The following is a 68,645-nucleotide window of genomic DNA, read 5'->3' as shown; positions in this document are numbered from 1 at the left end:
TCCAAAGCAACCGGTATCTTCTGCACTCCTTCGCCCATCCTTGGAGGTGGGGAAGGGGAGTGAGCAGGGGCGGGAGGATGGGTCCCTTCCTCGAGATGGGATGGGTTGTGGGTGTGGCTCCACCCCGGGGGGCGGGGTGGATAGGCATAACCAAGATAGAAGCCAATCCGCATCAGCGGGGGCGGAGGCGGAGGTGTTCCTAGTCATCATAACCCTTCCCCAAGAGGGTGGGCTGCTGGTCGGTCTCTACCTGGGGGGAGGGAGAAGGGAGAACAAGAGCGACCAAGTCTCGGATTGGTCAAAGATAAGGGAGGCATTCCTTTTTATCGTTAATTGGGGGCCCGGTCAGGGGGCCCCGGGCTGGAGTGGAGTCTCTGAAGCAGAAAGAAGACCAGCTGATGAGAGAGCCACGGCAGTTGGAGTCGGTTAAACTCCTGCTGACAACTTGGAGGAGAGGAAGAATGCTTAGGATAAACTGTATTGATTATTGTCACTGTCGTTGTGATTGTTAAATGTTTATGGTATATGAAAGTATAAATGCAAATGGTATATGGAACTGTTAATGTTATAGGGATGTGTAAACATGAATGCTATATGGATGTGGAATTATTAATGTTACATGGAAGTGTAATTGAGGGTACGAGTAGTGGAATTGTGAAAAACAAAAAACAGGGAAAAGGTTACAAAAGAACAGTGAGTTAAAATATTGAATGTGATCTGCTCTAGCAGTTTAAGTGCCAGCAAGAGGACGCAAACCCCCGCGCTGCCCCTCCTCACTGCCTACCCCCCCGCCCTCCGCCGCTTGTGAAAGTAAACAAATCGTTACTTCTGAATGGGGACAAAAGCAAAACATTTTGAGTGCTCGTGCCCCTGGTTCAGTGTTAATCACTTCCCCTTCTGGGAACCATATTACAGACAAAGTTTTCTCCCTCTTTGTCTGCAGAGCTCTTTGCACCTCTGAAGGTCTCTTGCTAGTCCGAGCAAGAATGTCCTCATTTTCTCCCAATAATATACACATTTAGGGAACTAGGGTAGGGTACTTGGACAAATTTGTTGATGGAGCTTGGAAATTGTATGGAGGGGGAATTGTGGTGGTGGTGTTGGATGGAACGGTGGCAGCTGTACTAGAGCAGGATCTGAAGATCCCAGGATGAGTTTTGCCCGTAGTGGGCTGAATGCAATGTGCACACAGCAGTGCAAAGATATTTGTTTTCTGACAGTCACAGGTGCATCTCACTCTGTACTGCATCAAGAATTACTATCCTTAGATGATTTTTGTAACTATAGTAGGAGTCGATCAACAAGAAAAAGCTTACCAATTAAAAGAAAAAGGGAGGGGAGAGCTAAGGGTGAAGCAAGTAACAAACAATAGAAATAAGTGACTATAGCTGTTAATTTTTCTGAGTAGTTTGTATTGTAGAGAGATCTAATATAGTGGTTTGTTATGTTTTATGAGCAGGTGTTCCACCTGGGCTCTGTATCATGCACTGGCCATGCATATATGGAGCACATGTGAAAAAACCTTGCAATCTCTAGCAAGAATTAAAACAGGAGAGAATCTGTGATGGGTGAGAAAGGCAAAGTGCACTTTGAAGCAGGGGACGCCCTGCAGGCACTGCCTATCGCATCCATCACTACTGTGTTCCTTCTCTCAACTTTTGGTGGTTTGCCACCTCATAGTTATCGATAAGTAATAATACATTAGCTTAGAAATTTTCATTTATAGAATTGTCTAAAATGAATGCTTGAATGACTGTGTATGTGTCAACTCAAAAAATTATGACCTTACATGTAACCTTATGTTTAGTGCATTATCAGTCAAGGTTTTGATTGAGTGGTGATGGTTATGTTAACATTTAAGTCCCCTGCAGCTCAGCAACACTGGGCCACTGCCATCGTGGTCCTTGGTGTGCTGCGACACATCAAGACAGACAATGGCTCGTGCTTCATCTCGAGATCTACTCAAGGAGCATTGGGGAATATCTCACTCAACAGGCATCACTGGGAATTCCCAGGGGCAAGCAATTGTGGAAAGGGCTAACCGTCTCCTGAAGGACAAGATAGGTGTCCTTGGGGAGGGGGAAGGTCACAGTGGTAGGATCCCAATAGCCCAGCAGGCAGAAGTATTGGCACAGCACATTATGCAATCAATCATTTTGAACGAAGAGGTTATGCCGCAGTAAAGGACAGAGAATCAGGAAAAATTTTATGGGTCCCATCGAGAAAAATAAAACCTGATACAGTGATCACCCAAAAGGGCGGTCTGGGAGAAATGGAAAACTAATCGAAAGCTGAGTACTTTTCTTTCAGGCATGCTGTTTTACAGAAAAGAGCTGCAATAGATTTCCTGCTGCTGGCTCAAGAGGCACAGGTGCAAGGACTTTGAATGAGAAAATGGAGTTCCAGCAGATATACGAGAAGCTTTGCATAGAAGGATGAACTGTATAATATAACCAAAGATGCCTTGGACATACTGGTTAGAACACCACTAACATTATTACACACTGCACCACATACCTCTGCATGTTTACGTCACTTTTTAAATAACTCACCACAAAATTTAAATAAGGACTAACACTTTTATATATTAGGATTAGGATCGGCGCTTGTGTTGTAACGGGGCATGGTTTTGTTAAGCATGGGGAGAGGGAAATGTTGTATTAGGGGAAATCGGACCCTCGGGATGTAACGTGATAGGCCCTCCCCTGCTGCGTCATGCATATGTAAAAAAGATAAAGATGCAACTGGATACCTATATAAGGGACCCTCATATTCCAATAAACGCCATTTTACTGCTCACCATAATGGTGTAACAAACAGCTGTGACTTGGTCGGGGCCGTCGATACACATTCACAAAGGGACTTGACTTTCCAGGTTACCAGATCGAGGTAACAAGGCAGAACTGATTTTGCCTGTGATGTAAAAATGATTTATTTCTTTGTACTTGAGGGATTTCTGAGATGTTTAAAGTGGCAGTTCTCACATTGGAGGTTAGAGATTATAAAAAATACTCTTCAACTGCTATACGATTATTATTATTATTATTATTATTATTATTATTATTATTATTATTATTATTATTGTTGTTGTTGTTGTTGTTGTTGTGAATTTAGATAAAATTATAGTTTCAACTGAATTTTGGTGTCCTCTCCATATACTGGCTTTCTTCCTTGAAGATATAATCATAAATCTTATGTTAAGTTTACTTGTGAATAAAAATATAACCTATCTAGCTATGTGCTGTATAGTCCCTGAGGAAGGTTTGAGCTGTCAGTCTTCAAAATGCTATTCTTCAAATAGCGTGCATGTGAGAGCAATAGAAATAAACTCATACATGAAGATTAAAAATCTTGAGTTATGAAATCTCTTTCAAGCCATATGTTTTCTCTTTTATAGGTGCTTTTTGATCATATGGGATGTTTAAATAAGTATGAAACTGTACAAGACATTTTGAAGGAGTTCGTTGATTTGCGATTACATTATTATAGTTTACGTAAGGAATGGCTTGCGGGAATGTTGGGTGCTGAATCTACAAAGCTAAACAACCAAGCTCGCTTCATTCTACAGAAGATACAAGGGAAAATTACCATAGGTGAGTAACACTCTCTAAAATAGAACTGGGAGGAAATCTGGAAGTGATTTAAATGTAGTAAAATGTATTTGTATCTAAGACATTGACTTTCACAGCATTGATTTTGTTTGTTTGTTTGTGTTGTAGAGAATAGATCAAAAAGAGACGTGATTCAAATGTTGGTTCAGAGGGGCTATGAATCCGATCCAGTTAAAGCTTGGAAAGAAGCGCAGGAAAAGGTGATGATCAGAATTCAATGGATACATTTGATGCTGTTGTTATAAATGATATTCATTTATCAAGATGTAAGTTTTTGTAGTAGTCTGATTAATTTATGACACAACACTTTAACAAGATTATTCATTGCTACGTTTCATTGGCTATCATTCTTACAAACACGAATTTTCATAAAAATATTGTTGCATAATGGTGGTATTCCAGATAGATAATTCTAAGACAACTAGATAATATAAAGGTAGAGAATGAGAAGTTCATACGTTCAGGGTTTTTATAGCACTTTGACAGGAACATGGCTTTTTGGAAAAGACAAGTAAAAATTTCTTGTTACTGAATCCATGAGGAAACACCTTAGTATTCCATCAGGGTATTTGGGGGAATTGCTGTTGTTCATTTACAGAGCTAAGATTAATCATATGTCTAATTCTGAATATTTCACTTCAGGCAGCGGAAGAGGAGGAGCCACAAAACTCAAATGATGATGCTTCCTCTGCTTCTGGATCGACTTCTGGCCCTGATTTTAACTATATCTTAAACATGTCTCTGTGGTCACACACAAAAGAGAAAGTGGAAGAGCTCATTAAGTAGAGAGATTCATAGGTTGGTGTGCTGTGAGAGGCTTATTCTGAAATGATTTAATAATTACTGATGTGCCCAATTGTGAATGTTCTGTTCAGATAGTATGTACTAAGTTACTTGTAACTGATGATTCAGCTGACACATAACTTATAAACTTATATTTATATGCTACTTTCACATTTTAGGAGAGAGAACTAAATGACCTTAAAAGGAAATCTGCTTCGGATCTCTGGAAAGAAGACTTAGCAGCTTTTGTTGAGGAGCTTGAAGTATGTTTTACAAATCTTTCTAAAAATATATATTAAAAATAAGCAAAATAAACAAACAAAAAAGAAAGAAAACAAGGGAAAAAAAAAACCAAACAGATTGATCTTCAAATATAGGGGCAAGTTGGAAATCTGTTTTGGGCAGTTGACTTCCTATTTGTTGTCCTCAGGGACTGTTTCTTGTGTCCGTACAGTACAGTTCTTTTTCCAAGTCAGTGAAAGAAAAGCTACCAGGAACAAATTTGTTTTCAAATGACAAAAAATCTGTGAGTAGGAGCTAGCAATTCTAAGTGATCTAGCCAGTTGGGAAGCAGTAAGCATTATCAAATTCAAAGCCACAAATCTGGGAACAAAGCATGTAGACCAGAAGTGCTAGACAAAAGGCTTTTACCTTGCACCATTAGTATCTCTGGCAAAAAGGTAAAAGCGTATTGGTGGGTAACTTGCTGAGCCTCAACCTTCAGTGCTTCCTGAAAATGGCTGATGTAATCTTTTGAAGTAACGCAGGATAATACAAATGTTTATTCCTCTGCACATTCATGGTGCAGATGCAATTGGAAGTATTCTGTGCTGAAACCTCAACTTCTGTAATAAAAAACTGGAAAGGGCTGGAAAATGTGCCTTATAAAACTTACTCTTAAAGCTCACTGCTTGCTTTAAACACTGAAGGACTGAAAAGTTATATCAGTACCTGGAGATACAAGTGAGGAAGAGAAACTTGATGAAAGGAAGATATTCCAAAGTGTCCAAAAGTTTCCATTTGTTTGAGCTTGAAAAAAAGTGTAGTTTTTAACCACATGAAGTAGGGGAGAACTCACCAAGATTAAGTGACAGATTTTCCATTAGTAAAATGTGCGTTATAATTCAGCAGACAATTAAGGGCGGTCTTCTGCTCCATGTTAATAAATACTGAAAAAGCACCATGTTCCACTTTGCCTTTACTGAAAATGAACATGTTTCCCTCCCGTCCCTGGTTGTTTGTTAGAAAGTAGAAGCACAGGAAAGAGATGACATTCTGGCTGGTATGATTGACAAACCAATAAAAGGTGAAGTAGGTAAACCCAAGATGAAGAAGCTTCAGTTGGAAGAGACCATGTCATCACCATTTGGTGATGCCAGCAGGAAACTGCTGAAAAGGGAAAAGGTAAACCAACTGTTGCTGCAGTTACATTATTTAACTGCTGTGAATACAGCAGTCTTAGCAGCCTATATCGTTAAAGTAAAGAAAGAGAAGGAGGAGCCTGGTGAGATATCCTTACACAGTCATCATTAAGCTTGTATGAGAACTAATTTTGCATTAATTGTATTTTTAACACATTCTGAGAAGGGAAATATACCACAATAAGTATTTCATCTGATTTTCTTCCTTAAAGAGATGTGTAGAAATACTTCAAAACAATTCTGTATTACTTACAGCATACAATCCCAGTTCTCCCAACCATAAGATTTGTGCCCCAGTCTCCTTACAGCATTGTTGTCCTTCTCTGGACATGCTTCAGGGCCTGGATTCTTTCATGTAGTGAAAGACCAAAAACTGAACATGGCATTCAAGATGCGGCCTGGCCAGAGCTGAGTGGAATCATAGGTCACCAGCCAGGGGAATCACCTCCCTGCTCCTGCTGGTTGCACAACTTCTGATGTTTGGTAGCAGTTTAAATTATGTGCCTCCATTCTTCTAGATTCAAATAAGACTTTTTTTTCTCAAGTACCTTTGTAATCTGAGGCAGGCCCTGCTGAGTAACTTCCCCTTTCTGATATTTATGCGGTAACATAACTATACTTAAATGTGTAAAAATGTATTGTTTTCACTGATCTGATTACTATTAGCAATTTCTACAGAATAAGTATGTGGTTTTATGTCGTAAATAGAAACTTAATGCAGTAGTCTTATGAATAATGGTATTGAGATTTATGCAGGGGAAAAGAAATAATTGGTTCTGATGCTTAGAGGAACATGGCTTGTGTAGTAGGCACATGGTACACGCTTAGCCTAGCTGTAGTATCAGAAAGGTGTATCTGTGAGATTGATCTTGACTGTAACCGATAAGGATGATTTAAAATATGCAGTGAACAAATCTTATTCTGAACATTCTCTGTGGTTGTAGATACAACAAAATTGGACAGTGACCAGGAGGATTCTCTTCCTGCTTTCTCATCATTTTTCACCCCAAAACAAACAGAAAATTCTAAGTGAAACAGTAGCTGCTAAAAATGGTAAGTGTAGGATTACCCTCTAAATCAAGCCTTTTTTTCAAGTTCTTCACTTCCATCTTTGCATCATCTCTTCACCATCATCATCTTAAAAGTGGGAATAGCATTCATGTATTTCAAATTCAGTGGCACTGCAGGAGAAGGTGTGAATTTCTTCCAGCTTCTTAATGATATTAATTTCTTTCTTTCTACCATAATGGCAATACTTACTATGTAGAGATTTCAGCCTTTTAGTTTAGATTGCTTAAAGATTGCTAGAGAGAATGGTAACTCCAGAAGTAGTATAAAAGAGAGGGATAAAACTGAGAAAATCAACAGTTATGTTATATTTTCTGCCTTTTGAGAAGAAGCTTGAGCTGTAAATGAACTTCAACATTACACGCAGACATGATAAGATGTAGCAATGTCCCTGCTGTTTTTTCCAGCGTGCCGAACTCTGATGTTTTATTGAAATTATGTTCTCACACCTAGGAAAAGGGAGAGGGGCAACGAAAAGGAAAGCATCTGACTCATATAATGAAGGTGAATACAACTCTATGAAGAAGGCACCTAAGTCATCACCGTGCAAGGTCAGTCCTCTTAATGGTCCTTTCCACTTGTAAAAATAACCTAATGGCTCACTTTCAGTGAACGATGCATGTTCTTATGGCGGGGTGCTGATGTAGTAACTGGGTTGTAGCTGTGGTTATGTTAGAGCTGTTGGAGAATAGTTGCTTCAGGACTGAATGTCACGATGCGAAACGCACAGAGCTTCTCAAAGGATTTGTCTTTTCTTTTCCAAAGAAATCCAAGAAAGCCACTTTTGACCAGGATTCTGATGTGGAAATCTTCCTGTCTGGCTTTGCCTCCAAAACTGCCCCGAAGCCCCAGACAGGTCGGGCTAGAAAAGAAGTGAAATATTTTGCAGAGTCTGGTGAAGATGATGACTAAGTGCCCAAAGAGCACACAGCTGTTTTCCAGCGACTATCTTGTGTTGTCTTTTTGGTCCCTTCTGTCGCCAACTTTTCTACATTCGACTTATTTTATGTGATAAATGTAATTGATGGTTTTTATTCTTGTGTGTAGGAATTTTAACATCTTGTTCTTACACCTACAGTTTTATGCTCTTTTTTACTCATTGAAATGTCATGTATTTGTCTGACTGGCTCGTAGAGATGTTCTAGACAGCGGTGCTAAAGCACATTTTAATTGTCATGGTTACAAACAGCAAACCTGCTTTTTGAAATAAAGTTTAAACATTAAAAAATGGAAAACTCTTTGTTGTGTGTGTGTGTGTGTAACGTTGGGGCGGAGGGAGCGACTGCCACATGGGTGCTTTTTTAAAATAAATGTATTTTATTCTTTGCCAGGAGACTCCATGGAAAAAGGTAAACAGTATATGAACATAGAAAGCATTGTTAAACAATCTCAATGTACAAACAGAGCCAGTGAAAGTACATCACAGACTTGCTAGAATATATTTTAAAAAAAAATTTAAAAAAAAAATCCACTAGTGCTTTAAATGAAACCTAAGAAACAGACACTTTAAATCTGTTAACCATTCTACCAGAGTTTTCACTCTGCTTCATGGTGATTTAAGAAGGCCAAGAAGGCAGATTCTCTCCTTGTGTTTCTGGAAGTCCTGTCTGTACTTCCCTAGCACCTGGAAGGCCGCATAGCCCAGCTCGTTCCTGGTGGTCAACTCTAAAGGAAATACCCTGGACTCACCCATTTGATAGCTGTACATGAGTCAGCTGGTTATCATCCCATGAAGTTTCCCTAATGGCTTGTGAATAAGTAAACAAAAATATGGTAACACTGAGAAGTGTTTCTGTTTTGGAGGCTATCATTGCTGTAGAAATGCAGTATTTAATGGTGTAGATAGGTCACCAGCCAGGTAATAAACCACTTTTTCCATTTTAAAGTGATGTTAACAGTGGAACCAATGACATCTGAATAACTGATCTGGCAGTTAATGCTGACACCGATGTCTTTTCTGTGAGTGCAGGGATTTTTGTGTACTTTTTACAAGGAAGGAGATGCAAACTGAGGGCATCCAAGAGTAGTTTTCATATTAACTGATCAGACAGTCCTTGAAATTTCCTTTTCTGGATGTGTACAGTAGGTCCGTTTCATCTGGTTGGTGCCTTGATCGTTTTAGGTACGAGAGACAAAAGGAAAGCACCAAACATCCAGTACAGAAAGTACAGCCATACATCTGTATGTACAAAGTCATCAGAAATGCAAGCAGAATTGAAAGTCTGAGATCTGTCTTGTCACCATGCAGTCTTGAATGTTCAGAAAACAGAAGCTTAACTATTTTTATTTTCTTTTTCTTTTTTTCTTTCTTTTTTTCTTTTTGCATGAAATGGCTGATTTAGAGTTTCAAAAGTTTGCATTTTCTATTTGAAAGAGTTTAAACAGCAAGGAGTATATATCAATACATATGAAAATGTCTTGGTCTTTGTTGAGTTTTTACCTATCTATATATATACATATAGATATATATTGATATATAGATATATATTGAATCCAGAAAGTAAGCAGCAGTAAAAATGTTTTTTCTTGCTTTTCATCCCTGTACATAAGGTGTTAGGAATGTCTGATGTAGCTGGAATATGTCTTATTGCACCATAGGGGATTGACTGACACTGCTGTTATCCACCGAGCTAGGTGAGATACTCGGGCTGTGTTCTGCAGTGTTTCCATTTGAGGTTGGTGTCAGTGGTTCGTGTCCTTCAGAGTTCTCCAACATTTCTTGAATAAGAGGCGGCATGGATCCAGGAATTTCCATTTTCAGCGTAATGACACATTCCTCACCTTAAAGAAGAAAACAAAAGAGAAGTCCTCTCTATTAGGATGAGTTGTGCAGTTTCTTTTTCCATAGCATCATTGGTAATAATTTCAGGGTATGTTATTTCAACAGCTTTGATGTCTCCCTCTATAGCTCTGCATACAAAATTATGTAAGTAAGTGAGCTCCTTCATTTAATGGCAGGAAAATTTAGCAAGATGAGCTCTCCTTAACAAATTGATTTAAAATGGTGCTCACAGCAGCCAACAGCACAGTACAGTAAATTAGATGAACCGCGTCTTTTCCCAGAAGGAACCAAAATGGTACCAAACAATGCTGAGAAATTAAAGGCAACTGAGATCACTTGGAAGGCGTTATAAAATGGAACATACTTCCCAATTCCTAAGCTGGATGGGATCTGCAAAGCCTGCGGGAGGGCGAAATGTTGGGGGCTCCGTGCTAGGCAGGTGCAGTGCAATGCCAGAAGTAAATACTGCCTCACTGCAAACTGTGGAGTAAGGACCAGAATTCAACAAGCCCTTGTCTTATAAAAGAAGAAACTCAGCCAAAGGGATACTTTGGCAAAGCTGCCTTCTCAGGGGGTTGCAGGTGTTTAGAGCTAATTCATCATAAAAGTACACAGAAACCCTGTTTACATCTGATGTAACTGAAGTTAAGGGACTGTTCAGTACTTCCCAAGTGCAACTAAAATTCAGTGCATGTTCTAGTGCATGCCAGCTCTGTAGAACAGTTTAGAATAGGGAAGGAGTGTGTAAAGTTGTCAACAGCATGTATAAGATCAACTTCTACGGCTGCATCTTGTTTCTAACATGCATCAGTTTTGACAGGTACATCACCATTGTTCAAGCAACAAAAGCTAAATCTTCCAAGAAAAGGAGGATCCCGCGCAGCAAACTCGTGTGCATGGCTGTCTGGCTGGCATCTGTCAGCCTGTGCCTCCCTGAGATCATGTACAGCCAGAGCAAGCAGATCGGTGCTGTGACGGTGTGCAAAATGATGTACCTGCCCAACGTTGGCTTCTTCCTCCCGCTTCTGGTCATGGTTATTTGCTACACCCTGATCATCCACACCCTCCTCCAAGCCAAAAGATGCCAAAAGCAGAAGTCCTTAAAGATCATCATCATGATCATCATGGCCTTTCTCCTCTCTCAGTGCCCATACAACATTGTTTTGCTGATCAAAACCATCAACATGTACACCGGGGCGGTGTACAGCTGCCAGACCATCAACGGGCTAGACACTGGTCTGCAGGTCACCCAGAGCATCGCCTTCCTCCACAGCTGCCTCAACCCCTTCCTCTATGTCTTTGCCGGGGAGCGCTTCAGGATGGCACTGGCCAGGATGGTGCGGAGCACAGGCCGCTACTGGCTTGGAGGCCAGGAGCAGTGCTCCTCCTTGGGTGACAGCCAGGACCACAGCTCCAACTGGTCCTTTGCCATGCTGGGGCAGTGGCGGATGAGGAACTCACTCACCCTCAGCACCCATTTGGCCTCCTCTGTTGTTCCTGCCTCGTCCCAAATCCTTGTGTAAGCCAGTGTCTCCTGAGGGGTATCAAGTATGTCCTTTCAGACATCGTTCCTGCACCCTGAAGATTGCCTTGGAAGAGGGCTGGCCTCCGTGGTTGTGTCCAGGACTAAGCAGGGACACTGAGGGCCCTACATGTGCCTTCTTTGTGCCCTGCCAAGCCAGACCAGGCCTCGTTCACGTAGGGAAGTGAAACCTTCAGCACCATGCAGCAAAATGGAGCCAGGCATGTTGTGAGCCAAGCTGATGAAGGATAAGAGCTATTTCTGAGGCAGCTCTTAGAACCCATCCATGGCTCAAAGCACAGCCCAAACAGCAAGCCTCTCAGGAAAGCCATGAGCAGCATGCAAGGATGAACCATCTTCCCATCCATGGGGAGCAGTGAGAAGGAGCTGGGTGCTTGCTGCAGGCCAGCTCCACGATAACTCAATTTTTGGCCATTCCCTGGTTTCGGAAAGTGAAGGCTGTTCCCTGCACACTTGGGCACAATGCTGCTTTGTGGGACAGGCAAAGGAAAGCTAATATTCTGTACTAACTACAGAATTAAATCCTTCTCCTGTATTTTAGCTTTTTGATGTAAGAATTCAAGGCCATTGGATGCTCTGAGTTTTCTGTCCCTGAGCACTCAAACCCCAAACCGACGATTCAACAAACCATCAATTATGAGCTGGTACCTTTGCAATGACAACAAAAGACGTTTAACCCAGAACTGATGAGACAGAGAGTTGTAAGACCTCAAACCCATCATTAGCAACATTTTGGTTGAGATGCTCCTCCTGGGGCTGGTGGGGTACAAGGTGCGTGTAGGTGGGAGCTGCATCAAGCCTAAGTTTCTTGGGAACTGGGAAGGGCCGACATTGGCACCAGAAGAGCATGGGAGCTCTGCGGTACCACAAGGCTCCCAGCAATCCCGATTCACAACCCCGGCACCGCTGAGTTTATGCTGCTTGTTTTAGTGCTCAGGAGGCTTTCTTGCAAATAACCAATTTTAATAATCTGCTTTGGCATTAGGTGACTATCAGTCATTAAAGCATCTTGGTAAACACCGCTTTTCTGCAAGGCTTGGCACTGCTTTCCTAACTAACACAGTAAATCTGGGGATCTACTTTGATATACATTTTTTGAGGGCTTTTTACCGTTTTTCTTTTTTTTCCTCAGAGAAATAAATGCTGAAAGATATGTGCATCTTTTCCTGTATGTGTAAAGGCGGCATTTGTGATTTGCGCAGAACTCTGTAGAGAGTGTTATTTACAGCTGGTTAGCTGAGAAGGGTCGTAAACACAGTGCAGCTAAGCAAGCAGCCATACCACCTGCAAGGATCCAAGGACTATTACCCATTTCAAGCCAGGGACTGGATCCTGATACAGACCGGGAAGGAGACAAAGCTGCAACCTGACTGGGAAGGACCATTCCAAGTACTTCTAAAGACAGAAACAGCTGTGAGAACAGCCGAGAAAGGATGGACTTATGACACACTGGTAAAGGCATCCACTAGCCCTGAGGCATGGGAACTGTTGCCACAGAAAAACCTTTAAAAGATAAGAATTAGAAGGAAATCATGAAAAGTTTTTTTATATATATATTTTTTTTATTTTTTATTATTATTTTAAATAACCTTCAACTTCTCCTCAAATAGGTAAATAAATTGTGTATTTAAGTGGGAGAATATTATAACCTATATAGAACTAATGCTCACAAAATGTTTTCCTTGTTGTAACAAAAAGTTTTTACTGCTGTACCCATTTGTTATCCTGATAATTATCTGGAAATAGTGAAATCTGACAATAATGCAGGGGAGGGAACAACTGATAGTTTTGATATGAATAAGGGACTCTTGTAGTGTGTGGAATGATTTATGGTGGACAACTCCAATTGAGGCTGGACAGATACACTCCTTGAAAATATCCAGAATGTCCAGGATAGGGAAGAGCTTAAAAAGGGGTAGAAAATCTTCCTTAAAACACTGCAGTTATGACAATTAAGGAGATAAAAGATCTTAGACAAACAGTTGAAACTGAAACAAGATATGGGGACGTTAATGCCTGGGTAGAATTGATTAAGTATACTGTCCAGAGTCTCAACCATAGCAATTGCTACGCTTGTGCATCTGGACGGCCCATAGCTCAGGTGGTGCCCATTCTGCTGGGATGGACCGAGAACCCCAAGAGAATGTGATGCATGATTGCCCTGTAGCAAGAGAAAACTGCCAGGGGAAATAGAGACTGCAGATCTCTCTCGTTTCCTCCAATGCCTGATACAGATGTCAAGATCCCTCCTGCAATCTCTACAGCGGTAGGTAACCATACAGCTTGCCTCTCACGGCAGGGTGTGAAGGCTACCAGGCCTATAGGAAACTTTTCCTTATGCAGTGAGGTCTTGAATGTTACGGAGGATTCAGCAGGAAATTATTCAAGACTGGGAATCTCCAGGGCAAATCTCTGGTGGTACTGTGAAGGAAAGATTTTTATGGTCCAGCTTAACCATCTAACTGGGGAGGCACCTGTGCACTTGTTCAATTAGTTATACCATTCACCCTGGCATTTGAAAAAGAAATGTATATAGATTCAGTCGGGGTACCTAGAGGTGTCCCTGATAAATTTAAGGCAAGAAATCAAATTACTGCAGGATTTGAGTCACTGTTTTGGTGGGTGGCAATCAACAAGAACATAGACTGGATTAACTACATATAAATTAGACAAAAGTGCAATTAGGGGAATGGCAGAATAGCTAGATGCCACGCACCAGAAAAGAAATGATCTAGCAGGAGAGAAATCCTGCTAGATTAAAGAAAAGGGGGGAATGAACAGTGAAGCAGGAAACAGATGCTCTGCTGGAATTCGGAATAAAGGGGGGCTAAAAGAAGGAAACTTAAAGGTAGTTTATAGAAACAAGTAAAGGATAGTTAAAGGTAACAAGTAAAAGAAACAAGGGGCCTAGGAGAGCAGGGAGGATGCAGATAAGGAGTGAGACTTCACGGGCAACATCAGGCAAGGAGGAGAATAGATATTGTAAAATACCAGAAGAGGAGTTTCATCCCCATGATAAGAACAAGAGGGGGTCTTCATGCTAAAGACCTATTGAATATGTATCAGAATTCCAAGAACTACTGACTATGTATTAGAATTCTGAGAAATCATTGACTATGTATTAGATGTACCTATATCTGTGTCACGATTTTACAAGTCGGTGTGCAAGTTTGGTGGAGCTAACCCCATTGCACCCGGCGCTGGAATAAAAATACCTGCTTTATAACTCATCTCTAGATTATAGAGTGTTATTCCGCAAGTCAGGATGAAATGCATTCATTTGGCTATGGCTTTTTGGATGCAGCACTGCTCAGTAGCCCTGGGCTGTGGGAGCACTGACATGATGCAGTGGGATGCCACTGGGATGAAGGGACAATTCCTGCTTTTCCGCAACCCAAACTCAGCTCTTGTGGAGGCCCCAGAAGGAAGAGTGCAGTGCTGTGCAGTGTTACTGGGCTGGGGATGAAGGCTGAGGATGACTCATCCCCACTCAAGGGAAGTGCTGTGTGTGGCTGGTCTCATGCGTGTGCCATGGACTCTTTCCTTATCGGAACACACAGGAGTTTTGAGGCACAGCACTGAATGACTGTGCTGGGTTTTCCAGAGCCCCCAGGGCTTTGGGGACATTACTGCCACCATGTCACTGTGCCCTGACTGCTGGTGGGTCTTAGATCCTTGCTGTCCCTTTCTCCCCCACCGCTGCCATCCCTAGAATTGATCCCTAGCTTGATGCCTTGTTCCATCTTCTTCCTGGTGACTCTTGAGGACAAATAGGGACAGAGCCACTGGTGTCTCCCCGCCTTGTAGGCCTGGGGATTGTCCCGAGTACCCAGCATCACTCTGCTGATGCGAACCACTTTCTAGGGTCTGTCCCCTGTCCTCAGCTTGGCTGGGGTCCACCCATATGGAATCACCTGTAAATAAGGGATAATAGGGACAGCAGCAGGACTGGGGGCTGCTGCAGCACCCATGTACCCCCAACCCCTCAACATCACATAGGAGACTCCCTCTACTTGCTCAGTGAAGAAATAGCCCCCCCCCCCCCCCCCCAAAAAAAAAAAAAAAAATCCCCAAGTGACTCATTTGGGGCTAAAAAGGCAGCAAAAAGCAGAAGCTTGGGAAGGGTGGGAAAAGCATGGGAGCCCTTTGCTCCTGTCCCCATTTGGGGTAAGAAAAGGGGCTAAAGGGTTGCAGAGTGGGACCCCCTCACCTCTCTGCCCCCAGAAGCTGGAGGGGGAGGAAAGGAGAGGGAGAAGTGGAAGATGAGGGGGGAAATGAGGACACTTTGAGTTTGACAGAAACCCTTTCATTCCAGGAAAGAAACGCTTGGCTTTGACTCAGCAGCACTCAGAGCAAAAGCCATCCCAGTGCCCGCTGTGACGTCCTGCCAAACTTCTGCCCTGCAGCGCTTGGCTCACCCTGTTGCCTCAGTTTCCCCTCGTGCGACGTGCAGTGGTGCCACACCCAGCCATCCTCAGGACCCACAGTGAGTCTGTTGGTGGCCAGTGTGTCACTGAGTGACAGCATCAGGTGGGAATGCATCAACATAGAGCCAGGGGATTGCTGAGCAGCGCTGGGGTGCGTGGGAAGTCAGCCCCAAGGGGAAAGTCTCCCCAGTGGAAAAAGTGGGTCGTTTAATGCCTTGGGTGAGATGCTGGATAACAGGAAATGAATGGGCTTAATATGTGCCACCTGGGTACTTCCCGAACGTCCTCCAACACCATAAGTGCTGTCCAGAGCTCTCCAGTGTCCCCTCATGCTCCTTGCAGTTCCCCAGTAAGCTCCCATTGCCTCCCAGTATTGTCTAGACTCACTTTGTGCAAACTCTGTATCCCCCAGTACTGCCTGGAGCCACCTCAGTGCTGTCTGCATCCTTCAATAGCCTCCCAGTGGCACCAGTACTGCCCAGTGCCCCCAGTTAACACAGCCATTGTACAGTACGTGACCATCTCCTTCCACGAGAACAACACAAGGCCACAGAGACGTTGACAGCAGCGATTGTGTTGGAGACGTTCAGTCTAGAGGAGCTGCAGCTCTTGGTTCACTGCAACCACTCCAGCATCCCCAGAGGTGGGCATGGGGGTCTGGGTGGCCTTTGGTGCTGCAGGAATGACTGCAGGCAGAGATGTACCCAAGTGAGCACCAAACATTTAACACATTAACAGACTAAACAGTAAAGAAATGACAATATTCCCAACCATTTCCAGGTAAAGGCAGAAATCTTCCTTTTACACTTTGTACCTATTAAACAAAGAAACAAACAAACACGTGCTGAAATCACAAGTGATAACCTTGTTGCCAGTACTGGTTGACCTGAGTGATCTCTCCAGAGGTGCTTTGAAGTGGTTGTTCCCTTGGCAGAGGAGAGAAGTAAGCTTCGTGCTTGGGTACTTAAAATAAAGTTCAGTGTTCTGGGTCTTCCAGTACGCCTGCCTGGGGAAGCAAGCAATTCTTTGGGAGAAACCATCACATTTCTCTTTCATTTGACAGAACTCAGTGCAGTATCAGCTTAATGTGAACACTGAGGTCCATCTGCAATTATTTTAGAGAGTTTTGTGCCACACAACCCGACTGTTTGTTTCATCTTGCTTCAGATGCAATGGCTGACTTCCTGACTGGCATCCTCACTCGAGCAGAGAGCCACTTGGGCTCCTGTCCCCGTGACCTGGATGCTGAAAAGAAGCTGTGGGACTCAGCCAGGAGGGATCTGTCATTTCATTTGCTGGGAGGAACCAGCAGGCCTACCTTGCCAGTGTCCAGAGTGCCTGCCTCATTTTTGGCCAAAGTCAGCAGTAGATGGACTCAGAGCTCTGTGCATGTGCCTCTTCACTGTCCTGCTTGGCTGGTGGCATTCAGGGGGGATTTTGTGAGGTGAGGTCTCTGCTGGGCGATTCAAGCCCAACACATTTGAAGTTGAGTGGCAGACAGTATGTATTTTGACTTCCAGGCTTGTGACTTGGTCACAGGGACTGGCAAGTAGGATGGAGAGGGCTCTCTGGAGATTTTGCCCTGTTGCTGCACATTGCTGCCAGCACCACAGCAGGAGGCAGATGGCCATACATCAGTGGTGGGATGCACAGAGAACGAACACCTGCCTGCCCATCAATAATACCCCAGAGACCACAGTCTGCAACTGAGGAGACAGAGTGATAGAAAGCATGCTGTAGGTTTGCAGTCCACTTTATGTCTAGCACTTAGAGGTATGTTTGGTCTGAACTGTCTGATACTTTGGTCAGTTAGTGCTACAGTACAGAAGCAGACAGTGACTTCTGGATGGGTAATTGATTCTAACAAAGAGAAAAGCACTGCAGGAAGCCTTACCTCCACTGCAGAGAAATCAGTTCCCAGCCCTATGTCAGTTCAGTTAAGCATCACTATTCCTTCCCCAAGGAGGATCCTCTATGAAATGCAACAGGACAAAATGTGAACCTTTCACAATGTATCAATCCTTTCAAACCAAGGCATCTAGCATCTCAAAATGACTACTGCTCGACTACCGGGTCATTTCAGATCACATAGGCTTCAACATCTGGGAAGCCTCTGTTATTAAAGGAGAAAAGGGCTCATGCACTTGAATAAGAGCCACGACTTTGGGGACAGTAGCTACTCCCATTCTTTTCCATCCAAAGCTGTCATTTAGCTTTCACTGCATCTATTTCGTGCAGCCATTCATTAGTTCTGCAGTGCACTGAATGGTGCAAAGACTGTGGATCAAGGGAACCAATCTAACCAGTCCTTAATTTCCTGATGAGAAATCTCTCTCAGTCTCTTGGAATAGCACTGATCACTTGGAGCACATTAAAGTAAAGCACCCAGGAAAAAGTTCCTCCGGTGGCAAAAGTTGAATCACAGCGCCACCTGCTGGAGACCGACATCTCGAGGGAAGCAGGATGGATGTTGCAGCCAAATGTGCTCCTCCACCACTGGTTTTCTGAGACGTACCCGTGAGCACCACACATTTGTACGGTCTGTCTGTCCGTAGAGCTACAAAGGCAGAAGCAGAACATCTATATGGTTTGTTGCAGCTGTGGGTTGTGACTGATATCAGTCCTTGGATCTGTTACACTTCACAATTGCGTTCAGAGATTTTTCAGGTCATCCTGGCTTTCTGGTGCTCCCTGCACAGTGACACCATCTCTTCTGTCACCCCATTTAGTCAAACTGACTGTGATTTGCATGTAGCTCCTCCACGGTGCTTCCAAATTCCTAACAAATTGGGAAATGAGCCAAGGGACTCATCTGATATCTGATACATGCTGACACAAAAGCAATCTGTCATAAAGCCCTTTGCACTGATGCGATTCAGTGTAATACATAGCATAGGTTTGTTTACCTTTCCTTGAGACTGCAGGTCATTTCTAGCAGTAACAATGCTTACTGCAGGTCACTCAACACCACGTTATGACTATGAGTCTTATTCGAAATCCATTCCTAGCCATGAAAGCTGGGCAGTATTTAAATAGTGCTTCTTTGGAGCTCAGGATTGGTGCATCCCTAAGAGTAGGAAATAGGGAAGGGGGGTGTCCTGGAAATGGGTGATGCTGAGATGGTGGAGATGCTGAACACCTTCTTTACTTTGGTTTTCACTTCAAAGACTGCCCCTTGGGACTCCTGGACCCTGGATGGAAGAGGGAAAGCCTGGGTAATGGAGAGCTTCCCTCTGGGTGAGGAGGGGGTGATCTGGGAGCATCTGAGTGAGATCAGTGTGCACAAATCCATAGACTCCGATGGGATGCATCCACATGTGCGGAGGGAGCTGGCAGAGGTAATTGCCAAACTCTGTCATCTTTGACAGGTCTTGGAGAAGAGAAGTGCCTGAAAACTGGAGGAGAGCCTGTGACACTGCAGTCTTCAGAAAGGAGCAGGAGGAGGATCTGGTAAACTGCATGGCAGTCAGTTTCACCTCTGTCCCTGGAAAGGGGCTGGAACAGCTTGGTCTGGATGCCTTCTGCGAGCAATTGGAAAGGAAGAAGTTTATCAGCAGTATTCAGCTTGGATTCACCGAGGAAAAGTCATGCTCAACCAACCCTGCAGCCTTCTATAATGGCATCACAGCACAGAGTCCATTTGGAGACCTGTGGTCTGCAGTGTTCCACAGGGCTTGGTGCTGTGTCTGATCTTGCTCAGTATCTTCACTGATGACCTTGAGGAGGGGATAGTGTCCATGCTCTGTAAGTACGCCTATGATACAAAGCTGGGAGGAATGGCTGGCACACCTGAAGTCTGTGCTGCCATTCAGCAAGAGCTGGACAGACTGGAGAGCTGGGCACCAATAAACGCGAAGAGGTTTAACAAAAGCAAGTGCAGAATCTTCAGCCTGGGAAGTAGCAGCAAGTATCAGTACAAGGGCATGGAATGTTGTGTGGGCACACGGGTGTGCAAAGGAGGCATGGTGGCACACATAGATGCCCATGCACATGGGTAGACAGAAGGACAGGGTTGCACATCAATGTGTGTGCACAGTGTTATTCAAATGGCTGGGGTCATACAAGTATGAGCAGGCATGTGGCTGTGTGCAAGAGAGGAGCTGCCCATGTTTGTGTGCAGGGCTGTGCAATGGAGTGGGGTTGTACAGCTGTGTGCGGGGGCCAGGTCCTGTGTGCCATGGAGCTCCATGGGAAACCTCTATGAGTGCTAGCAACAGCAGGAGCTCTTGGAGCACTGCCTGGAATAACGGTGCTGGGATGGGCTGTGGTGGGCCGAAGATGCGTAGTGGACCGAAGATGCGTAGATGCTACTCTGGACCAAATGTCGTGCAGCTGCTCATGGAATGCCACTGGACAAATCAGGCTGTGCAGTCTTTGTGAATATGTAATTATGATAGTTTATTGATTGAATGCAATAAAGAAAAAAAAAAAAGAAAAAAAAAAAGAAAAAGAAAAGAAATAAATAAAAGAAATCCCAGAATGTAGTAAAACGGAATGCTGAGTTGGGCTGCAACTGAAATGCTGTGCACTGCAGCCGCTGCCTTGTGACGCTTTTCCTCTCAGTCCTTCATGTTCACCTTCTGCATCATCTCCGCAAGTATGTTCATCTCTGCGAAGAACTGGAAAGAAACAAAGCAAGCGTAGAAGTAGGACAGAAACAATCTAGGGAGATCTCATGAAGAAAGCCTGACCAGTAAACTTCCAGAATGACCCCGTGCGGAACAGCACGTTCCTTTCATTCAGGTCACTGACACTACTTCCCATGACACGTTGTCTATGGTAAGATTCATGCTCTGTCATGGGAAGGTCGTTTCAAAGGTTGCAGTGCCCAGCATGGCAAGCTTCTTTATCACAGCAAAACCTTCTGGCTGTTACCAACCACATTGTTCTCAAGCCAGAGCAAGGTATCCAAGCTCCCCATGGCAGCTCTCACTGACAGTGTCATTTCCTCAAACACACAGCTGGCAATTTTTCTATTCCATCACTTCCCTTGGGATTTTACCATCTCTTTTATGTCTGACAGATGTAGGCACTGAAACCAACAAGAGAATGCGTGTCTGTGTTCACCAAGGACTCACCAGTGCACGTGCAGCTCTCAAAGAAGCCTTTTTCATTTCCCTTTTCCTTTGTTTTTGTTGTTGTCTTCTTGCTGGAAAGCAAGAATACCAATGAATTCATTTTGTCAACAGCAAAGCTGCCGAAACATGGGTGCCGAGAAAACAAATGGCAGTCCAAAGACAAAGCAAATGGGACTAGGAAGCCTCTCAGTGAGTAACATTTCCAGGGGGAAATACAGAAGAGCATAGTGAAGTTAATGGAAAGAGATGCGTTTAGGTATTCTGGCACCTCGCTGCCTTTGGACTTTGTAGCCTTCAACTCTTTTCCCCTCCACAGAGAAGGAAAAGGTAAAGCAAGCCCTAAGAAAACTCAATGTGTTTGATAAGGACAGCACTTCACTGGGACGGTGCCACTGCACCTTCTTACCTCTTTGCTTGGAGCTCCGTGGTGGGGCTGGGGCCAGCACACTGCCTGTGCTCTGGCCCCTGGCTCTTTTGTTAGCAGGCAACTGCGCTGCTGCCTGTTGCTCTTCGTCCAAGCCCTTGCGTTTCCCTCCAGCCAGGGTCTTGGAGACAGAGCGGGGGCACACAGCCAGGGAAGGTCTTCTCCCTGAGCTGGGACCTGCTGTTACTGGAAGCCCTCCAGCCTGGACATGATCTCTCCCAGAAAGCACTCTCTGCAGTGCCTTCACGTTGTTCTTTCCATTTTGCTCATGTTGTACATCTATTATAATCAAGAAAGGAGAATCAGTTAGACTTCAAGGAAGCCCAAGGCTACTTTCAGTCTGCAGAATGGGCCACAATACTAGGAAATGTCATCTTGAGTGTTCACAGCAGCAGATCTTAGGTGAAGTGTGGGTTTGCATTTCAAATCTTGACAGGGAAGGTACTTGTAAATCCCAGGGACAAAGACCTCAAGCAACATGCAGCAACAACACTCCCAGGAAAGAACAGACAGAAAGCCTGACTAGAACGACATCGAATCAAACCCTGATGCCTGTTGTGCATCTGTACCTCTCTTGGGTGCCACGTCACAGGCTGCAGTCCTCCCCAGTCTTTCCGCAAGGCTGCGCTTTGCTGGAAGGCCGCTTGCGTCATCTTCTGACAAAAAGGAACAAGAAATACTTGAAGAGCATCTCTTGGGAGGAAGATTTGAGCACAGCCAACCACCAACTTCAACTCTCCAAGTGTAGTTCCTACCATTTTCCTTTTTGCTGCTACAGCATGGTGCCATTTCTGCAGTCAGCACAGATCTGCAGTGGACTTTCTTCACTCTTCCATCACACATGCACCCCTTCATGCAGCCCTATTTAGTGGCAGGTACCCACACCACAGCTCACAAGAGGTTCTTACCTGCGTGGGCTTTCCGTTTCCCACCTTGCCCAGCACCACTGCATGGACGCATGGGCTCTGTCCCTAAAACAAGAGATCGTGTGTTGATTTCACAGATGACAGTAGCAGTATTGTCCTGTTAGCCCGTGTCCACCCCCCACTAAAGAAAGACCCTGTTTTACAGACAGAAGAGAAACTCACTTTTGCGTGGCAGTAAGGACGGTCCATCCCCATTGCGTCCCTCTGCGCGCTGAAAGGTGCAGCTGGATGTCTGGCAGCTGCGCCGCCTCTGAAGAGAAAAAGGAAGAAACTCAGGTCGGAACGGGCAGCTGAGAGCTTCCAGATCGTGCCAGAGATGGGATATCAGAGCGCTGAGACATCATTGATCACTAAGGGAAAATACAGCCTGAGCCCTGCCCGTGCCATTAGCCCAGGCTGTCAGCAGTGAGCTCAGGATCCAACCGCTTACTGAGGTCCCAAAGGACCAGCAGGGCTCCCCCTGCTCCACTCCTTCCCCTTACAAATGAGAACAAAGAAGAAAAGTCAAGCCAAAGGAACCCAGCCATACCTTTCCGCTCACAGAGCAGGCATTGGATCCGCACTTGTCTCCTTGCTGAGACATGATGGCTCAAGTGTCAGAGGAAGCACAAGTTCTCTCACAAGCTCTCTCCACAGGAACTTTCCCTGCTCTTGGAAAGAGCTGGCTTCACTCTTCCTAAGATTGCCTCGATCCTCCAAATCTCCCTTCAAACAGGAACCCTGCAGAAATCATCCACAAGTGAAAAGTCATGAGGGAGAAGTATATTCCCAGCTTTGTTCTGCCATGCACTTGATTCTCTTGTGGAGGGAAAGGTCTGGGAATCAGCTGGCTGCAAGAACGTCCCAACGCTAGCTGCAGCTTGTGTCTGACTGCCGTGGCTTGTGTCAGCAAGTGCTCTTCTCCATCTCCTCAGGAGCTCTGCACCCAGCAATCCATGTGGTAGTGAGGCACAAGTTGCGCTCTGTTTCCTTTTGAATGGTGTTTCATCATCCTCACCAAAACACGGGTTGGAATCTCCACAAGAACCTCTTTCCCCTGGGAACAGCCATGTGGAGGGGCACTGCTGGAGCTGGAGACTTCTCCCCGGCCTAGCATTTCATGTCTGTAGAGACACATCCCACAGCCAGCCAGCACCAAACCCAGCTCACCTGTTGGGCCTGTTCAGCCTAAGCTGCGCTCAGCTCACCAACACAGCACAGCAGTCCTTCGGACAGGCTCTGCCAGGGTGATCTGTTCCACGAAATGCACAGAGCTCAGTCTCCGCGTGCAGCACGCTCACCAGAGCACCAGCTCTGCTCACCACCTGTGGGACACGTGCTCCTCCCACCGTGCCAACCATTGTGACCTCAGCAATGCTCGCATGACTTCTGCGCTTTCATCATAATGGAAGTGGACGCCTCCTAGATCCGAATTTAAGGAAACCAACGCCAGGGTCAGCCCATGGGGTGATCTGAAGTCAAACAACAGGGAAGTGAAGGTGACTCTTGTGCAGCTGTCATGGTTTTGCAATTTTCATTAAAAACCGGTCAAGACTAATGTGGCCTCATAGTGCTCAATGGAGTCCCAGGGGAGATAGTGGGAAGGAATAGGGGTGCACATCTGTTAGCCCCGAGGCTGGTGCTCACCTCTCTGACTGTGGCTTTAGTCTCCAGAGCCGATGTTGACTTCCCTTACTGTGGCATTATGGCCCAGGACCAGTGCCGGCCTCATGGGCTGGGGTTTGATGCCCTTGGACCATTGCTGGCCTCACTGAGTGGGGCTTCTGCCAGTTGGATACAGCTGCTGGCTGAACTGGCCAGGATGGAGCCTTCCCTTTGTAGCCTCCCATGTGCATATCCACCCCAAGAATGGAAGTCCTCCTTCTATATGTACCCCATTCAACCAGAATGTGGAAAGCAAACCATTTAGGCACCTGAAATGCTTCTGCTCCTGCAGTCTGGCAGAAAGCAATGCCCTCTGTTTCATGCCACCTCTGCACAAACTGGAAGGGAATGGGGAGACATATGTCAGAACCAATGGGACAGGACTTCACTGAATGCAGTTTAAAAGCAAATCACCCCAGCTCTTGGTTGGGCTGTTGCCCTCTATTGCTGGGGATCCCTGACCCCTGGCCTCTGGCTTTCCACCCATGCATCCTTCCTTGGAGCCAAGTGTTCCTTTCCCAGCAGCAAGCACCAGGCCGGAGTCAGCACCAAAACCAAAACCTCCTTGGACCTTTCGCGTCCTTCTTTCACACATGGTCTTTTAGTTTCAGAAAATAGGGCCAGACCCCAATGAAACAAGAGCTCTAGGACAAAGCAGCTGCTTTATTTTCCTCCTTCCCTTTCCTCATCTACACCCCACAGAAAGACCATTTGCCAAGTAAGGGATGCAGTGATCAGGTGCATGAGGGGCAAAGTGAATCAAGCTTAATTTCAGAGGCTTGCCTCTTCCATGTGACTTCCCTGAGGTCTGATACAATCGTACAGTCATAGACTCATAGAATAGCCTGGGTTGAAAAGGACCACAGTGTGCAGGGTCACCAACCACCAGACCAGGCTGCCCAGAGCCACATCCTGCCTGGCCTGGTCCTATCACTATCCACCCTCGTAAACAGCCGTTCCCCCTCCTGTTCATATGCTCCCTTCAAATACTACAAGGCCGCAGTTAGGTCTCCCTGTAGCCAAGCAAAAAAAGCCCAGTTCCCTCAACCTGTCCTCGTAGGAAAGGTGCTCCAGCCCTCTGATCATCTTCGTGGCCCCCCTTAGCATTATTTGCATTTCTCTTTTGCCTTCCTAAAAAAACTACACCTGCTTCCGGGCACATTTCATCCCACTGTTACACCTTGTAAGAAGCACTATGGCAAGTCCACATGCAGAAAACACTGTCATTCCATTCAGTAACAGAGAAACCATTCTGCCCTTGCTCATGACTCTCGTCCCTGCCTCCTCCTGAACTGGACAGTGTTTGTGGGCAATGAAAGAAATCCCCACATTCTGGAAAATACAGACAAAAAAGGAAGAGGCAGAAAAGCGGCACTAATACTTTGTCACTAGTGGGAATCTCCACAGACAGTGTTGTGCTAAAGATGTGAGGTTAAGGGATCATCACTTAAGATAAAAGTCATAGCATGGAAGATTTAGGGATGGCAGGCTGACTAGAAAGAATAAACAACACTTACCTTGTATCTTATTCATTTTCTCTCTCTTATCCTCGGATATCTTACCCTCATCTACAAAGCTCTGAGGTTGTCCAAAGCCTGTTGCCATGAGCTTTGCTAAACGCAGCACTTCTGTGGCTCAGAGATATTACACTGGCACATCGCAAAAAAGAACTCCATAACCCAAGTGTCGAGGGAAGAAGAAAGGGGAACTGTTACAATTAATTACCTCCTCTAAGTTGGTAACTCTAGGCTTCTTGTCATACACTAGTGCCTTAAAGCAGAACAGCACAGATGTTGACAACCATGACAGGGATTTCTGCATACAAGCAACCACACGAGGCTGGGCACACTCTCCTGTCTGTTTGCCATTCCTAGAAAGACCCAGAAGAGCTCAGTGCTCTCTTGCTGTTAGTTTACATACTCCAAGCATTTCCAAAGGCATGCTGCTCTGCAGAAAAAGCTGAGCTGTCCAGAAAGTTTGTTCAGAAAGAATGCAGCAGTATCAGTGCCCGTCATCCTGGGGGACCTGAATGCATTTGTTAAGAGAACAGGGAAAGAAGGGGGAAGAGAGCAAAAAACCAGGCACTAGCAGTGCTGCCCACAGGGGGCGGGGCTTGAGGCAGGGCCTGTGCCAGAGGGGGGCCTGGCACAGTTAGGGCCAGCTCAGGGCCTGGAGCAGAGGGGGAGCAGGCAGAGGCAGGGCCTTGGGGTCCAGGATGGAGGAGGACCAGGCACAGCTGGGGCCAGCTCAGGGCCCAGACTGGAGAGGGACCCAGCACAGTTGAGGCCACTGCAGGGCCCAGGTGAGAGGGGAACCCAGCACAGTCGGGGCTGCTTTGGGGCCCAGGCTGGAAAGGGGCCCGGCACAGCCAGGGCCTTGTGGCAGCACTCAGACTCTCCAGTTCAACCGTTAACCATAACCTCAAATGGTAACTGTAGTGAAAGGCAGGAGCTGATACAGCTGCTTTACTCTGTTTTAATTTTCCTAAGAATGGTGAAGAACTCGAGCTAGCAAACAGAAACAGAAATTCTGGAAAAACAACCAACACAAATCTAAACAAAAAATCCCAAATACACTTTTCTGAAGAACAGGATTCACTAAATGTTACTATGGAGCAGATCTCCAAGTAGAGACTCTTTCTCTTAGACAGCCAGCTCTTAGATGAGATTAGGGAGGGCAGGAACCAGGCTCTCCCCCTTTTTTGCACATTTGAAATGCTTCCAGCTGTGCTCCACAGCAGAACATCTTTCAATGAAGATTAAAGCCTGTGAAATGAAAGAATCCTTTCCTATTTCTTTCACGTTTGTGTTTACTGACTTCAGTTCCAACCAGGTGGACTCGCAGTGTCTTACAAGTGAGACCTGGAAGCAGGTACAGAGTGGAGACCCAGCTCCCTCAATCTCCAGGTGAGTAACAGCAGCCAAGGAGGCCTTTGGGCTCTGCAGGGTCCAAGTGTGGAGCATTACACACAGGAACACCTGAGTATAAAGACAGTGGCAGAGCTGTAGAGCTAGCCATAACAGAGAGGCACAGTGGCTCAGCTCATTTCCCACAGTAACACTGGAAATAAGAGCCATGAGGGAAATGCAGATGCCTTCTGCCTTCCTCTTTTGTCTCATGCCTTCTGCCCTTATCAGAGGGGAGGAATGAGCTGCACTTCCACAGAGACATTCCTCTCACAGCCACTCACACCTCAGGTGTGGAGGGGCGAGCTGGGGCTGCTGGTGGCAGCTGTGGAACACTGCCATCTGTGGTGCCCCATCCTACCCTGGAGATGGGCATGTAGAGCTGAGAACCTTTGACACTGTGCAAATGACTGCAAGCAGAGATGCAGCAGAGGGAACACAAAGCATCTAATAACTTATCATACAAAGCAATGAGTAATAGAAATAACAGTATTTCCAACCAAATATCCCCCATCCTAACAGTCATGTCTGATCTCCAAAATCCCACCCAAACAATTTCCCACCCCCTAAAAATATTCCATTCCCCTCAAATGCCACCTCCCCTCTCCATCCAAACCTTGAATTTCCTTCCCACAATTCCCACCCAGGAATTACCCACACTAATTACCAGCATGCAAGGCACGAGGAACGCCTGTTCCTCGTGTGCGGATACCTGAAAAAGAGAAGTGGCAGGGAACTGGGATTCTGTAGCAGGTTTTAGAGGCTCTGCATGGAACACAGCCCCAGGCCACAACCCCATCAGCTGCTGGGGCAGCAGCATCCCTGTCAATGGGGGATTTCGCCAGTGGTGGGCAGGGACAGAGTGAAGCCACACCTTGATGTAGCTCTGCATCTGCTCCTTTCCTGCTCATGTCCAGTCCTTTCCTCTATTGCACTTTCCATCTTCTGTCCTTCTTTCTTACCTTTATCCTTTCTTCTTTTCTTCTCTTTTCCTCTTCTTTAGTTGTCTTACCTGTATCTGTTTTTCCCCTCTTCTGTTCTTTTACTGCTCTGGTCTGCATCCAGTGTCTGCACCACAGCTCTAGGTTGGACTTTGTTTTGGGATGGAGAAAGGTTCACAGGGCATAGATTTGTACAAGAAGAGCTCTCCTGCTGTGCCCAACAGGTGATGAAAAGGAGCCCTCAGGACCCAGGTCCACAAAGGCAGCTTTTTTTTCCAAAGGCCACAGCGTAAGCTCGTGTAACTGGGAAGGACTCTGTTGTATATCTCCTAGAAATGCCTTTGAATGAATAATTTTCTGAACTTGTTTCCAGTTGTTGCTCAGAGGAAAAGAGGTTTTTATACTTTTATCTTTTAAGGAAGACAGAGAGGAGGGAACCTGTCTGGTGAAATGCTCAGGTGCCATTTCCTTCCTTGCACCAACAGCCTGTTTGTGTCCACGCGATGCCAGTTGTCCTCCTGACAGTTTCTACTGATCCTTCCCTGAGTCCTTCTGCTAAGCACTGCTGTTTCTGTATCCTTGGGGCCCTGTTAGGACTAAAAAGAGGAGCGGATAACAGATGGAAGGATCTGGCCTTCTGCTGGGTGATAGCCACCTCCATGTCATGTTCCTGCTTTCTCTTTTCCCCCGGTGGCATTGTGCTTCCCAAGGAGCATATGGACCTTTTAGATGGGAGTGCACAGCAGTGATCCAACAGGGTCTCAGCTTCCTTCCTGCCCTGCACCTGAGTGAGGGACACCGTGACCTGCTCAGGAGGCAAGATGTCATGTCAGGGAGGTGCGTTTTCCTTGTTTTTTGTCGTCTGTGCTTGGCTCTGCTGTGCTGTGCTGTTTTTTTCCTTTGTATTGCTAAACATTGATTCCCTGGTCTTTGGCTTGCTTTTTTCTTTATTTTTCTTTGTATTGCTATTTTTTTTTTCTTTTGCTGTGTCATGTTCTGCTTTATGGTGACATTTGCAAGAGACTGTGAATTCTCCTGGTTCAAACTGCAGTCGGCTTCATCAAATGTGTAAGAAATATATAAGGGCTGCTGAGGCCAGGCTAGATTTCCATTTCTTTATGAACTGGGGTGTTGCTGCGGATGTGTTTATCTCCTGTTTTGTCTCTTGTGCTTGTTCATGAATTTTAGAACATACTATGTCAGTGTTTGTTTCTATCCTGCTTTCTCTTCTCTCTGGCAGGTCAGCTCATGCTAGAAGTTGATGGCATCACTGTATGAATCGAGGTCAGTTTAGGAGCAGCTGCTGGTGGAATAAATCAAGTCCGGGCTAATAAATGGAAGCATCTCCTGGTAAGGTGTCAGAGGCGGCAGTAATGATGTCTGTCATCATAAAAACCAGAGGGCAGGCTCATCCAAGTTCTTGCTGGCTGATGTTTGGGAGTATCTTGTTTTCCAGCTGAATGATAAGAAAGCTAAACATGCTGAGCCGTTACAGCTTGAGCTGAAGTTGTGAATGTGCTCCCGGATGTTTCCTTTAGTGGTAAATCATGTTCTGGCGCTGTGATAGTCCTATCTCTGTCATTATTTGGAGCACAGTGTCTGGTTGCAAGCCTTGTGTGCCTGTTTCCATGAACCTTGCTTTCTTTCTGTCTTCAGAGTCAGTGCAGGGTGCTTCCTTGCTTTTGGTGGATTCATTCAGGAGGCTTTCAGAAGGCCATTGCAGTATTCATAACACAGAGACAATGGGAATGGACTGTCGTTACCACCAGGCAAAATTTTCGCATGTCATGAACAATATAAACAAAATTCTTATTTCTGGCCTGGCCCTGAGCTGCTGCAGCTTAAAGGCTGTTTGCTTTTGGGTGGCCCTTCCTGGAATTACCTGATGAATTTTCCCCCAATTTTTTAATGGCATTTGCACTCATAGCTTCAATTCTAAATTTGGGAGAGGAGTTAGATAAGGTTAGGGTAAGGTGTTTCTTTTTTTTTCTATTCTCCTAGGTGACTGTGTGTTTTCTGCCAGTGCTGTGCTAGCTCTGTAACCGGGGATGGTCCTAATGCTCATGAAAAGGCTCTACTGGCAGCACAGAATTTGACCATTGGACTGCCTGCTGGATTAATTTCTGTAGATTGAACAAACCATCTCAAAAAGCATACAATCAGTTTATTTTTTGAAAGGCTGTCAGCTTTTGAGGTCGCTGAGAAGTCTTGGTTTATCAGTCACTAGCAGCTTGCTGGAGCTTGAAGTAGTTGAATCGTCCCTTACAGAGCTGTTAAATAAAACCTTCTAATTACTTTGGCATTGTAGCTCTGAGCTATGCTATACCGCTGGTGTGTGTGCCTGTGCTGCAGATGCCATCCTTCCTCATCCTTCTGCTCCTCCTTGGCAGAAGGTATCACCATCAGCTTTCTACCTCACCCAGCATTTGTTCTCTGAGCAGAGACTTGGTCACTTCCCAGTTTCTCTGTGGCACTTCCCTAGGCTGTTAGTTCTCTCTTTTTATATTGGTGTTCTGTGTAGTCTTCAGTTTGCCCTTAGATGCCAGGCCACATGAAAAGTGTTTTCAAATTATATCCATCCTGATTTCTTTACGTGTTGTCCTTTTTTTAAACAAACAAACAAACAAATCAACAACAACCAAAACAAAACACAACAGCAAAAAAAACCAAAACAAAACAAAAAAACGGCCTTTGTTCTCCCTGCTTTTCTGTCCTGTCTGTATTTATTTGTTTTTCTCTTCAGCCTGCTTTCCTTCCAGTGCTGACAGTCATGGGGAACTCCTAGTTGTGTCAAGGAAAATGAATGCCACAGCACACATTCCTTCTTGATGTATAGCAGGTGCTGGTGATAGCAGAGCCCCTGTTCTCTGTGAGCAACTTGTGCTTAGCCTGCATTCGTTGATCTCTGATCTGCTAACCTTGTGAGAAGATGAAACAGAGCTTCCAGCTACTTCACTGGGATTGTGGTTTGCACTGCTTTGACTTTAGTCCTGCTGGCCAGTGATGGACAAGGCAGAGGTGTTGGGATACTGAGAGAAGTGTTTGTGTTTGGAACTCTGCATTTTTTTATTTTTATTTTTTTCTTAACCATCACTGGGGACTGCTTCAGTTTAGCAGAGGAGCCTTAGTGGTGTGGTTGCCTCAGGTGTACCTGATCTCATGATGGTATGTGGCCTTTTGGCAGAGTTTGGGAACTGACCCCTCAAAACAGTGTTTAGAACTAGTTGCAGGTGATAGCAAGGCTAATCCAGTAAGGTTTTGATGAATCTGTCACAGAAGAGTTACCTGTCCTTATGAGCATGGCTGGTGTGTGGTGTATGTTGCTGCGACCTTCCTTCTTCTGTGTTTGATGAAGTAGCTGCTTTTTGGGAGGGACATTAAGGCTTTGGATGTGATAAGTTGGAATCCTATTGTGAGCCCAAATTCAGCAAACAGTTACTGCTTAACAGGGGCCTCAGGCATATGTTTTAAGTTTCTCTGTTTCCTGTAGGACTTAAAAACGTGTTTATAGCTTTGCAGAGTATATATGGAACAAGGTGTGCTTGAGTATCTTGTGTTCTCCTTGGCAAGGACGTAATAAAAACCAGTCTTGGATGTTTGGTGAGGGAGCAGTGTTGAGAGAGGCGAGCCAAGTGGTGGTAGGAGTCCTGAGCCACCGGGTTTCTGTGCCTCTGTGTGGAGCTTTTTGCTTTGGAAATGTCCAGATTAGCTTTGGCTAAGCCTCTGAGCTTCTGGATGCTTCTCATAACCAGCTCAAACCTCTCAAAAGCTTGAGGTTTGTCCATCCCTAATTTTCAAATGAATTGCATGGGGAAATGAAGATTAAAACCAAAACCCTCAAGTAGAAGTACTTGTTATTTTAAGAACAGAAAGTATAATGAATATGCCAGTAGTGTTTGATTGTTATGGAGGAGCACAAAGTAGTGGCCAAGAGATAGGAGAAATAAGGAGGAATGTCTCTTGGTTTGTTTCTCTAGGATCTTAAGGAACTGTTGATAAACGTAAAGATGGGTAATACACACATAAAGAAAGATAGTGGTTTTAAGGGTTGGAAAAATATTGTGAAGCACCCGTGTTTCACCCCAGATTAAAAGATTTGGAACTCTCCCAGAGTAGAGAACAGTTTGTCTGATTTCCATTTTGCTGAGCAGTTCAGGCCATCAGAGAGGACTTGCTGGCCTCTGGACAAAGGGAGGGTGTGAAGGAGAGGAGGAAATAACGATGTTAAGATCTGTGAAGAAGGATGAATGGCAATGGTTGTTTGTCACCTTACTGCCCTTCTTGTCTCCCTAGAGCCCAGCTGACTTCCTGGGATTGCTGAATAGCTGCCTTTTGTTGCCTTTTGCTGCCTCCTGCCTATCAGACTAAAAACCAGTGGTGTAAAACTGAGTGTGAATTTAGTGGGGTAAGTTCTTGAGTATTCTTTATTTCCATAAAAGGCATTGGATGTCTCAGGATGGAAGTCCAGGTACCTGCCCAAGTGTATTACAGCAGTCATGGAATTTCTATTTCAGAGACTTTTTCAAAGCCCTTCAGATGGAAAGGCAAAGGGATGTGCAACTTTGGAGTAGTAAATGGTGCATATTAAAATGTAAAGAGGGCTAATTAATGTAAACAGACTCCAGTCATGTCGGTGTATAGCTTTCTTTAGGAGGGTACTCAGGAATTCTTTTCTGACAATGAGTGATAGTGTCCCAACTCCAGGTGCGTGCTCAGCTTGGAAATGCATGCACATAGCTTTTGCTTGGCCAGCTGCTTTGAATGCATCGCACTACATCATCTTGTCTTGACCTCTTTGCTCCCTCCATCAAAAGTTTTTCTCGGTCTAGACTAGTTGCAGGTGCTCACTGTGTTATTTTGACCCACGTGAGATCAATACAGAGATGAATACAGAAAATTAAGTAGGGTTGTGCAGCACTAATTTGAACGTCTTAGGGAAACGATCGTGCTTAGGATAGGGTATCTTCCACACTGCTGATTGTCATCGTCGCCCACCCTTTGTGGGACTCAGACTTGTAGAACTAGCTCTTTGAAGAGAGGGCTCCTAAGGTATTAACCCATGTAAACTTCAGAGTACCAGGTTGTGTGATGGCATTTATGGGGCAGAGCCCACAGGGAATATGCCTCTGTCGTCACTCAGTCTTGTGATGACACAGTGCCCGCTGCAGCATGGGGTCAGTTGGACTGCAGGCACAGCGGCATGGAAGCTGAGCCAGCCACAGCCTGGTGTGTGCTGTGCAAGTTGCCCTGCCTGGTGCTGGGCTTAGTGCTGCCCTGTGCTGATGAAGGCAGCCTCGGATTGGTGTGAGGCAGCACTTTTTGCAGCTCCCTGCCAATCAGGACCCCGACCAGCAGCAGGTTACTTGTGTGAGCAGGGGCGTGGGGGGGAGCTCATTTCACTTGCCGTTACAGCCTCAGAGAAATGTGGTTATTTTTAAAATGAAGCTTCTGACTGCCGGAGGACTCGTGTCATTCTCGCATCCCACTTTAGTGGATCTTGTCATGTGACTTGAGTGCACAGGCTGAGTGCAGGCTTATTGGATTTCAGTTGATCTTTCCTGTCGACAGGAACCAGTGGGTGGCTTCCAGAATAGTTCAAGATGTTTCTGTTAAGATCGAGTTTGAACCCTGAGCTCTTGATATTGTGCTGCTGATTAAAGCATTCTTTCCAATCAGCTGAAGAAATAGGCTTAGGAACACAGAGCATAATTCCTAGCTGCAGTAGATGATAGTGTAGCTTGAAGAAGTGTTCCCGTGGCGGCTCAGGTAGTTTAGATCTTAATAGCATCTGGTAGTCTTAAGTGTGACTGATTCAGCTGGTGTACTTCTCTTTGTATTGTTGTCTCTTCATTGTTGGTGGGTAATATCAGCAACCAGCCCAGCAAAGACTACTGGTTGGCAGATAGGCTTCTGTACTTAGCCTTGGAAGGCAGGAGGATGCAGAGAGTAACATTTTGCAGAGTGCAGAGTGATTATAGAAACTGCAGAAGGTCAGCTTTGATAGGGATCATAGAGTCATAGAATTGCTCAGGTTGGAAAAGACCTTAAAGATGGTCAAGTCCAACCATAACCTGACCAAATGTACCCTAAACCTGACAACCTGCTGCCAAATCATGTCCCTGAGCACCACATCCAAATGGTTCTTAAACACATGCAGGGGTGGTGACTCAACCACCTGCTTGGTTTTTCCTTTGAGGAGCAAGCTGTCAGAGATGTCACTGCAGGAGCTGGTGCGGAAACTGGACAGAGGTGTGTACTTGGTTTTCGAGAAGTTGCAGGGCCTAAGAATCTGCCTGGAGAAAGTGATTGTGGGGAAGCCAGAGACACTGCAAGTTCCATCACAGCTGCCACAAGGACTGTGGTGTTAAATCTCATTGAATCATAGAATTGCTCAGGTTGGAAAAGGCATTAAGGATCAAGTCCACCCACAACCTAACCATACTAGCCTAACTCTAACAGCCCTCCACTACACTTTGTCTCTGAGCACCCCATCAAAATGATTTTGATGATACCTTTTGCATACCCCTTTTACCTTTGCCTTTTCTTCTATGTCATTTACCTTTTGCCTTTCCTCTGTTGAATTTGCCCTCAGGTTTTTGCTTTTCGCACTGCCATTTGCTTTTGCCCTTTGCCTTTGAATTTTGCATTTTGCTTTTGGTGTTTTCCTTTTGTCCTATGTCGTTTGCCGTTTTCCTTTACCTTTGGCATTAGCTTTTTCGCTTTACCTTTTGCATTTCCCTTTTGCCTTTGTCTTTTGTCCTCTGCAATTTTCCTTTTGCCTTTGCCTTTTGCTTTTTCTTTTGCCTTTGTTGTTATGCACTGTCTTTATCCATAGCCATTTGCATTGACAAGTTGCCTTTGCATTTTCAGTTTTCCTTTTGGCATTTGCCTTTGCCTTCTCTCCTGTGCCATTTGCCTTTTTCCTTTGCTTTGTCATTTTGCCATTTTCAGTTCCCTTTTGCCTTTGCCTTTTGTACTAACTGTCCCACTTAGCTTTTGCCTTTGCCTTTTGGAATCTGCTACTTACCTTTTGTCTGTGCGTTTTTCTTTTGCCTTTTGCCTTTTCCTTTATGCTTTGTCTTTTGCTCTTTCCATTAGCTTTTACCCGTTGTCTTTGCATTTTCAGTTTTTATTTTGTCATTTCCCGTTGCCTTCTGTCGTATGCAATTTGCCTTTTCCTTTACTCTTTCAATTTTCCTTTTTCATTTCCCTATTGCCTTGGCCTTTTGATCTATGCCACGTACCATTTTCCTTTTGTTTATTGCCTTTTACCTATTGCATTTTACATTTGTCTTTGCCTTTTGCATACATATTACATTTTCCCGTTGGCCTTGGTGGGTGCATCTGCCCTTGTGTTTTGTATTTTCCCTTTGCCTTTTGCCTCAGCCCTTGGCTTTTGACCTTCCGTTTGCCTGTTGCCTTTTTCTTTTGCCCTTACCTTATAGCTTTGCCGTTGCATTTTGTCTTTTCCCTCTGCCATTTGCTTTGGCCTGTTGCATTTGCCTGTTGCCTTTGCCTTTGGCAGTTTGCTTTTGCTTTTGCCTTTGCCTTGTGTCCTATGCCATTTTGTTTTGCCATTGCCTTTTGCCGTTGCCTTTTGCCCTTTTTATTTTTCATGTCTTGCTTTGCTGCTCCGTCTATGTTGCCATGGATTGCTTTTGAGTTTTGGGGTTTTTTTTTCATATCTGTGGATTCCTTTTTTTTTTTTTTCTTTTCAATTCTTGGAGCTCTTTTATCCTTCACTATGAGGTATTCCTTTTTGTTACTCAGTATTTCAAGCCATTTTGCTTTCCTTACCTTGGCTTCTTAGTTCTTCAGCTTTCATTTCTCTTTTTTGTTTTATCTTTGCTCTTTAGTTTTCCTTTTGAATCTTTACCTGCCCTTGTTTTTGAGTGTTCTTTGTTTCTTTCCAGTGCTCAGCACTGGTGAGCTTTTTTATTGTTTCTTTGGTACGGACTCTTTGCTTTGACATGATCTTGTGTTCAGGTGATTTGCTTTACTCTTGCATTTCTAGACCTTGTTTTGCTTTGCTCTGTTTTCCTTCCATGTTTCATTTTCTCCTGTTTGATTTTTTATAGTGCTCCTTTTTCTTTACTTTCCATGGTCCTTGTTTCATTATTGTTGCCTCTTTGTCTTTCCTGTTCCTTTATTTTCCTTAGTGATTTTTGATATTGTTTTTCTTTCGTTTCCTCTTTGTGTGTCCTGCAATTCTGTCTCCTGCCAGTGTGTGTTTCCTGCTATTGTGTGTTTGTCTCCTGCCAGTGTGTTTTTTCTTTCTGTCTTATAATACTTCTCTGTTTACTCTCATGGCTGCTTAAATCCATCCCTTACCTCCTTCTTGGCATGACTGCAGATGCTTTGCATTCCTACAAAGATATGTTTTGTTCTAAATGTCATCCGGAGACCCAATCTGGGCTTGTCACCCTGATGTAGCATCTCTGGTTGAGGCAGCAGCATGCCCTGTAGCTACCCATTCCTCCTCCCTGGCATGGATGTATTACTTTTTGTGTCCTCGAGACTCTGTTTGCATGTCTGCATTCTGTCTTTGATACTACTTTTCCCTAGTGCTTTCCCTTCGTACATTTCCTCAGAGTTTTTCCTCATTGATTTTTCTTAGTGTTGTTGCTTATTGTTTTTCCGTACTGTTGTGTTTTTTTTATTTTATTTTTTCTTTTTTTTTTTGTTTGTGTTTGTTACCTGCCAGTGTATGCCTCCAGTCAGTTTGTGTCTCCTGCCAGCACTTGTGTCCTGCTACTTTGTGTTTCCTGCCTGTGTTCCTCTCCTTCCAGTCTGTTTTTTTTTTCTTTCTTTCTTTCTCTCTTTTCTTTTTCTTTTCCTCTTGTCACTTCTGAGATTCATTTCCCAGTAACTAGCCTTACCTTCTCTGGTGGAGGTAGCAGCATGCGCTGTAGCTACCTATTCCTCTTCCCTTGTATTGTTGGTGATATCTTGGCCTTTTTCTGGCTCTGTTGGCATCTCTGCATCACCATGGGAGTGCATTCTTTTCCTTATCCTTTGTTTGATCTGTATTCCTTTGTTTGTTTCAGTTGTTGTTGAATTGTTATTTTGTTGTTGTTTTTTACTTATGCTGTTTTTTTCATTTCTCTTAATCTCTGAATTTTAACTCGTTATCACTTAGCCTAATTTATAGCCTGCAGTTCTTTTCCCCGAGTCACGTTCAGGTTTGGAACCAGTCAGCCTGGGGTTACACCTCCCCGAGCTGCATATTTATTGTTACTAGGGAAAAGGAGTGGTTCCTTTTCTACAAGATACTCTGAAAACATCTGTACTAAATGCACAGGGTTTGATTTTGGTTGGGGAAAACAAACTGCTTCCCGTCTTACTCCCCCATCATTTCCTTGGAGCCTTTCCTACTGCTCGCATTTGCAGTTCATCTTGTAGACATGTAGTTAGATAAGAGCATCTCTGCTTTCCTCGGCCCTTTCCAGCTTGCCTTGATTCTTCTGCTGCTGTCCTGCCTCTTCTGCTTCTTTCTCTGGTTCTCCTTGTTAAATAAATTGCAGCCCAACCTTCAAAAAGGAAAGAAGAATTTAACTGCAGTGACCCATGTCCTTATCCCACTGTGGTCTGTGCTGAAATGGCTATTGACTGAATTGGGAACAAGGCTGCCTTCCCCCTGCTTTCACATAGCCTCTCTATGGCGTACAATAAGTGGGGTTTCACAGGTTGCGTGAGGAGCAGCCAGGTCCAAACCTTCCCTCCTTGTCAATGCAGTGGCTGGGGAGGTTTCACAGCTCCTTGGAGCCAGGGAGCTCTTTGGTGCAGCTGACGGAGGAAGGTCCCACCTCCATCAGGGGAAATAAGAAGGAAATCTGCCATGCAAAATAAGGAATAACATACCAAGTGGGGATTGAACAGTGAAGCAGGAAACAGATGCTCTGTTGGAATACGGAATAAAGTGGGGCTAAAAGAGGGAAACTTAAAGGTAGTTTATAGAAACAAGTAAAGGATAGTTAAATTTTACAAGTAAAAGAAACAAGGGGCCTAGGAGAGCAAAGAGGATGCAGATAAGGAGTGAGACCTCACGGACGACATCAGGCAAGGAGGAGAATAGATATTGTAAACTACCAGAAGAGGAGTTTCATCCCCCTGATAAGAACAAGAGGAGGTCTTCATGCTAAAGACCTATTGAATATGTATCAGAATTCCGAGAACTATTGACTATGTATTAGAATTCTGAGAAATCATTGACTATGTATTAGATGTACCTATATCTGTGTCACGATTATACAAGTTGGTGTGCAAGTTTGGTGGAGCTATCCCCCTTGCACCCGGCACTGGAATAAACATACCTGCTTTATAACCCATCTCTGGATTATAGAGTTTTATTCCGCAAGTCAGGATGAAATGCATTCATTTGGCTATGGCTTTTTGGATGCAGCACTGCTCAGTAGCGCTGGGCTGTGGGAGCACTGACATGATGCAGCGGGATGCCACTGGGATGCAGGGACAATTCCTTCTGCTCCGCAACCCAAACTCAGGTCTTGTGGAGGCCCCGGAAGGAAGAGTGCAGTGCTGTGCAGTGTTACTGGGCTGGGGATGAAGGCTGAGGATGACTCATCCCCACTCAAGGGAAGTGCTGTGTGTGGCTGGTCTCATGCGTGTGCCATGGACTCTTTCCTTACCGGAACACACAGGAGTTTTGAGGCACAGCACTGAATGACTGTGCTGGGTTTTCCAGAGCCCCAGGGCTTTGGGGACATTACTGCCACCATGTCGCTGTGCCCTGGCTGCTGGTGGGTCTCAGTTCATTGCTGTCCCTTTACCCCCCACCGCTGCCATCCCTAGAATTGATCCCTAGCTTGATGCCTTGTTCCATCCTCTTCCTGGTGACTCTTTAGGACAAGTAGGGACAGAGCCACTGGTGTCTCCCCGCCTTGTAGGCCTGGGGATTGTCCTGAGTACCCAGCATCACTCTGCTGATGAGAACCAGTTTCTAGGGTCTGTCCCCTGTCCTCAGCTTGGCTGGGGTCCACCCGTATGGAATCACCTGTAAATAAGGGATAATAGGGACAGCAGCAGGACTGGGGGCTGCTGCAGCACCCATGTGCATCCAACCCCTCAACATCACATAGGAGACCCCCTCTACTTGCTCAGTGAAGAAATAGCCCCCCCCGCCCAAAAAAAAACCTAAATCCCCGAGTGACTCATTTGGGGCTAAAAAGGCAGCAAAAAGCAGAAGCTTGGGAAGGGTGGGAGGGGCATGGGAGGCCTTTGCTCCTGTCCCCATTTGGGGTAAGAAAAGGGGCTAAAGGGTTGCAGAGTGGGACCCCCTCAGCTGTCTGCCCCCAGAAGCTGGAGGGTGAGGAAAGGAGAGGGAGAAGTGGAAGATGAGGGGGGAAATGAGGACACTTTGAGTTTGAGAAAAAGCCTTTCATTCCAGGAAAGAAACGCTTGGCTTTGACTCAGCAGCACTCAGAGCAAAAGCCATCCCCGTGCCCGCTGTGACATCCTGCCAAACTTCTGCCCTGCAGCGCTTGGCTCACCTTGTTGCCTCTGTTTCCCCTCGTGCGACGTGCAGTGGTGCCACCCCCAGCCATCCTCAGGACCCACCGTGAGTCTGTTGGTGGCCAGTGTGTCACTGAGTGACAGCCTCAGGTGGGAATGCATCAACATAGAGCCTGGGGATTGCTGAGCAGCGCTGGGGTGGGGGGGAAGTCAGCCCCAAGGGGAAAGTCTCCCCCATGAAAAAAGTGGGTCATTTAATACCTTGCGTGAGATGCTGGGGAACAGGAAATGAATGAGCTTAATATGTGCCACCTGGGTACTGCCTGTACGTCCTCCAACACCACAAGTGCTGTCCAGAGCTCTCCAGTGTCCCCTCGTGCTCCTTGCAGTTCCCCAGTAAGCTCCCATTGCTTCCCAGTATTGTCTAGACTCTCTTTGTGCCAACTCTGTATCCCCCAGTACTGCCTGGAGCCACCACAGTGCTGTCTGCGTCCTTCAATAGCCTCCCAGTGGCACCAGTACTGCCCAGTGCCCCCAGTTAACACAGCCATTGTACAGTACATGACCATCTCCTTCCACGAGAACAACACAAGGCCACAGAGACGTTGACAGCAACGATGGTGCTGGAGACATTCAGTCTGGAGGAGCTGCAGCTCTTGGTTCACTGCAACCACTCCAGCATCCCCAGAGTTGAGCATGGCGGTCTGGGTGGCCTTTGGTGCTGCAGGAATGACTGCAGGCAGAGATGTACCCAAGTGAGCACCAAACATTTAACACATTAACAGACTAAACTGTAAAGAAATGACAATATTCCCAACCATTTCCAGGTAAAGGCAGAAATCTTCCTTTTACACTTTGTACCTATTAAACAAAGAAACAAACAAACACGTGCTGAAATCACAAGTGATAACCTTGCTGCCAGTACTGGTTGACCTGAGTGATCTCTCCAGAGGTGCTTTGAAGTGGTTGTTCCCTTGGCAGAGGAGAGAAGTAAGCTTCGTGCTTGGGTACTTAAAATAAAGTTCAGTGTTCTGGGTCTTCCAGTACGCCTGCCTGGGGAAGCAAGCAATTCTTTGGGAGAAACCATCACATTTCTCTTTCATTTGACAGAACTCAGTGCAGTATCAGCTTAATGTGAACACTGAGGTCCATCTGCAATTATTTTAGAGAGTTTTGTGCCACACAACCCGACTGTTTGTTTCATCTTGCTTTAGATGGAATGGCTGACTTCCTGACTGGCATCCTCACTCGAGCAGAGAGCCACTTGGGCTCCTGTCCCCGTGACCTGGATGCTGAAAAGAAGCTGTGGGACTCAGCCAGGAGGGATCTGTCATTTCATTTGCTGGGAGGAACCAGCAGGCCTACCTTGCCAGTGTCCAGAGTGCCTGCCTCATTTTTGACCAAAGTCAGCAGTAGATGGACTCAGAGCTCTGTGCATGTGCCTCTTCACTGTCCTGCTTGGCTGGTGGCATTCAGGGGGGATTTTGTGAGGTGAGGTCTCTGCTGGGCGATTCAAGCCCAACACATTTGAAGTTGAGTGGCAGACAGTATGTATTTTGACTTCCAGGCTTGTGACTTGGTCACAGGGACTGGCAAGTAGGATGGAGAGGGCTCTCTGGAGATTTTGCCCTGTTGCTGCACATTGCTGCCAGCACCACAGCAGGAGGCAGATGGCCATACATCAGTGGTGGGATGCACAGAGAACGAACACCTGCCTGCCCATCAATAATAACCCAGAGACCACAGTCTGCAACTAAGGAGACAGAGTGACAGAAAGCATGCTGTAGGTTTCCAGTCCACTTTATGTCTAGCACTTAGAGGTATGTTCTGTCTGAACTGTCTGATACTTTGGTCAGTTAGTGCTACAGAACAGAAGCAGACAGTGACTTCTGTATGGGCAATTGATTCTAACAAAGACAAAAGCCTTCAGGAAGCCTTACCTCCACTGCAGAGAAATCAGTTCCCAGCCCTATGTCAGTTCAGTTAAGCATCACTGCTCCTTCCCCAAGGAGGATCCTCTATGAAATGCAACAGGACAAAATGTGAACCTTTCACAATGTATCAATCCTTTCAAACCAAGGCACCTAGCATCTCAAAATGACTACTGCTCGACTACCGGGTCATTTCAGATCACATAGGCTTCAGCATCTGGGAAGCCTCTGTTATTCAAGGAGAAAAGGGCTAATGCAATTGAATAAGGGCCATGACTTTGGGGAAAGCAGCTACTCCCATTCTTTTCAATCCAAAGCTGTCATTTAGCTTTCACTGCAACTATTTCGTGCAGCCATTCATTAGTTCTGCAGTGCACTGAATGGTGCAAAGACTGTGGATCAAGGGAACCAATCTAACCAGTCCTTAATTTCCTGATGAGAAATCTCTCTCAGTCTCTTGGAATAGCACTGATCACTTGGAGCACATTAAAGTAAAGCACCCAGGAAAAAGTTCTTCCGGTGGCAAAAGTTGAATCACAGCGCCACCTGCTGGAGACCGACATCTCGAGGGAAGCAGGATGGATGTTGCAGCCAAATGTGCTCCTCCACCACTGGTTTTCTGAGACGTACCCGTGAGCACCACACATTTGTACGGTCTGTCTGTCCGTAGAGCTACAAAGGCAGAAGCAGAACATCTATATGGTTTGTTGCAGCTGTGGGTTGTGACTGATATCAGTCCTTGGATCTGTTACACTTCACAATTGCGTTCAGAGTTTTTTCAGGTCATCCTGGCTTTCTGGTGCTCCCTGCACAGTGACACCATCTCTTCTGTCACCCCATTTAGCAATCTATCATAAAGCACTGATGCTATTCAGTGTAATACCTAGCATGGGTTTGTTTACCTTTCCTTGAGACTGCAGGCCATTTCTAGCAGTAACAATGCTTACTGCAGGTCACTCAACACCACGTTATGACTATGAGTCTTACTTGAAATCCATTCCTAGCCATGAGAGCTGGGCAGTATTTAAATAGCGCTACATTGGAGCTCAGGATTGGTGCATCCCTAAGAGTAGGAAATAGGGAAGGGGGGTGTCCTGGAAATGGGTGATGCTGAGATTGTGGAGATGCTGAACGCCTTCTTTACTTTGGTTTTCACTTCAAAGACTGCCCCTTTGGACTCCTGGATCCTGGAGGGAAGAGAGAGAGCCTGGGAAATGGAGAGCTTCCCTCTGGGTGAGGAGGGGGTGATCTGAGAGCATCTGGGTGGGATCAGTGTGCACAAATCCATAGACTCTGATGGGATGCATCCACATGTGCAGAGGGAGCTGGCAGAGGTAATTGCCAAACTCTGTCATCTTTGACAGGTCTTGGAGAAGAGAAGTGCCTGAAAACTGGAGGAGAGCCTGTGACACTGCAGTCTTCAGAAAGGACCAGGAGGAGGATCTGGTAAACTGCACGGCAGTCAGTTTCACCTCTGTCCCTGGAAAGGTGCTGGAACAGCTTGGTCTGGATGCCTTCTGTGAGCAATTGGAAAGGAAGAAGTTTATCAGCAGTATTCAGCTTGGATTCACCGAGGAAAAGTCATGCTCAACCAACCCTGCAGCCTTCTATAATGGCATCACAGCACAGAGTCCATTTGGAGACCTGTGGTCTGCAGTGTTCCCCAGGGCTTGGTGCTGTGTCTGATCTTGCTCAGTATCTTCACTGATGACCTTGAGAAGGGGATAGTGTCCATGCTCTGTAAGTACGCCTATGATACAAAGCTGGGAGGAATGGCTGACACACCTGAAGTCTGTGCTGCCATTCAGCAAGAGCTGGACAGACTGGAGAGCTGGGCACCAATAAACGTGAAGAGGTTTAACAAAAGCAAGTGCAGAATCTTCAGCCTGGGAAGGAGTAGCAGCAAGTGTCAGTACAAGGGCATGGAATGTTGTGTGGGCACACGGGTGTGCAAAGGAGGCATGGTGGCACACATAGATGTCCATGCACATGGGTAGACAGAAGGACAGGGTTGCACATCAATGTGTGTGCACAGTGTTATTCAAATGGCTGGGGTCATACAAGTATGAGCAGGCATGTGGCTGTGTGCAAGAGAGGAGCTGCCCATGTTTGTGTGCAGGGCTGTGCAATGGAGTGGGGTTGTACAACTGTGTGCGGGGGCCAGGTCCTGTGTGCCATGGAGCTCCATGGGAAACCTCTATGAGTGCTAGCAACAGCAGGAGCACTTGGAGCACTGCCTGGAAGAGTGGTGCTGGGATGGGCTGTGGTGGGCCGAAGATGCGTAGTGGACCGAAGATGCGTAGATGCTACTCTGGACGAAATGCCGTGCAGCTGCTCATGGAATGCCACTGGACAAATCAGGCTGTGCAGTCTTTGTGAATATGTAATTATGATAGTTTATTGATTGAATGCAATAAAGAAAAAAAAAGAAAAAAAAAAAAAAAAGAAAATAAATAAATAAAAGAAATCCCAGAATGTAGTAAAACATGGAATGCTGAGTTGAGCAGCAACTGAAATGCTGTGCACTGCAGCCACTGCCTTGTGACGCTTTTCCTCTCAGTCCTTCATGTTCACCTTCTGCATCATCTCCGCAAGTATGTTCATCTCTGCGAAGAACTGGAAAGAAACAAAGCAAGCGTAGAAGTAGGACAGAAACAATCTAGGGAGATCTCATGAAGAAAGCCTGACCAGTAAACTTCCAGAATGACCCCGTGCGGAACAGCACGTTCCTTTCATTCGGGGCACTGACACTACTTCCCATGACAAGTTGTCTATGGTAAGATTCATGCTCTGTCATGGGAAGGTCGTTTCAAAGGTTGCAGTGCCCAGCATGGCAAGCTTCTTTATCACAGCAAAATTTTCTGGCTGTTACCAACCACATTGTTCTCAATCCAGAGGAAGGCGTCCAAGCTCCCCATGGCAGCTCTCACTGACAGTGTCATTTCCTCAAACACACAGCTGGCAATTTTTCTATTCCATCACTTCCCACAGGATTTTACCATCTCTTTTATGTCTGACAGATGTAGGCACTGAGACCAACAAGAGAATGCGTGTCTGTGTTCACCAAGGACTCACCAGTGCACGTGCAGCTCTCAAAGAAGCCTTTTTCATTTCCCTTTTCCTTTGTTTTTGTTGTTGTCTTTTTGCTGGAAAGCAAGAATACCAATGAATTCATTTTGTCAACAGCAAAACTGCAGAAACATGGGTGCCGAGAAAACAAATGGCAGTCCAAAGACAAAGCAAATGGGACTAGGAAGCCTCTCAGTGAGTAACATTTCCAGGGGGAAATACAGAAGAGCATAGTGAAGTTAATGGAAAGAGATGTGTTTAGGTATTCTGGCACCTCGCTGCCTTTGGACTTTGTAGCCTTCAACTCTTTTCCCCTCCACAGAGAAGGAAAAGGTAAAGCAAGCCCTAAGCAAACTCAATGTGTTTGATAAGGACAGCACTTCACCGGGACGGTGCCACAGCACCTTCTTACCTCTTTGCTTGGAGCTCCGTGGTGGGGTTGGGGCCGGCACACTGCCGGTGCTCTGGCCCCTGGCTCTTTTGTTAGCAGGCAACTGCGTTGCTGCCTGTTGCTCTTCGTCCAAGCCCTTGCGTTTCCCTCCAGCCAGGGTCTTGGAGACAGAGCGGGGGCACACAGCCAGGGAAGGTCTTCTCCCTGAGCTGGGACCTGCTGTTACTGGAAGCCCTCCAGCCTGGAGATGATCTCTCCCAGAAAGCACTCTCTGCAGTGCTTTCACGTTGTTCTTTCCATTTTGCTCATGTTGTACATCTATTATAATCAAGAAAGGAGAAGCAGTTAGACTTCAAGGGAGCCCAAGGCTACTTTCAGTCTGCAGAATGGGCCACAATACTAGGAAATCTCATCTTGAGTGTTCACAGCATCAAATCTTAGGTGAAGTGTGGGTTTGCATTTCAAATCTGGACAGGGAAGGTAATTGTAAATCCCAGGGACAAAGACCTCAAGCAACATGCAGCAACAACACTCCCAGGAAAGAAAAGACAGAAAGCCTGACTAGAACGACATCGAATCAAACCCCGATGCGTGTTGTGCCTCTGTACCTCTCTTGGGTGCCACGTCACAGGCTGCAGTCCTCCCCAGTCTTTCCGCAAGGCTGCGCTTTGCTGGAAGGCCGCTTGCGTCATCTTCTGACAAAAAGGAACAAGAAATACTTGAAGAGCATCTCTTGGGAGGAAGATTTGAGCACAGCCAACCACCAACTTCAACTCTCCAAGTGTAGTTCCTACCATTTTCCTTTTTGCTGCTACAGCATGGTGCCATTTCTGCAGTCAGCACAGATCTGCAGTGGACTTTATTCACTCTTCCATCACACATGCACCCCTTCATGCAGCCCTATTTAGTGGCAGGTACCCACACCACAGCTCACAAGAGGTTCTTACCTGCGTGGGCTTTCCGTTTCCCCCCTTGCCCAGCACCATTCAATGAACGCACGGGCTCTGTCCCTAAAAGAAGAGATCGTGTGTTGATTTCACAGATGTCAGTAGCAGTATTGTCCTGTTAGCCCGTGTCCACCCCCCACTAAAGAAAGACCCTGTTTTACAGACAGAAGAGAAACTCACTTTTGCGTGGCAGTAAAGACAGTCCATCCCCATTGCGTCCCTCTGTGCGCTGAAAGGTGCAGCTGGATGTCTGGCAGCTGCGCCGCCTCTGAAAAGAGAAAGGAAGAAACTCAGGTCGGAACGGGCAGCTGAGAGCTTCCAGATCGTGCCAGAGATGGGATATCAGAGTTCTGAGACATCATTGATCACAAAGGGAAAATACAGCCTGAGCCCTGCCCGTGCCATTAGCCCAGGCTGTCAGCAGTGAGCTCAGGATCCAACCACTTACTGAGGTCCCAAAGGACCAGCAGGGCTCCCCCTGCTCCACTCCTTCCCCTTACAAATGAGAACAAAGAAGAAAAGTCAAGCCAAAGGAACCCAGCCATACCTTTCCGCTCAAAGAGCAGGCATTGGATCCGCACTTGTCTCCTTGCTGAGACATGATCGCTCAAGTGTCAGAGGAAGCTCAAGTTCTCTCACAAGCTCTCTCCACAGGAACTTTCCCTGCTCTTGGAAAGAGCTGGCTTCACTCTTCCTAAGATTGCCTCGATCCTCCAAATCTCCCTGCAAACAGGAACCCTGCAGAAATCATCCACAAGAGAAAATTCATGAGGGAGAAGTATATTCCCAGCTTTGTTCTGCCATGCAATTGAGTCTCTTGTGGTGGGAAAGGTCTGGGAATCAGCTGGCTGCAAGAACGTCCCAACGCTAGCTGCAGCTTGTGTCTGACTGCCGTGGCTTGTGTCAGCAAGTGCTCTTCTCCATCTCCTCAGGAGCTCTGCACCCAGCCATCCGTGTGGTAGTGAGGCACAAGTTGCGCTTGGTTTCCTTTTGAATGGTGTTTCATCATCCTCACCAAAACACGGGTTGGAATCTCCACAAGAACCTCTTTCCCCTGGGAACAGCCATGTGGAGGGGCACTGCTGGAGCTGGGGACTTCTCCCCGGCCTAGCATTTCATGTCTGTAGAGACACCTCCCACAGCCAGCCAGCACCAAACCCAGCTCACCTGTTGGGCCTGTTCAGCGTAAGCTGCGCTCAGCTCACCAACACAGCACAGCAGTCCTTCGGACAGGCTGTGTCAGGGTGATCTGTTCCACGAAATGCACAGAGCTCAGTCTCCGCGTGCAGCACGCTCGCCAGAGCACCAGTTCTGCTCACCACCTGTGGGACACGTGCTCCTCCCACCGTGCCAACCATTGTGACCTCAGCAATGCTCGCATGACTTCTGTGCTTTCATCATAATGGAAGTGGACGCCTCCTAGATCCGAATTTAAGGAAACCAACGCCAGGGTCAGCCCATGGGGTGATCTGAAGTCAAACAGCAGGGAAGTGAAGGTGACTCTTGTGCAGCTGTCATGGTTTTGCAATTTTCATTAAAAACCGGTCAAGACTAATGTGGCCTCATAGTGCTCAATGGAGTCCCGGGAGAGATAGTGGGAAGGTGTCACGGTTTGAAATGAAAAATCCACCTGCGTCCGTGACAGGGGGCCGTGGGCCCCGGAGGGGTTCTGGGCCGAAAGGAAAAAAATGTTAATTAGGAAAAGAAAACAGCGGCAACGATCTAAGGAGGCACACTTATTTACTAAATACTATATCGAAATACAGGATAACACAATATAATACAATATAATTGAAAATTGAGCTAACGAATCAAGCAAAATAGGAGAGAGAATGAGTCCCGTAACCGAGAGGCCTACTGTGAATCTAGGCGAACGGCTGAAGGCTCCCACACACTCCCCTGAACGCCAGAACTCGAAAGACGTCAGTCTGTTCTGCGACAGAGTTAATATAGAGTCCAGGTCCCGTGACCTATCGTGTTGTTCCCTGGGAGATGTAGTCTTCTTCTGTAAGTTGCAGATTCAGTAAAATTATTCATGCTTTATATGATGTTATGATGTGGAATACTGATAGCAAAAATTACAAAATTATTAAACCATGACAGAAGGAATAGGGGTGCACATCTGTATGCCCCGAGGCTGGTGCTCACCTCTCTGACTGTGGCTTTAGTCTCCAGAGCCGATGTTGACTTCCCTTACTGTGGCTTTATGGCCCAGGGCCAGTGCCGGCCTCATGGGCTGGGGTTTGAGGCCCTTGGACCATTGCTGGCCTCACTGAGTGGGCCTTCTGCCAGTTGGATACAGCTGCTGGATGAACTGGCCAGGATGGAGCCTTCCCTTTGTAGCCTCCCATGTGCATATCCACCCCAAGAATGGAAGTCCTCCTTTTATATGTACCCCTTTCAACCACAATGTGGAAAGCAAACCATTTAGGCACCTGAAATGCTTCTGCTCCTGCAGTCTGGCAGAAAGCAATGCCCTCTATTTCATGCCACCTCTGCACAAACTGGAAGGGAATGGGGAGACATATGTCAGAACCAATGGGACAGGACTTCACTGAATGCAGTTTAAAAGCAAATCACCCCAGCTCTTGGTTGGGCTGTTGCCCTCTATTGCTGGGGATCCCTGACCCCTGGCCACTGACTTTCCACCCATGCATCCTTCCTTGGAGCCAAGTGTGCCTTTCCCAGCAGCAAGCACCAGGCTGGAGTCAGCACCAAAACCAAAACCTCCTTGCACCTTTCCCGTCCTTCTTTCACACATGGTCTTTTAGTTTCAGAAAATAGGGCCAGACCCCAGTGAAACAAGAGCTCTAGGACAAAGCAGCTGCTTTATTTTCCTCTTTCTCTTTCCTCATCTACACCCCACAGAAAGACCATTTGCCAAGTAAGGGATGCAGTGATCAGGTGTATGAGGGGCAAAGCGATTCAAGCTTAATTTCAAAGGCTTGTCTCTTCCACGTGACTTCCCTGAGGTCTGATACAATCGTACAGTCATAGACTCATAGAATAGCTTGGGTTGAAAAGGACCACAGCGTGCAGGGTCATCAACCACCAGACCAGGCTGCCCAGAGCCACATCCTGCCTGGCCTGGTCCTATCACTATCCACCCTCGTAAACAGCCATTCCCCCTTGCTGTTTATATGCTCCCTTCAAATACTACAAGGCCACAGTTAGGTCTCCCTGAAGCCAAGCAAAAAAAGCCCAGTTCCCTCAACCTGTCCTCGTAGTAAAGGTGCTCCAGCCCTCTGATCATCATCGTGGCCGCCCTTAGCATTATTTGCATTTCTCAATCCCCTTCCTAAAAAACACACCTGCTTCCGGGCACATTTCATCCCACTGTTAGGCCTTGTAAGAAGCACTATGGCAAGTCCACATGCAGAAAACACTGTCATTCCATTCAGTAACAGAGAAACCATTCTGCCCTTGCTCATGTCTCTCGTCCCTGCCTCCTCCTGAACTGGGCAGTGTTTGTGGGCAATGAAAGAAATCCCCACATTCCAGAAAATACAGACAAAAAAGAAAGAGGCAGAAAAGTGGCACTAATACTTTGTCACTGGTGGGAATCTCCACAGAATGTGTTGTGCTAAAGGTGTGAGGTTAAGGGATCATCACTCTCAAGATAAAAGTCACAGCATGTTCTGCAGTGCACTGAATGGTGCAAAGACTGTGGATCAAGGGAACCAATCTAGCCAGTCCTTAATTTCCTGATGAGAAATCTCTCTCAGTCTCTTGGAATAGCACTGATCACTTGGAGCACATTAAAGTAAAGCACCCAGGAAAAAGTTCCTCCGGTGGCAAAAGTTGAATCACAGCGCCACCTGCTGGAGACCGACATCTCGAGGGAAGCAGGATGGATGTTGCAGCCAAATGTGCTCCTCCACCACTGGTTTTCTGAGACGTACCCGTGAGCACCACACATTTGTACGGTCTGTCTGTCCGTAGAGCTACAAAGGCAGAAACAGAACATCTATATGGTTTGTTGCAGCTGTGGGTTGTGACTGATATCAGTCCCTGGATCTGTTACACTTCACAATTGCGTTCAGAGTTTTTTCAGGTCATCCTGGCTTTCTGGTGCTCCCTGCACAGTGACACCATCTCTTCTGTCACCCCATTTAGCAATCTATCATAAAGCACTGATGCTATTCAGTGTAATACCTAGCATGGGTTTGTTTACCTTTCCTTGAGACTGCAGTCCATTTCTAGCAGTAACAATGCTTACTGCAGGTCACTCAACACCACATTATGACTATGAGTCTTACTTGAAATCCATTCCTAGCCATGAGAGGGGGGCAGTATTTAAATAGCGCTACATTGGAGCTCAGGATTGGTGCATCCCTAAGAGTAGGAAAAAGGGAAGGGTGCTGTCCTGGAAATGGGTGATTCTGAGATTGTGGAGATGCGGAACGCCTTCTTTACTTTAGTTTTCACTTCAAAGACTGCCCCATGGGACTCCTGGATCCTGGAGGGAAGAGAGAGAGCCTGGGAAATGGAGAGCTTCCCTCTGGGTGAGGAGGCGGTGATCTGAGAGCATCTGGGTGGGATCAGTGTGCACAAATCCATAGACTCTGATGGGATGCATCCACATGTGCGGAGGGAGCTGGCAGAGGTAATTGTCAAACTCTGTCATCTTTGACAGGTCTTGGAGAAGAGAAGTGCCTGAAAACTGGAGGAGAGCCTGTGACACTGCAGTCTTCAGAAAGGAGCAGGAGGAGGATCTGGTAAACTGCACGGCAGTCAGTTTCACCTCTGTCCCTGGAAAGGTGCTGGAACAGCTTGGTCTGGATGCCTTCTGCGAGCAATTGGAAAGAAAGAAGTTTATCAGTTGTTCCCCCTCCTGTTCATATGCTCCCTTCAAATACTACAAGGCCGCAGTGAGGTCTCCCTGAAGCCTTCTTTTCTCCAAGCAGAACAAGCCCAGTTCCCTCAACCTGTCCTCGTAGGAAAGGTGCTCCAGCCCTCTGATCATCTTCGTGGCCCCCCTTAGCATTATTTACAATTCTCTTTTGCCATCCTAAAAAACTACACCCCCTTCCGGGCACATTTCATCTCACTGTTAGGCCTTGTAAGAAGCACTATGGCAAGTCCACATGCAGAAAACACTGTCATTCCATTCAGTAACAGAGAAACCATTCTGCCCTTGCTCATGTCTCTCGTCCCTGCCTCCTCCTGAACTGGGCAATGAAAGAAATCCCCACATTCCAGAAAATACAGACAAAAAAGAAAGAGGCAGAAAAGCGGCACTAATACTTTGTCACTGGTGGGAATCTCCACAGAATGTGTTGTGCTGAAGGTGTGAGGTTAAGGGATCATCACTCTCAAGATAAAAGTCATAGCATGGAAGATTTAGGGATGGCGTGCTGACTAGAAGGAATAAACAACACTTACCTTGTATCTTATTCATTTTCTCTCTCTTATCATCGGATATCTTATCCTCATCTACAAAGCTCTGAGGTTGTCCAAAGCCTGTTGCCATGAGCTTTGCTAAACGCAGCAGTGCTGTGGCTCAGAGGTATTACACTGGCACATCGCAAAGGAGAACTCCATAACCCAAGTGTGGAAGGAAGATGAAAGGGGAACTGTTACAATTAATTACCTCCTCTAAATTGGTAACTCTAGGCTTCTTGTCACACACTAGTGCCTTAAAGCAGAACAGCACAGATGTTGACAACCGTGACAGGGATTTCTGCATACAAGCAACCACACGAGGCTGGGCACACTCTCCTGTCTGTTTGCCATTCCTAGAAAGACCCAGAAGAGCTCAGTGTTCTCTTGCTGTTAGTTTACATACTCCAAGCATTTCCAAAGGCATGCTGCTCTGCAGAAAAAGCTGAGCTGTCCAGAAAGTTTGTTCAGGAAGAATGCAGCAGTATCAGTGCCCGTCATCCTGGGGGACCTGAATGCATTTGTTAAGAGAACAGGGAAAGAAGAGGGAAGAGAGCAAAAATCCAGGCACTAGCAGTGCTGCCCACAGGGGGCGGGGCTTGAGGCAGGGCCTGTGCCAGAGGGGGGCCTGGCACAGTTAGGGCCAGCTCAGGGCCCGGAGCAGAGGGGGAGCAGGCAGAGGCAGGGCCTTGGGGCCCAGGATGGAGGAGGACCAGGCACAGCTGGGGCCAGCTCAGGGCCCAGACTGGAGAGGGACCCGGCACAGTTGAGGCCACTGCAGGGCCCAGGTGAGAGGGGAACCCAGCACAGTCGGGGCTGCTTTGGGGCCCAGGCCGGAGGTGGCCTGGCACAGCCAGGGCCTTGTGGCAGCACTCAGACTCTCCAGTTCAACCATTAACCATAACCTCAAATGGTAACTGTAGTGAAAGGCAGGAGCTGATACAGCTGCTTTACTCTGTTTTAATTTTCCTAAGAATGGCAAAGGACTCGAGCTAGTATCCAAAAAAAGGAATTTCTGAAAAAAAAAACCCAACACAAATCTAAACAAAAAATCCCAAATACACTTTTCTGAAGAACAGGATTCACAAAACGTTGCTATGGAGCAGATCTCCAAGTAGAGACTCTTTCTCTTAGACAGCCAGCTCTTAGATGAGATTAGGAAGGGAAGGAACCAGGCTCTTCCCCCTTTTTCGCATATGAAATGCTTCCAGCTGTGCTCCACAGCTGAACGTCTTTTAATGAAGATTAAAACCTGTGAAATGAAAGAATCCTTTCCTATTTCTTTCACATTTGTGTTTATTGATTTCAGTTCCAACCAGGTGGACTCGCAGTGTCTTACAAGTGAGACATGGAAGCAGGTACAGAGTGGAGACCCAGCACCCTCAATCTCCAGGTGAGTAACAGCAGCCAAGGAGGCCTTTGGGCTCTGCAGGGTCCAAGTGTGGAGCATTACACACAGGAACACCTGAGTATAAAGACAGTGGCAGAGCTGTAGAGCTAGCCATAACAGAGAGGCACAGTGGCTCAGCTCATTTCCCACAGTAACACTGGAAATACGAGCCATGAGGGAAATGCAGATGCTTTCTGCCTTCCCCTTTTGTCTCATGCCTTCTGCCCCCATCAGAGGGGAGGAATGAGCTGCAGTTCCACAGAGACATTCCTCTCACAGCCACTCACACCTCAGGTGTGGAGGAGTGAGCTGGGGCTGCTGGTGGTAGCTGTGGAACACTGCCATCTGTGGTGCCCCATCCTACCCTGGAGATGGGCATGTAGAGCTGAGAACCTTTGACACTGTGCAAATGACTGCAAGCAGAGATGCAGCAGAGGAAACACAAAGCATCTAATAACTTATCATACAAAGCAATGAGTAATAGAAATAACAATATTTCCAACCAAATATCCCCCATCCTAACAGTCATGTCTGATCTCCAAAATCCCACCCAAACAATTTCCCACCCCCAAATAATATTCCATTCCCCTCAAATGCCACCTCCCCTCACCATCCAAACCTTGAATTTCCTTCCCACAATTCCCACCCAGGAATTACTCACACTAATTACCAGCAAGCAAGGCATGAGGAACACCTGTTCCTCGTGTGCAGATACCTGAAAAAGAGAAGTGGCAGGGAACTGGGGTTCTGTAGCAGGTTATAGAGGCTCTGCATGGAACACAGCCCCAGGCCACAACCCCATCAGCTGCTGGGGCAGCAGCATCCCTGTCAGTGGGGGATTTCGCCAGTGGTGGACAGGGACACAGGGAGAAGCCACACCTTGATGTAGCTCTGCATCTGCTCCTTTCCTGCTCATGTCCAGTCCTTTCATCTATTGCACTTTCCATCTTCTGTCCTTCTTTCTTTCTTACCTGTATCCTTTCTTCTTTTCTGCTCTTTTCCTCTTCTTAAATTGTCTTACCTGTATCTGTTTTTCCCCTCTTCTGTTCTTTTACTGCTCTGGTCTGCATCCAGTGTCTGCACCGCAGCTCTAGGTTGGACTATGTGTTGGGATGGAGAAAGGTTCACAGGGCATAGATTTGTACAAGAAAAGCTCTCCTGCTGTGCCCAACAGGTGATGAAAAGGAGCCCTCAGGACCCAGGACCACAAAGGCAGCTTTTTTTTCCAAAGGCCACAGCGTAAGCTCGTGTAACTGGGAAGGATTCTGTTATACATCTCCTGGAAGTGCCTTTGAATGAATAATTTTCTGAACTTGTTTCCAATTGTTGCTCAGAGGAAATGAGGTTTTTAACCTTGTATCTTTGCAGGAAGACAGAGAGGAGGGAACCTGTCTGGTGAAATGCTCAGGTGCCATTTCCTTCCTTGCACCAACAGCCTGTTTGTGTCCACGCGATGCCAGTTCTCCTCCTGACAGTTTCTACTGATCCTTCCCTGAGACCTTCTGCTAAGCACTTCTGTTTCTGTATTCTCAGGGCCCTGTTAGGACTAAAAAGAGGAGTGGATAACAGATGGAAGGATCTGGCCTTCTGCTGGGTGATAGCCACCTGCATGTCATGTTCCTGCTTTCTCTTTTCCACAGGTGGCATTGTGCTTCCCAAGGAGCATATGGACCTTTTAGATGGGAGTGCACAGCAATGATCCAACAGGGTCTCAGCTTCCTTCCTGCCCTGCACCTGAGTGAGGGACACCGTGACCTGCTCAGGAGGCAAGATGTCATGTCAGGGAGGTGAGTTTTCCTTGTTTTTTTTCGTCTGTGCTTGGCTCTGCTGTGCTGTTTTTTTCTTTGTAGTGCTAAACATTGATTCCCTGGTCTTTGGCTTGCTTTTTTCTTTATTTTGCTTTGTATTGCTATTTTTTTTTATTTTTTTTTTTTAATTACTGTGTCATGTTCTGCTTTATGGTGACATTTGCAAGAGACTGTGAATTCTCCTGGTTCAAACTGCAGTCAGCTTCATCAAATGTGTAAGAAATATATAAGGGCTGCTGAGGCCAGGCTAGATTTCCATTTCTTTATGAACTGGGGTGTTGCTGCGGATGTATTTATCTCCTGTTTTGTCTCTTGTGCTTGTTCAGGAATTTTAGAACATACTATGTCAGTGTTTGTTTCTATCCTGCTTTCTCTTCTCTGTCTTTCAGGTCAGCTCGTGCTAGAAGTCGATGGCATCGCTGTATGAATCAAGGTCAGTTTAGGAGCAGCTGCTTGTGGAAGGAATCGAGTCCAGGCTAATAAATGGAAGCATCTCCTGGTGAGGTGTCAGAGGCGGCAGTAATGATGTCTGTCATCGTAAAAACCAGAGTGCAGGCTCATCCAAGTTCTTGCTGGCTGATGTTTGGGAGTATCTTGTTTTCCAGCTGAAAGATAAGAAAGCTAAACATGCTGAGCCGTTACAGCTTGAGCTGAAGTTGTGAATGTGCTCCCGGATGTTTCCTTTAGTGGTAAACCATGTTCTGGCACTGTGATAGTCCTATCTCTGTCATGATTTGGAGCACAGTGTCTGGTTGCAAGCCTTGTGTGCCTGTTTCCATGAACCTTGCTTTCTTTCTGTCTTCAGAGCAAGTGCAGGGTGCTTCCTTGCTTTTGGTGGATTCATTCAGGAGGCTTTCAGAAGGCCATTGCAGTATTCATAACACAGAGACAATGGGAATGGACTGTCGTTACCACCAGGCAAAAGTTTCTTATGTCATGAACAGTATAAACAAAATTCTTACTTCTGGCCTGGCCCTGAGCTGCTGCAGCTTAAAGGCTTTTTGCTTTTGGGTGGCCCTTCCTGGAATTACCTGATGAATTTTCCCCCAATTTTTTAATGGCATTTGCACTCATAGCTTCAATTCTAAATTTGGGAGAGAAGTTAGATAAGGTTAGGGTAAGGTGTTTCTTTTTTTTTCTATTCTCCTAGGTGACTGTGTGTTTTCTGCCAGTGCTGTGGTAGCTCTGTAACTGGGGTTGTTCCTAATGCTCATGAAAAGGCTCTACTGGCAGCACAGAATTTGACCATTGGGCTGCCTGCTGGATTAATTTCTGTAGATTGAACAAACCATCTCAAAAAGCATACAATCAGTTTATTTTTTGAAAGGCTGTCAGCTTTTGAGGTCGCTGAGAAGTCTTGGTTTATCAGTCACTAGCAGCTTGCTGGAGCTTGAAGTAGTTGAATCGTCCCTTACAGAGCCGTTAAATAAAACCTTCTAATTACTTTTGCATTGTAGGTCTGAGCTAGGATATACCGCTGGTGTGTGTGCCTGTGCTGCAGATGCCATCCTTCCTCACCCTTCTCCTCCTCATTGGCAGAAGGTATCACCATCAGCTTTCTACCTCACACAGCAGTTGTTATCTGAGCAGAGACTTGGTCGCTTCCCAGTTTCTCTGTGGCACTTCCCTAGGCTGTTAGTTCTCTCTTTTTCTATTGGTGTTCTGTGTAGTCTTCAGTTTGCCCTTAGATGCCAGGCCACTTGAAAAGAGTTTTCAAATTATATCCATCCTGATTTCTTTACGTGTTGTCCTTTTTTTAAACAAACAAACAACAACCAAAACAAAACAAACAAACAAAAAAACCAAAAAATCAGCAACAACAACAACAAAAACCAAGAGGAATACTCTGGAATTTTCTATAGCAATCACCATTTCAGACTTGTCCATTATTCCTTTTGAGGCTGTTCTCTAATTTATTTAGTTCAAGATCAGTCCCTGTCCTTTGTTCTCCCTGCTTTTCTGTCCTGTCTGTATTTATTTGTTTTTCTCTTCAGCCTGCTTTCCTTCCAGTGCTGACAGTCATGGGGAACTCCTAGTTGTGTCAAGGAAAATGAATGCCACAGCACACATTTCTTCTTGATGTATAGCAGGTGCTGGTGATAGCAGAGCCCCTGTTCTCTGTGAGCAACTTGTGCTTAGCCTGCATTCGTTGATCTCTGATCTGCTAACCTTGTGAGAAGATGAAACAGAGCTTCCAGCTACTTCACTGGGATTGTGGTTTGCACTGCTTTGACTTTAGTCCTGCAGGCCAGTGATGGACAAGGCAGAGGTGTTGGGATACTGAGAGAAGTGTTTGTGTTTGGAACTCTGCATTTTTTTATTTTTATTTTTTTCTTAACCATCACTGGGGACTGCTTCAGTTTAGCAGAGGAGCCTTAGTGGTGTGGTTGCCTCAGGTGTACCTGATCTCATGATGGTATGTGGCCTTTTGGCAGAGTTTGGGAACTGACCCCTCAAAACAGTGTTTAGAACTAGTTGCAGGTGATAGCAAGGCTAATCCAGTAAGGTTTTGATGAATCTGTCACAGAAGAGTTACCTGTCCTTATGAGCATGGCTGGTGTGTGGTGTATGTTGCTGCGACCTTCCTTCTTCTGTGTTTGATGAAGTAGCTGCTTTTTGGGAGGGACATTAAGGCTTTGGATGTGATAAGTTGGAATCCTATTGTGAGCCCAAATTCAGCAAACAGTTACTGCTTAACAGGGGCCTCAGGCATATGTTTTAAGTTTCTCTGTTTCCTGTAGGACTTAAAAACGTGTTTATAGCTTTGCGGAGTATATATGGAACAAGGTGTGCTTGAGTATCTTGTGTTCTCTTTGGCAAGGACGTAATAAAAACCAGTCCTGGATGTTTGGTGAGGGAGCAGTGTTGAGAGAGGCGAGCCAAGTGGTGGTAGGAGTCCTGAGCCACCTAGTTTCTGTGCCTCTGTGTGGAGCTTTGTGCTTTGGAAATGTCCAGATTAGCTTTGGCTAAGCTTCTGAGCTTCTGGATGCTTCTCATAACCAGCTCAAACCTCTCAAAAGCTTGAGGATTGTCCATCACTAATTTTCAAATGAATTGCATGGGGAAATGAAGATAAAAACCAAAACCCTCAAGTAGAAGTACTTGTTATTTTAAGAATAGAAAGGATAATGAATATGCCAGTAGTGTTTGATTGTTATGGAGGAGCACAAAGTAGTGGCCAGGAGATAGGAGAAATAAGGAGGAATGTCTCTTGGTTTGTTTCTCTAGGATCTTCAGGAACTGTTGATAAACGTAAAGATGGGTAATACACACATAAAGAAAGATAGTGGTTTTAAGGGTTGGAAAAATATTGTGAAGCACCCGTGTTTCGCCCCAGATTAAAAGATTTGGAACTCTCCCAGAGTAGAGAACAGTTTGTCTGATTTCCATTTTGCTGAGCAGTTCAGGCCATCAGAGAGGACTTGCTGGCCTCTGGACAAAGGGAGAGTGTGAAGGAGAGGAGGAAATAACGATGTTAAGATCTGTGAAGAAGGATGAATGGCAATGGTTGTTTGTCACCTTACTGCCCTTCTTGTCTCCCTAGAGCCCAGCTGACTTCCTGGGATTGCTGAATAGCTGCCTCTCGCTGCCTTTTGCTGCCTCCTGCCTATCAGACTAAAAACCAGTGGTGTAAAACTGAGTGTGAATTTAGTGGGGTAAGTCCTTGAGTATTCTTTATTTCCGTAAAAGGCATTGGATGTCTCAGGATGGAAGTCCAGGTACCTGCCCAAGTGTATTACAGCAGTCATGGAATTTCTATTTCAGAGACTTTTTCAAAGCCCTTCAGATGGAAAGGCAAAGGGATGTGCAACTTTGGAGTAGTAAATGGTGCATATTAAAATGTAAAGAGGGCTAATTAATGTAAACAGACTCCAGTCATGTCGGTGTATAGCTTTCTTTAGGAGGGTACTCAGGAATTCTTTTCTGACAATGAGTGATAGTGTCCCAAGTCCAGGTGCGTGCTCAGCTTGGAAATGCATGCACATAGCTTTTGCTTGGCCAGCTGCTTTGAATGCATCGCACTACATCATCTTGTCTTGACCTCTTTGCTCCCTCCATCAAAAGTTTTGCTCGGTCTAGACTCGTTGCAGGTGCTGACTGTGTTATCTTGACCCACGTGAGATCAATACAGAGATGAATACAGAAAATTAAGTAGGGTTGTGCAGCACTAATTTGAACGTCTTAGGGGAATGATCGTGCTTAGGATAGTGTATCTTCCACACTGCTGATTGTCATCGTCCCCCACCCTATGTGGGACTCAGACTTGTAGAACTAGCTCTTTGAAGAGAGGGCTCCCAAGGTATTAACCCATGTAAACTTCAGAGTACCAGGTGGTGTGATGGCATTTATGGGGCAGAGCCCACAGGGAATATGCCTCTGTCGTCACTCAGTCTTGTGATGACACAGCGCCCGCTGCAGCATGGGGTCAGTGGGACTGCAGGCACAGCGGCATGGAAGCTGAGCCAGCCACAGCCTGGTGTGTGCTGTGCAAGTTGCCCTGCCTGGTGCTGGGCTTAGTGCTGCCCTGTGCTGATGAAGGCAGCCTCGGATTGGTGTGGGGCAGCACTTTTTGCAGCTCCCTGCCAATCAGGACCCCGACCAGCAGCAGGTTACTTGTGTGAGCAGGGGCGTGGGGGGGAGCTCATTTCACTTGCTGTTACAGCCTCAGAGAAATGTGGTTATTTTTAAAATGAAGCTTCTGACTGCCGGAGGACTCGTGTCATTCTCGCATCCCACTTTAGTGGATCCTGTCATGTGACTTGAGTGCACAGGCTGAGAGTGCAGGCTTGTTGGATTTCATTTGATCTTTCCTGACGACAGGAACCAATGGGTGGCTTCCAGAATAGTTCAAGATGTCTCTGTTAAGAGCGAGTTTTACTACACGTAACTGGAACACCAAGCTCTTGATACTGTGCTGCTGATTAAAGCATTCTTTCCAATCAGCTGAAGAAATAGGCTTAGGAACACAGAGCATAATTCCTAGCTGCAGTAGATGATAGTGTAGCTTGAAGAAGTGTTCCCGTGGCGGCTCAGGTAGTTTAGATCTTAGTAGCATCTGGTAGTCTAAAGTGTGACTAATTCAGCTGATGTACTTCTCTTTGTATTGTTGGCTCATCATTGTTGGTGGGTAATTTCAGCAACCAGCCCAGCAAAGACTACTGGTTGGCAGATAGGCTTCTGTACTTAGCCTTGGAAGGCAGAAGGATGCAGAGAGTAACATTTTGCAGAGTGCAGAGTGATTATAGAAACTGCAGAAGGTCAGCTTTGATAGGGATCACAGAGTCATAGAATTGCTCAGGTTGGAAAAGACCTTAAAGATGGTCAAGTCCAACCATAACCTGACCAAACGTACCCTAAACCTGACAACCTGCTGCCAAATCATGTCCCTGAGCACCACATCCAAATGGTTCTTAAACACATGCAGGGGTGGTGACTCAACCACCTGCTTGGTTTTTCCTTTGAGGAGCAAGCTGTCAGAGATGTCACTGCAGGAGCTGGTGCGGAAACTGGACAGAGGTGTGTACTTGGTTTTCAAGAAGTTGCAGGGCCTAAGAATCTGCCTGGAGAAAGTGATTGTGGGGAAGCCAGAGACACTGCAAGTTCCATCGCAGCTGCCACAAGGACTGTGGTGTTAAATCTCATAGAATCATAGAATTGCTCAGGTTGGAAAAGGCATTAAGGATCATCAAGTCCACCCACAACCTTACCATACTAGCCTAACTCTAACAGCCCTCCACTACACTTTGTCTCTGAGCACCCCATCAAAATGATTTTGATGATACCTTTTGCATACCCCTTTTACCTTTGCCTTTTCTTCTATGTCACTTACCTTTTGCCTTTCCTCTGTTGAATTTGCCCTCAGGTTTTTGCTTTTCGCACTGCCATTTGCTTTTGCCCTTTGCCTTTGAATTTTGCATTTTGCTTTTGGTGTTTTCCTTTTGTCCTATGTCATTTGCCGTTTTCCTTTACCTTTGGCATTAGCTTTTTCACTTTACCTTTTGCATTTCCCTTTTGCCTTTGTCTTTTGTCCTCTGCAATTTTCCTTTTGCCTTTGCCTTTTGCTTTTTCTTTTGCCTTTGTTGTTATGCACTGTCTTTAGCCATAGCCATTTGCATTGACAAGTTGCCTTTGCATTTTCAGTTTTCCTTTTGGCTTTTGCCTTTGCCTTCTCTCCTGCGCCATTTGCCTTTTTCCTTTGCTTTGTCATTTTGCCATTTTCAGTTCCCTTTTGCCTTTGCCTTTTGTACTAACTGTCCCACTTAGCTTTTGCCTTTGCCTTTTGGAATCTGCCACTTACCTTTTGTCTGTGCATTTTTCTTTTGCCTTTCGCCTTTTCCTTTATGCTTTGTCTTTTGCTCTTTCCATTAGCTTTTACCCGTTGTCTTTGCATTTTCAGTTTTTATTTTGTCATTTCCCGTTGCCTTCTGTCGTATGCAATTTGCCTTTTCCTTTACTCTTTCAATTTTCCTTTTTCATTTCCCTATTGCCTTGGCCTTTTGATCTATGCCACGTACCATTTTCCTTTTGTTTATTGCCTTTTACCTATTGCATTTTACATTTGTCTTTGCCTTTTGCATACATATTACATTTTCCCGTTGGCCTTGGTGGGTGCATCTGCCCTTGTGTTTTGTATTTTCCCTTTGCCTTTTGCCTCAGCCCTTGGCTTTTGACCTTCCGTTTGCCCGTTGCCTTTTTCTTTTGCCCTTGCCTTATAGCTTTGCCGTTGCATTTTGTCTTTTCCCTCTGCCATTTGCTTTGGCCTGTTGCATTTGCCTGTTGCCTTTGCCTTTGGCAGTTTGCTTTTGCTTTTGCCTTTGCCTTTGCCTTGTGTCCTATGCCATTTTGTTTTGCCATTGCCTTTACCGTTGCCTTTTTCCCTTTTTATTTTTCATGTCTTGCTTTGCTGCTCCGTCTATGTTGCCATGGATTGCTTTTGAGTTGTGGTTTTTTTTTTTCATATCTGTGGATTCCTTTATTTTTTTTTCCTTTTCCATTCTTGGCACTCTTTTATCCTTCACTATGCGGTATTCCTTTTTGTTACTCAGTATTTCAAGCCATTTTGCTTTCCTTACCTTGGCTTTTTAGTTCTTCAGCTTTCATTTCTCTTTTTTGTTTTATCTTTGCTCTTTAGTTTTTCTTTTGAATCTTTACCTGCCCTTGTTTTTGAGTGTTCTTTGTTTCTTTCCAGTGCTCAGCACTGGTGAACTTTTTTATTGTTTCTTTGATATGCACTCTTTGCTTTGACATGATCTTGTGTTCAGGTGATTTGCTTTACTCTTGCATTTCTAGACCTTGTTTTGCTTTGCTCTGTTTTCCTTCCATGTTTCGTTTTCCCCTGTTTGATTTTTTATAGTGCTCCTTTTTCTTTACTTTCCATGGTCCTTGTTTCATTGTTGTTGCCTCTTTGTCTTTCCTGTTCCTTTATTTTCCTTAATGATTTTTGATATTGTTTTTCTTTCGTTTCCTCTTTGTGTGTCCTGCAATTCTGTCTCCTGCCAGTGTGTGTTTCCTGCTATTGCGTGTTTGTCTCCTGCCAGTGTGTTTTTTCTTTCTGTCTTATAATACTTCTCTGTTTACTCTCATGGCTGCTTAAATCCATCCCTTACCTCCTCCTTGGCATGACTGCAGATGCTTTGCATTCCTACAAAGATATCTTTTGTTCTAAATGTCATCCGGAGACCCAGTCTGGGCTTGTCACCCTGATGTAGCATCTCTGGTTGAGGCAGCAGCATGCCCTGTAGCTACCCATTCCTCCTCCCTGGCATGGATGTATTACTTTTTGTGTCCTCGAGACTCTGTTTGCATGTCTGCATTCTGTCTTTGATACTACTTTTCCCTAGTGCTTTCCCTTCGTACATTTCCTCAGAGTTATTCCTCATTGATTTTTCTTAGTGTTGTTGCTTATTGTTTTTCCGTACTGTTGTGTTTTTTTTATTTTATTTTTTCTTTTTTTTTTTGTTTGTGTTTGTTACCTGCCAGTGTATGCCTCCGGTCAGTTCGTGTCTCCTGCCAGTGCTTGTGTCCTGCTACTTTGTGTTTCCTGCCTGTGTTCCTCTCCTTCCAGTCTGTTTTTTTTTTTCTTTCTTTCTTTCTCTCTTTTCTTTTTCTTTTCCTCTTGTCACTTCTGAGATTCATTTCCCAGTAACTAGCCTTACCTTCTCTGGTGGAGGTAGCAGCATGCGCTGTAGCTACCTATTCCTCTTCCCTTGTATTTTTGGTGATATCTTGGCCTTTTTCTGGCTCTGTTGGCATCTCTGCATCACCATGGGAGTGCATTCTTTTCCTTATCCTTTGTTTGATCTGTATTCCTTTGTTTGTTTCAGTTGTTGTTGAATTGTTATTTTGTTGTTGTTGTTTTTTACTTATGCTGTTTTTTTCATTTCTCTTAATCTCTGAATTTTATCTCGTTATCACTTAGCCTAATTTATAGCCTGCAGTTCTCTTCCCCGAGTCACGTTCAGGTTTGGAACCAGTCAGCCTGGGGTTACACCTCCCCGTGCTGCATATTTATTGTTGCTAGGGAAAAGGAGTGGTTCCTTTTCTACAAGATACTCTGAAAACATCTGTACTAAATGCACGGGGTTTGATTTTGGTTGGGGAAAACAAACTGCTTCCCGTCTTACTCCCCCATCACTTCCTTGGAGCCTTTCCTAATGCTCGCATTTGCAGTTCGTCTTGTAGACATGTAGTTAGATAAGAGCATCTCTTATCTAACTACAAGGGGACAAGAGCTTTCCTTGTCTCTTTCCAGCTTGCCCTGATTTTTCTGCTGCTGTCCTGCCTCTTCTGCTTCTTTCTCTGGTTCTCCTTGTTAAATAAATTGCAGCCCAACCTTCAAAAAGGAAAGAAGAATTTAACTGCAGTGACCCATGTCCTTATCCCACTGTGGTCTGTGCTGAAATGGCTATTGACTGAATTGGGAACAAGGCTGCCTTCCCCCTGCTTTCACATAGCCTCTCTATGGCGTACAATAAGTGGGGTTTCACAGGTTGCGTGAGGAGCAGCCAGGTCCAAACCTTCCCTCCTTGTCAATGCAGTGGCTGGGGACGTTTCACAGCTCCTTGGAGCCAGGGAGCTCTTTGGTGGAGCTGACGGAGGAAGGTCCCACCTCCATCAGGGGAAATAAGAAGGAACTCTGCCATGCAAAATAAGGAATAACATACCAAGTGGGGATTGTACAGTGAAGCAGGAAACTGATGCTCTGTTGGAATACGGAATAAAGGGGGACTAAAAGAGGGAAACTTAAAGGTAGTTTATAGAAACAAGTAAAGGATAGTTAAATTTTACAAGTAAAAGAAACAAGGGGCCTAGGAGAGCAAAGAGGATGCAGATAAGGAGTGAGACCTCACGGACGACATCAGGCAAGGAGGAGAATAACTACTTGTGAACTACCAGAAGAGGAGTTTCATCCCTCCTGATAAGAACAAGAGTGGGTCTTCATGCTAAAGACCTACTGAATATGTATCAGAATTCCGAGAACTATTGACTATGTATTAGAATTCTGAGAAATCATTGACTATGTATTAGATGTACCTATATCTGTGTCACGATTTTACAAGTTGGTGTGCAAGTTTGGTGGAGCTATCCCCCTTGCACCCGGCACTGGAATAAACATACCTGCTTTATAACCCATCTCTGGATTACAGAGTTTTATTCCGCAAGTCAGGATGACATGCATTCATTTGGCTTTGGCTTTTTGGATGCAGCACTGCTCAGTAGCCCTGGGCTGTGGGAGCACTGACATGATGCAGCGGGATGCCACTGGGATGCAGGGACAATTCCTTCTGCACCGCAACCCAAACTCAGGTCTTGTGGAGGCCCCGGAAGGAAGAGTGCAGTGCTGTGCAGTGTTACTGGGCTGGGGATGAAGGCTGAGGAACTCATCCCCACTCAAGGGAAGTGCTGTGTGTGGCTGGTCTCATGCGTGTGCCATGGACTCTTTCCTTACCGGAACACACAGGAGTTTTGAGGCACAGCACTGAATGACTGTGCTGGGTTTTCCAGAGCCCCCAGGGCTTTGGGGACATTACTGCCACCATGTCGCTGTGCCCTGGCTGCTGGTGGGTCTCAGTTCATTGCTGTCCCTTTACCCCCCACCGCTGCCATCCCTAGAATTGATCCCTAGCTTGATGCCTTGTTCCATCCTCTTCCTGGTGACTCTTTAGGACAAATAGGGACAGAGCCACTGGTGTCTCCCCGCCTTGTAGGCCTGGGGATTGTCCTGAGTACCCAGCATCACTCTGCTGATGAGAACCAGTTTCTAGGGTCTGTCCCCTGTCCTCAGCTTGGCTGGGGTCCACCCGTATGGAATCACCTGTAAATAAGGGATAATAGGGACAGCAGCAGGACTGGGGGCTGCTGCAGCACCCATGTGCATCCAACCCCTCAACATCACATAGGAGACCCCCTCTACTTGCTCAGTGAAGAAATAGCCCCCCCCCCCAAAAAAAAAAAATCCCCGAGTGACTCATTTGGGGCTAAAAAGGCAGCAAAAAGCAGAAGCTTGGGAAGGGTGGGAGGGGCATGGGAGGCCTTTGCTCCTGTCCCCATTTGGGGTAAGAAAAGGGGCTAAAGGGTTGCAGAGTGGGACCCCCTCAGCTGTCTGCCCCCAGAAGCTGGAGGGGGAGGAAAGGAGAGGGAGAAGTGGAAGATGAGGGGGGGAAATGTGGACACTTTGAGTTTGAGAAAAAGCCTTTCATTCCAGGAAAGAAACGCTTGGCTTTGACTCAGCAGCACTCAGAGCAAAAGCCATCCCCGTGCCCGCTGTGACATCCTGCCAAACTTCTGCCCTGCAGCGCTTGGCTCACCTTGTTGCCTCTGTTTCCCCTCGTGCGACGTGCAGTGGTGCCACCCCCAGCCATCCTCAGGACCCACAGTGAGTCTGTTGGTGGCCAGTGTGTCACTGAGTGACAGCATCAGGTGGGAATGCATCAACATAGAGCCAGGGGATTGCTGAGCAGCGCTGGGGTGGGGGGGAAGTCAGCCCCAAGGGGAAAGTCTCCCCCATGAAAAAAGTGGGTCATTTAATACCTTGCGTGAGATGCTGGAGAACAGGAAATGAATGAGCTTAATATGTGCCACCTGGGTACTGCCTGTACGTCCTCCAACACCACAAGTGCTGTCCAGAGCTCTCCAGTGTCCCCTCGTGCTCCTTGCAGTTCCCCAGTAAGCTCCCATTGCTTCCCAGTATTGTCTAGACTCTCTTTGTGCCAACTCTGTATCCCCCAGTACTGCCTGGAGCCACCACAGTGCTGTCTGCGTCCTTCGATAGCCTCCCAGTGGCACCAGTACTGCCCAGTGCCCCCAGTTAACACAGCCATTGTACAGTACATGACCATCTCCTTCCATGAGAACAACACAAGGCCACAGAGACGTTGACAGCAACGATGGTGCTGGAGACATTCAGTCTGGAGGAGCTGCAGCTCTTGGTTCACTGCAACCACTCCAGCATCCCCAGAGGTGGGCATGGAGGTCTGGGTGGCCTTTGGTGCTGCAGGAATGACTGCAGGCAGAGATGTACCCAAGTGAGCACCAAACATTTAACACATTAACAGTCTAAACAGTAAAGAAATGACAATATTCCCAACCATTTCCAGGTAAAGGCAGAAATCTTCCTTTTACACTTTGTACCTATTAAACAAAGAAACAAACAAACACGTGCTGAAATCACAAGTGATAACCTTGCTGCCAGTACTGGTTGACCTGAGTAATCTCTCCAGAGGTGCTTTGAAGTGGTTGTTCCCTTGGCAGAGGAGAGAAGTAAGCTTCGTGCTTGGGTACTTAAAATAAAGTTCAGTGTTCTGGGTCTTCCAGTGCACCTGCCTGGGGAAGCAAGCAATTCTTTGGGAGAAACCATCACATTTCTCTTTCATTTGACAGAACTCAGTGCAGTATCAGCTTAATGTGAACACTGAGGTCCATCTGCAATTATTTTAGAGAGTTTTGTGCCACACAACCCGACTGTTTGTTTCATCTTGCTTCAGATGCAATGGCTGACTTCCTGACTGGCATCCTCACTCGAGCAGAGAGCCACTTGGGCTCCTGTCCCCGTGACCTGGATGCTGAAAAGAAGCTGTGGGACTCAGCCAGGAGGGATCTGTCATTTCATTTGCTGGGAGGAACCAGCAGGCCTACCTTGCCAGTGTCCAGAGTGCCTGCCTCATTTTTGGCCAAAGTCAGCAGTAGATGGACTCAGAGCTCTGTGCATGTGCCTCTTCACTGTCCTGCTTGGCTGGTGGCACTCAGGGGGGATTTTGTGAGGTGAGGTCTCTGCTGGGCGATTCAAGCCCAACACATTTGAAGTTGAGTGGCAGACAGTATGTATTTTGATTTCCAGGCTTGTGACTTGGTCACAGGGACTGGCAAGTAGGATGGAGAGAGCTCTCTGGAGATTTTGCCCTGTTGCTGCACATTGCTGCCAGCACCACAGCAGGAGGCAGATGGCCATACATCAGTGGTGGGATGCACAGAGAACGAACACCTGCCTGCCCATCAGTAATACCCCAGAGACCACAGTCTGCAACTAAGGAGACAGAGTGACAGAAAGCATGCTGTAGGTTTGCACTCCACTTTATGTCTAGCACTTAGAGGTATGTTTTGTCTGAACTGTCTGATACTTTGGTCAGTTTGTGCTACAGAACAGAAGCAGACAGTGACTTCTGGATGGGCAATTGATTCTAACAAAGAGAAAAGCACTGCAGGAAGCCTTACCTCCACTGCAGAGAAATCAGTTCCCAGCCCTATGTCAGTTCAGTTAAGCATCACTGCTCCTTCCCCAAGGAGGATCCTCTATGAAATGCAACAGGACAAAATGTGAACCTTTCACAATGTATCAATCCTTTCAAACCAAGGCACCTAGCATCTCAAAATGACTACTGCTCGACTACCGGGTCATTTCAGATCACATAGGCTTCAGCATCTGGGAAGCCTCTGTTATTCAAGGAGAAAAGGGCTAATGCAATTGAATAAGGGCCATGACTTTGGGGAAAGCAGCTACTCCCATTCTTTTCCATCTAAAGCTGTCATTTAGCTTTCACTGCATCTACTTCGTGCAGCCATTCATTAGTTCTGCAGTGCACTGAATGGTGCAAAGACTGTGGAACAAGGGAACCAATCTAACCAGTCCTTAATTTCCTGATGAGAAATCTCTCTCAGTCTCTTGGAATAGCACTGATCACTTGGAGCACATTAAAGTAAAGCACCCAGGAAAAAGTTCCTCCGGTGGCAAAAGTTGAATCACAGCGCCACCTGCTGGAGACCGACATCTCGAGGGAAGCAGGATGGATGTTGCAGCCAAATGTGCTCCTCCACCACTGGTTTTCTGAGACGTACCCGTGAGCACCACACATTTGTACGGTCTGTCTGTCCGTAGAGCTACAAAGGCAGAAGCAGAACATCTATATGGTTTGTTGCAGCTGTGGGTTGTGACTGATATCAGTCCTTGGATCTGTTACACTTCACAATTGCGTTCAGAGTTTTTTCAGGTCATCCTGGCTTTCTGGTGCTCCCTGCACAGTGACACCATCTCTTCTGTCACCCCATTTAGCAATCTATCATAAAGCCTTTGCACTGATGCTATTCAGTGTAATACCTAGCATGGGTTTTTTTACCTTTCCTTGAGACTGCAGGCCATTTCTAGCAGTAACAATGCTTACTGCAGCTCACTCAACACCACATTATGACTATGAGTCTTACTTGAAATCCATTCCTAGCCATGAGAGCTGGGCAGTATTTAAATAGTGCTACATTGGAGCTCAGGATTGGTGCATCCCTAAGAGTAGGAAATAGGGAAGGGGGCTGTCCTGGAAATGGGTGATTCTGAGATTGTGGAGATGCTGAACACCTTCTTTACTTTGGTTTTCACTTCAAAGACTGCCCCTTGGGACTCCTGGATCCTGGAGGGAAGAGAGAGAGCCTGGGAAATGGAGAGCTTCCCTCTGGGTGAGGAGGGGGTGATCTGAGAGCATCTGGGTGGGATCAGTGTGCACAAATCCATAGACTCTGATGGGATGCATCCACATGTGCGGAGGGAGCTGGCAGAGGTAATTGCCAAACTCTGTCATCTTTGACAGGTCTTGGAGAAGAGAAGTGCCTGAAAACTGGAGGAGAGCCTGTGACACTGCAGTCTTCAGAAAGGAGCAGGAGGAGGATCTGGTAAACTGCACGGCAGTCAGTTTCACCTCTGTCCCTGGAAAGGTGCTGGAACAGCTTGGTCTGGATGCCTTCTGCGAGCAATTGGAAAGGAAGAAGTTTATCAGCAGTATTCAGCTTGGATTCACCGAGGAAAAGTCATGCTCAACCAACCCTGCAGCCTTCTATAATGGCATCACAGCACAGAGTCCATTTGGAGGCCTGTGGTCTGCAGTGTTCCCCAGGGCTTGGTGCTGTGTCTGATCTTGCTCAGTATCTTCACTGATGACCTTGAGGAGGGGATAGTGTCCATGCTCTGTAAGTACGCCTATGATACAAAGCTGGGAGGAATGGCTGACACACCTGAAGTCTGTGCTGCCATTCAGCAAGAGCTGGACAGACTGGAGAGCTGGGCACCAATAAACGTGAAGAGGTTTAACAAAAGCAAGTGCAGAATCTTCAGCCTGGGAAGGAGTAGCAGCAAGTATCAGTACAAGGGCATGGAATGTTGTGTGGGCACATGGGTGTGCAAAGGAGGCATGGTGGCACACATAGATGCCCATGCACATGGGTA

At 46.0% G+C, this 68,645-nt stretch overlaps 5 protein-coding genes across 7 annotated transcripts in view; 3 read left to right on the top strand and 2 right to left on the bottom strand.

Annotated features, from left to right (window-relative positions):
- Nucleotides 1-8,121, top strand: part of LOC146761903 (DNA topoisomerase 2-beta-like) — an 18,799-nt gene extending 10,678 nt beyond the window's left edge. The window contains exons 9-15 of the mRNA XM_085539216.1: nucleotides 3,398-3,593; nucleotides 3,720-3,811; nucleotides 4,254-4,409; nucleotides 4,574-4,657; nucleotides 5,640-5,798; nucleotides 6,760-7,434; nucleotides 7,649-8,121. Coding sequence (XP_085395342.1) covers nucleotides 3,398-3,593; nucleotides 3,720-3,811; nucleotides 4,254-4,397 — 432 coding nt within the window. The 3' untranslated portion in view covers nucleotides 4,398-4,409; nucleotides 4,574-4,657; nucleotides 5,640-5,798; nucleotides 6,760-7,434; nucleotides 7,649-8,121. The remainder of the gene's footprint in view (nucleotides 1-3,397; nucleotides 3,594-3,719; nucleotides 3,812-4,253; nucleotides 4,410-4,573; nucleotides 4,658-5,639; nucleotides 5,799-6,759; nucleotides 7,435-7,648) is intronic.
- LOC146761902 (C-C chemokine receptor type 9-like) lies at nucleotides 5,679-11,494 on the top strand. The gene is made up of 6 exons (XM_085539215.1): nucleotides 5,679-5,798; nucleotides 7,649-7,739; nucleotides 8,215-8,232; nucleotides 9,006-9,064; nucleotides 9,792-9,809; nucleotides 10,394-11,494. Exons 1-6 carry the CDS (start codon nucleotides 5,679-5,681, stop codon nucleotides 11,186-11,188), a joined length of 1,101 nt encoding a protein of 366 aa, XP_085395341.1. The 3' UTR covers nucleotides 11,189-11,494.
- An 8,375-nt stretch (nucleotides 11,495-19,869) lies between these two features.
- LOC146761901 (zinc finger CCCH domain-containing protein 11A-like) lies at nucleotides 19,870-25,103 on the bottom strand. The gene is made up of 8 exons (XM_085537734.1): nucleotides 23,213-25,103; nucleotides 22,593-22,783; nucleotides 22,226-22,313; nucleotides 22,046-22,108; nucleotides 21,707-21,793; nucleotides 21,120-21,416; nucleotides 20,714-20,784; nucleotides 19,870-20,254 (listed from the first exon to the last, which is right to left on the bottom strand). The coding sequence occupies exons 2-8, from the start codon at nucleotides 22,644-22,646 to the stop codon at nucleotides 20,195-20,197; spliced, it is 720 nt and encodes a 239-aa protein (XP_085393860.1). The 5' UTR covers nucleotides 22,647-22,783; nucleotides 23,213-25,103; the 3' UTR covers nucleotides 19,870-20,194.
- Nucleotides 25,104-43,429: 18,326 nt separating this feature from the next.
- LOC146761900 (uncharacterized) lies at nucleotides 43,430-45,628 on the bottom strand. Its single transcript, XM_085537735.1, has 5 exons — nucleotides 45,542-45,628; nucleotides 45,023-45,424; nucleotides 44,436-44,732; nucleotides 44,030-44,100; nucleotides 43,430-43,570 (listed from the first exon to the last, which is right to left on the bottom strand). Exons 2-5 carry the CDS (start codon nucleotides 45,306-45,308, stop codon nucleotides 43,511-43,513), a joined length of 714 nt encoding a protein of 237 aa, XP_085393861.1. The 5' UTR covers nucleotides 45,309-45,424; nucleotides 45,542-45,628; the 3' UTR covers nucleotides 43,430-43,510.
- Nucleotides 45,629-47,740: 2,112 nt separating this feature from the next.
- On the top strand, nucleotides 47,741-64,878 carry LOC146761899 (uncharacterized). 3 transcript variants are annotated; one of them, XM_085537729.1, is made up of 6 exons: nucleotides 47,741-52,136; nucleotides 53,774-53,920; nucleotides 54,331-54,374; nucleotides 55,399-55,483; nucleotides 57,486-57,597; nucleotides 64,647-64,878. In XM_085537729.1, the coding sequence occupies exons 1-4, from the start codon at nucleotides 51,940-51,942 to the stop codon at nucleotides 55,407-55,409; spliced, it is 399 nt and encodes a 132-aa protein (XP_085393855.1). In that variant the 5' UTR covers nucleotides 47,741-51,939; the 3' UTR covers nucleotides 55,410-55,483; nucleotides 57,486-57,597; nucleotides 64,647-64,878. The 3 variants fall into 3 exon arrangements, with proteins under 3 accessions (XP_085393855.1, XP_085393856.1, XP_085393854.1); XM_085537730.1 differs by lacking the exon at nucleotides 64,647-64,878 and adding an exon at nucleotides 62,694-63,574; XM_085537728.1 differs by lacking the exons at nucleotides 55,399-55,483; nucleotides 57,486-57,597; nucleotides 64,647-64,878 and having other exon boundaries at nucleotides 54,331-54,770.
- The last annotated feature ends 3,767 nt before the right edge of the window (nucleotides 64,879-68,645 follow it).

Source organism: Coturnix japonica, chromosome 2 (genome assembly GCF_054131305.1).
Source record: "Coturnix japonica strain WE chromosome 2, WE-NBRP24, whole genome shotgun sequence".
In the NCBI taxonomy this organism is placed as follows: Eukaryota; Metazoa; Chordata; class Aves; order Galliformes; family Phasianidae; genus Coturnix; species Coturnix japonica.
The sequence above is the reverse complement of the archived record's forward strand: the minus strand, read 5'-3'. Positions and strand labels throughout refer to the sequence as shown.

Coding starts and splice junctions, on each gene's coding strand:
- LOC146761902 (XM_085539215.1), top strand. CDS start 5,679: ATGATTGACAAACCAATAAAAGGTGAAGTAGGTAAACCCAAGATGAAG. Junction 5,799..7,648: donor AACTGCTGAAAAGGGAAAAG/GTAAACCAACTG, acceptor TCTTTTCCAAAG/AAATCCAAGAAAGCCACTTT.
- LOC146761901 (XM_085537734.1), bottom strand. CDS start 22,646: ATGTCTCAGCAAGGAGACAAGTGCGGATCCAATGCCTGCTCTGTGAGC. Junction 22,314..22,592: donor CCTGCTCTGTGAGCGGAAAG/GTATGGCTGGGT, acceptor TTTTCTCTTCAG/AGGCGGCGCAGCTGCCAGAC. Junction 20,785..21,119: donor ACGGAGCTCCAAGCAAAGAG/GTAAGAAGGTGC, acceptor CTTGCTTTCCAG/CAAGAAGACAACAACAAAAA.
- LOC146761900 (XM_085537735.1), bottom strand. CDS start 45,308: ATGAAGGGGTGCATGTGTGATGGAAGAGTGAATAAAGTCCACTGCAGA. Junction 44,733..45,022: donor TGACGTGGCACCCAAGAGAG/GTACAGAGGCAC, acceptor TGATTATAATAG/ATGTACAACATGAGCAAAAT. Junction 43,571..44,029: donor TGAGAGCTGCACGTGCACTG/GTGAGTCCTTGG, acceptor GTTTCTTTCCAG/TTCTTCGCAGAGATGAACAT.
- LOC146761899 (XM_085537728.1), top strand. CDS start 51,940: ATGAAATGCTTCCAGCTGTGCTCCACAGCTGAACGTCTTTTAATGAAG. Junction 52,137..53,773: donor CCAGCACCCTCAATCTCCAG/GTGAGTAACAGC, acceptor TCTTTTCCACAG/GTGGCATTGTGCTTCCCAAG. Junction 53,921..54,330: donor CAAGATGTCATGTCAGGGAG/GTGAGTTTTCCT, acceptor TCTGTCTTTCAG/GTCAGCTCGTGCTAGAAGTC.